Raw genomic sequence first — 72,089 nt, forward strand, 5'->3', positions numbered from 1 at the left:
GATTGTGCACTACAGATAATATGTAGTATTACAAGTCTTGCTAAAAATCCTGTAGTTCTCAAAGAAAAGAAAAAGGCCAAGTTCTTAATCTATTGGAGGAAACGAAAATATTTAGACGGAAAAAATAGTTCACAGAACACGTTGAATAATCAATTGAATTGAAAGCGTCGTAACATTTTGACAACATTTGATTCCTTGTAAGTTTGACTACGCTGTAAGGAAGTGTCCCAGCGCTCTTAGTCCCGAGTACATTACGACCGCGTGTTGGTTATCACGTACCTGGGCAGTCAGTGTTCCCTGATGGCAGCATAATGCGGGGCCTACTCTGGCAAGCTGTTCCTTAAGTGTCTGGATTGAACTGGTAAGAATGGGGAGTTCCCAGTTTTCTTCTACTTTGTGCCTAAGGTCTTGCACCATTTCTACTGTTAACTGCGTTATAAGCTATATCTTCGAAATCGGTTTTAGGCTTCAGCACTCTTTGATTTTCTTATAGACACTTGTGCATGCACTGAACGGCCAGTATATCGTTTTCATCAACACGACAACAGTATTAGAGAGTATTACAAGGAACACCTTCTCAATTTGTCCTTCGTTCGTCTGTTTTTTGAAATGCTGCGAATATTCTCGGAATCACAATACCTCCACAAAACAACGATGGGTCCATCTATGACGAATTAATGTAATAATTTACGTAAGTATACATTTTCAAGTACTATATACACAATGTCACAAATCTGTAATATAGTTTATAATTTTCAAGTACGTGGGTTGCACCAGAGGATGTGCCTCTAGGCCGTGAAACCTGTAGTGTGATCAATTAAAATCAAGTTCTATCAGCTGTCAGAGGTGGTTTAATTCATCGCGAACCATCATGTACGAGTACTTAATGATGTATAAACGTCTTTGACTGGCATATATCCCAGTCCTGTGGAGCGATAGAACAACTTATTGCGTTGTTTTGCCACCACTGGTGATGAGATTAATAAATGAAAAGGTGTGGTATGACTATTGCCTACGACAGCTGTAATGAAAATGGAAATATGATAACTGAGTCCTATCGATAATTGTAAGCCTAGCTCCGATTCTGGCGATCCTCTTTGCAATTTTACATACAAATTGTGGCTTATCTGCAGGAACTGCTTTTCATCTTGACCCTTAATCATCAGTGCTCGCAACCGGCAGCAGGTGTTTCTGTCTTGGCTTGTTCGAGTTACTTGGGGGCAGCTAGATGGTCTGCAGAAGAATAAGAGAGATGCTGCAATTGAACGAAAAATAAGTATATCGACTGCGTACACAGTGGAAACGATGAGGCAGATTTTAGAATACGAGGAACGGTATGAACCCACACTTTTCCACAATTACTGCCACAAATCAACTGTGCACTGGTAAAAGAAGAAAATAAAAATAAAACGCAAAAGAGGACAACAATGTGAGTTAGTTCCAGCTGTCAGGGGCGATTGCTAGGTATGTCGACAGAGTGAACTAGTTGAGTGGAAACAAATAAGCCCTTACTTGGCCATGAGACTGGTAGACACGAGAACGAGGGCGCAGGCGCATGAGTGCGTCACTTATCACAGTAACACGTAGTTGCTCGCGACAGCCTGCTTACAGACCCTAATGCGAGTTGTTACTGCTATCGCGGAAAAAATGCGTATCTTCTAGACACTCGACTGATCGATGGAGGTAGTGTAACTGTTAGCCTGCGACTAGGTCTTAACAATGGGCTTGAGAGCGTTCTCCCTTAGTTTCACTTCCTTTGTGGAGACACTGTTTTAATGGGAGCAGAGAGTTTGGGCCAAAGTAATCGCGCGTCGAGCCGGCAGATTAAGTGTACAATACAGCATCAAATTTATTCATCATCAAATTACATAACAGCTACATCAGGTGTACCATAAATAGCAACTTAATATACGAATGACTAACAAGATAAGATTAGTAAAGTTTGAATTACTACCATGGCCACTCATGGATCTAAAACAGCTTCCATCCTTTAACTTCCATAGTACAGTTTCTGATAAAGACGTATCAGGGTATTATTGAGACAAGAATCTCTTAAAACAACAAATACAAAATCCAAAATCGTTGTCTTTATAAAACTGTAATAAAGTCAACTTGATCTATCCCCTAAAGGGCCAACTATAACCATGGAATTCAGTATCCTTTCGATGAAGGTTGTAACCCCTGTAACTGAACATCGGTTACAGCATTATTTATCGAACTACAGAAATACAAATTAAAGCTTCCCTTCTGTTGCAGCACGCATCAACCTTGCCCCTATCCTGTCCATTGAATCAACAGCATAGATCGTGTATAAGGCGTGTTTTCCTTTTACAGAAGCTGTGCAGACCTGAAGCATCAACTGCACACTGACCAGCGCAGCGCAGCCAAACGACAACAAGAAGGCGCTGACCCGAGGGCCATTGGAAAGAGCGGGCAGCGCCACACATCTAGGAAGACAGTGTTCAATGCTTCCTGACTTCATCAGCCACCCATCGCAGGTCGAACCCAGTCCGGTCGCAGAGTTCGAGAGTATCAGTACGGAGAAATACGAAGATGATGCCCTTGTGACCGAGCGGTTCTAGGAGTTTCAATCCGCAACCGCGCTGCTGCTACGGTCGCAGGTTCGAATCCTGCCTCGGGCATGGATATGTGTGATGTCCTTATGTTAGTTATGTTAAAGTGGTTCTACGCCTAGGGAACTGATGACCTCAGATGTTAAGTCCCATAGTGCTTAGAGCCATTTGAACGTAGTCTGCATTCTACGAGCAGTAACAGCGATGAAAAAAAAAGTTCGAATGTGTGTGAATCCCTCAGGGACCAAACTGCTGAGTTCATCGGTCTCTAGACTTACACACTACTTAAACTAACGTATGCTAAGCACATCACACACAGCCATGCCCAACAGAGGACTCGAACCTCCGGCGGGAGGTCCGTCACATGGCACTTCAAACTATGCGGCCACTCCACGCTGTGTGTAAAACTAATTGCATGTAGCAGGCACAGGAAGCACATCGAGCCACCTCATAACGAGAAATTAAGCCAGTTGCTTGGCCATCATTGACCAGACGTTTTCAATTGGTGAGAAATCTGGAGAATGTGCTGGTCAGGGCAGCAGTCGAACAAATTTCTGTATCCAGAAAAGCCAGTACAGGACCTGCAACACGCGGTCGTGCATTATCATGCTGAAATGTAGGGTTTCACAGGGATCGAATGAAGGGTAGAGCTACGGGTCGTAACACATCTGAAATGTAACGTCCACTGTTCAAAGTGCCGTCAATGCGTACAAGAAGTGACCGAGACGTGTAACCAAGAGCACCCCATACCATCACGACAGGTGAAACGCTTCTAATTGGCGTTCACCGCGGTGTCGCCAAACACGGATGCGACCATCATGATGCTGTAAACAGAACCTGGATTCCTCTGAAAAAATGACGTTTTGCGATTCGTGCACCCAGGTTCGTAGTTTAGTACACCATCGCAGGCACACCTGTCTGTGATGCAGCGCCGAGGGTAAGCACAGCCATAGTCTCCGAGCTGATAGTCCATGCTGCTGCATACGTCGTCGAACTGTTCGTGCAGATGGTTGTTGCCTTGCAAAAGTCTCCAGCTGTTCACTCTGGGATCGAGACGTGGCTGCACAATCGGTTACAGCCATGCGGATAAGATGCCTGTCATCTCGACTGTTAGTGATACGAGGCCGTTGGGATCCAGCACGGCGTTCCGTATTACCCTTCTAAAACCACCGATTCCATATTTGCTAACAGCTATTGGACCTCGACCAACGCGAGCAGCAGTGTCGCGATACGATAAACCGCAATCGCGATAGGCTACAATCCGACCTTTATCAAAGTCGGAAAAGTGATGGTACGCATTTCTCCTCCTTACACGCGGCTTCACAACAACGTTTTACCAGGCAACGCCGGTCAAATGCTGACTGTGTATGAGAAAGCGGTTGAAAACTTCCCTCATGTCAGCACGTTCTAGTTGTTGCCACCGGCGCCAACGTTGTGTGAATGCTCTGAAAAGCTAATCATTTGCATATCACATCATCTTCTTGCTGTCGGTTAAATTTCGCGTCTGTAGCACGTCATCTTTGTGGTGTAGCAATTTTAATGGCCAGTAGTGTAGTTTCTTTAAATTTACCCAAAGGAGCTACGCGGGCACTACATCGACTTTCTGTCGAGGCTTTCCATATGAGTTCTCCATGAACGTCTATTACATTTTCGTATTGGCTAAACCGTTCTGTTACGATACTACCACCGCGTCTGTGAATTATTTCGATATCTGTTGTGACGCCTACTTCATAACGACTAAAACACTGGAAAATGTTCGGCATACTATCTTCTTCCAAGTAATATTCTATACAGATGCATCGCAGTTTCCTAGAACCATTCCGAACATTCTAAATCTTCCATTTGCTTTCCGTAACGATGACATTATATACTGCGCTGTCCCATATTGCTGCTTAATACTACCCCTAAACGCTCAAACGCTTAGACAAGAAGTCAGCGTTGACAGGGGGCGCTAAACTCTGTCTTTCTGGAGATGCTGCACTGCCCGCTCCTTCCATTGGTGCACGGGTCAGCGCCTTCTCGGTGTCGTTTCGCGGTGCTGCGCTGGTCAATGTGCATTCGTTTCCAAAGAAATCAGGCGCTGACAGGTGTGAAAATTAACGAACTATCAGTTTAATAAGTGACGGTGGCAAAATACTATCACGAATTCTTTACAGACGAATGGGAAAACTGGTAGAAGCCGATCACGGAGAAGATCAGTTTAGAATCCAGAGAGATGTAGGAACACGCGAGGCAATACTGACCCTTTGACGTACCTTACAAGATAGGTTAAGGGGCGGCAAACCTACGTTTATAGGAATTGTAGACGTAGAGAAAGCTTTTAACAATGTCGATTGGAATATTGTCTTCCAAATTGCAAGGCGGCAGTGGTAAAATACTGGAAGTGTACAAAAAGCAGACGGCAGTTACAAGAGTACAGGGGCACTAAAGGGAAGCAGTGATTGAGGAGAGAGTGGGACTGGGTAGTAGCCTATCAAATGGTTCAAATGCCTCTGAGCACTATGGGACTTAACATCTGGGGTCATCAGTCCCCTAGAACTTAGAAGTACTTAAACCTAACTAACCTTAGGACATCAGACACATCCATGCCCGAGGCAGGATTCGAACTTACGACTGTAGCGATCGTGCGGTTCCAGACTGAAGCGTCTAGAACCGATTACCTTATTCCCAACGTTATTCAATCTGTATATTAAGCAAGCAGTAAAGGAAGCAAAGAAAAATATGGAGCAGGAATTAAAACCCAGGGAGAAGAAATAAAAACTTTGAGGTTCGCCGGTAAAATTGTAATTCTGTCAGAGACAGCAAACCACTTACAAGAGCCTTTGAACGTAATGGACAACGTCTCTAAAGGAGAATATAAGTAGAACTTCAGTAAAAGCAGAACGAGGATAATGGAATGTAGTCGAATTAAATTACGTGTTGCTGAGGGAATTAGATTAAAAATGAGACACTTGAAGTAGTAGATGAATTTTGCTATTTGGGGAGCAAAATAACTGATGATGGTCGAAGTAGAGAGGATGTAAAATGTGGCAATGGCAAGGAAAGCGTTTCTGAAGAACAGAAATTTGTTAACACAGAATATAGATTTAAGTGTCAGGAAGTTTTTTCTGAAACTAATTTTATGGAATGTAGCCATATATGGAAGCGAAACATGGACGATAAATAGTTTAGACAAGAAGAGAATATAAGCTTTTGAAATGTGGTACTACAGAAGAACGCTGAAGATTATATGGTAGATAACATAAATAATTAGGAGTTACTGAACAGAATTGTGGAGAAGAGGAATTTGTGGCAAAACTTTACTAGAAGAACGGATCTTTTGCTGGGACACGTTCTAAGGCATAAAGGAATCACCAATTTAGTACTGGAAAGAATCGTGGAGGCTAAAATTCTTAAGAAGACAGAGAGATGAATACACTAAGTAGACTCAGAAGGATGTAGGTTGCAGCAGTCACTCGTAGATGAAGCGGCTCACACAGCCTAGAGTAGCATGGAGAGCTGCACCAAACCATTCTGTGGACTGAAGACCACAACAACAATTCTAACGATGTGATGTGCTCAAGAATTGCATTACTAACTTATAATCGAATACCATGGGGTTTAGTGTTGCTGATTCTGTCAGTATGTACAGTATACGGATAGTAGTAGAGGTCCAGTTACTCTTCCTTGGGGCACACCCGATGTTACGCTAGTATGCATTACTTAAGGAAGTAAGTACGTTTCGAATGACGCTTCAGTGACAAGTAAACAGTGGGATGAAAATTAGACCATTGATACAAAGAATGCTGCAGTATAGTACAGAAGGAAAGTGAAAGAATTACGCAGTGAGATGAACAGAAATGACACGGTAGTTCAAAGACGATAACTACACTGAAGTCACCGCTGTTTATGATGGTCCTCTGGCCACTAGAAAGAAGGCAGAACATGATTCTTAATAATTGGCTACGTGATCACAACGGACGGCGATGCATGTTGTTAAATGTGGTCCCATGCTGGCCAGACGGCTGGTACGGAGTGCTTGTGATACTGCCTTCCATTCGTCCTGCAGCGCGGTTGGCAACTGATGGACAGTCGTTGGTGCATGTGGACCTTCTGCAGTATGTCTCCCCAACGCATCCCACACGTGCTCGATAGGACTGGCCGGGAGAACCGGCTGGCCAGCCAATTCGCCGAATATCCGCAAGTTTCAAGAGCGCCGTTCGATGCATTCGGACATTCTCACCCATAAAAATGAATTCAGGGCGGAATGAACCCCTGAAAGGAGGTACATTGGAACGGAGTACGGCTTCATAATAACGTTGACTGATGAATATAACTTATTCAAAAGAACATCACGCCTCCCTACACCACAACACGAGGCCCACCGAAGTTATCGTATTTGAGAATGTTCATAAGAGGACTACCTGCCGACATATGAGCGTTGGCCCACGAGGAGCACCTCTGTTAGTTGAATGATGCATGGCAAACTGTCGTCTGGAGTCAATCTGTGTGGTGGACCCTGACACATGCCGATGGTAACACAGATGTACAGCCGATGAGCACGGGAAGTGGACTTCCCATTCGAGCACCGTCGATGTAGATGTTCAACATCTACAAGTTCAGTAAGACAAAACTGACCCATGAAGTATGTCTTGCACGTCAGGATGGGCAGTCCAGCTTGTACCATCCACAATCGGGACACATCATGGTGCTTGGGTTGGCTATCTTAAGAGTACGTGTAATACCTTAGTCGCCAACCCAGTTTAAAGCACACGAAATGTTTGATGGGCCCAGAGCCTGTACGTTCACATCCTGCAACACAACAGTGATGTGTTTGGTAGATGTTACTTCCCAGTGTACTACTTTTTAGGATTTCTTCCATTCCATTTGCGTATGAAGCACAGCAAGATTTGCAGCCGGAATCACTCCCTGTGTGTTGTAGTAACGTAATCGTGATGTCAGTATCTGTAGCGTAGCAAGACGTCAGAGCCTGCAGCTTTGTTCTTGAGTCCTAACTTGTTGCTGGTTCTTGGAACTTCGTACTGTTTCAAGCGGTAGTTGCTGTCTATTTTCAACCGTCGGAAAATCAGGTGTTTCAACAATTCTTCTGTGCATCAAACAAATCTCTGTCCATTCGTACTGGCCCTCTTTACATACACTAAATATTTCTCCTTAGACCCATTTCTTAGAGGTGCCAAACAGTTGAAAAAAATCCTAGTATGTGTCGTACGAGTGTCTTGTAAGCAGTCTGATTCGCAAACGCATTGTCGTTTACCAGCAGCTACCAATACCCCTTTATCTCCGTGTGATCCTATGTGAGCAATTAACTTCATGCCCTCGTGAAATTGTATCCTTAGGTATTACTCGTGCATGAGCTGACTGTTTCCATTTGTGACTCGTTGGTATTATAGTCATAGTATACTACTGATGTACGTTTCCTGAAATACGCTGTCTTACATTTCTGAACATTTGAATCAAATTGCCCGTCTTTGCATTACTTTCATATTCTATGCATTCCTGACTGCATGTTAATACAAAGTTTTTCAGACAGTACTTCATTATATGTAACTGCCTCATCTCCAAAAATGCATGAAGATATTTTCAGTATTGTATTCCATGTCGTATTTGAATGACGTGAAATGCAAGGGTCCCTACACAATTCCTCGAGTAATATCTGATGTTACTTCCATGTAGACTTTCACGGCCGGAAATATCATGTCCATTATAATTATCCGGGCTGTTATGCCGCGGTCGGTTGATGAAATTTGTCTCAATTCCCACGTTTCGTCTCCGACTGCGGACGACATCTTCAAGGGGATCCGTAGGTCGATGTAAGGTCCAATACACCCACTGGCTCGCAGTCGGGGACGAAACGTTGGCAATTGAGACAAAATTCATCAACCGAGCACGGCATAACAGCCCGGATAATTATAATGGACATGATGTTACTTCTACACTCCTGGAAATTGAAATAAGAACACCGTGAATTCATTGTCCCGGGAAGGGGAAGCTTTATTGACACATTCCTGGGGTCAGATACATCACATGATCACACTGACAGAACCACAGGCACATAGACACAGGCAACAGAGCATGCACAATGTCGGCACTAGTACAGTGTATATCCACCTATCGCAGCAATGCAGGCTGCTATTCTCCCATGGAGACGATCGTAGAGATGCTGGATTTAGTCCTGTGGAACGGCTTGCCATGCCATTTCCACCTGGCGCCTCAGTTGGACCAGCGTTCGTGCTGGACGTGCAGACCGCGTGAGACGACGCTTCATCCAGTCCCAAACATGCTCAATGGGGGACAGATCCGGAGATCTTGCTGGCCAGGTTAGTTGACTTACACCTTCTAGAGCACGTTGGGTGGCACGGGATAAATGCAGACGTGCATTGTCCTGTTGGAACAGCAAGTTCCCTTGCCGGTCTAGGAATGGTAGAACGATGGGTTCGATGACGGTTTGGATGTACCGTGCACTATTCAGTGTCCCCTCGACGATCACCAGAGGTGTACGGCCAGTGTAGGAGATCGCTCCCCACTCCATGATGCCGGGTGCTGGCCCTGTGTGCCTCGGTCGTATGCAGTCCTGATCGTGGCGCTCACCTGCACGGCGCCAAACACGCATACGACCATCATTGGCACCAAGGCCGAAGCGACTCTCATCACTGAAGACGACACGTCTCCATTCGTCCCTCCATTCACGCCTGTCGCGACACTACTGGAGGCGGGCTGCACGATGTTGGGGCGTGAGCGGAAGACGGCCTAACGGTGTGCGGGACCGTAGCCCAGCTTCATGGAGACGGTTGCGAATGGTCCTCGCCGATACCCCAGGAGCAACAGTGTCCCTAATTTGCTGGGAAGTGGCGGTGCGGTCCCCTACGGCACTGCGTAGGATCCTACGGTCTTGACGTGCATCCGTGCGTCGCTCCGGTCCGGTCCCAGGTCGACGGGCACGTGTACCTTCCGCCGACCACTGGCGACAACATCGATGTACTGTGGAGACCTCACGCCCCACGTGTTGAGCAATTCGGCGGTACGTCCACCCGGCCTCCCGCATGCCGACTATACGCCCTCGCTCAAAGTCCGTCAACTGCACATACGGTTCACATCCACGCTGTCGCGGCATGCTACCAGTGTTAAAGACTGGGATGGAGCTCCGTATGCCACGGCAAACTGGCTGACACTGACGGCGGCGGTGCACAAATGCTGCGCAGCTAGCGCCATTCGACGGCCAACACCGCGGTTCCTGGTGTGTCCGCTGTGCCGTGCGTGTGATCATTGCATGTACAGCCCTCTCGCAGTGTCCGGAGCAAGTATGGTGGGTCTGACACACCGGTGTCAATGTCTTCTTCTTTCCATTTCCAGGAGTGTACATCTGCCGGTGACTCTCCATCCAAGAAGACAAGTTGCGTCCTCCCTGCCAACGAATTCCCAATGGAGTCGCAAATTTCGTTTCATTCTTAACAGTATTGTATTTGCTTTAGTGAGTGTCGCTGTCCTACAGAGTCAAGAAATACACTGACGTGACACAAGTCATGGGGTACCTCCTTACACCGTGTGTGGCGCGGAGTACTGCAGCAACTCGGCGTGGCATGCTCTCTACAAGTTGTTGGAAGTCTCCTCCAAAAATATTGAATCATGGGGCCTCTACAGCCGTCCATAATTGAGAAAATGTTGCTGTTGTAGGATTTCGTGCATCATGTAACATAAATGTCTGGTGGGATTCATGTCGAGCGATCGAGGTGGCCAATTAATTCGGTCGAAGTCGCTAGAATGTTCTTCAAACCTGTCGCGAACACTGTGGCTCCTTGAAATGGCACATTGTCACCCACCAAAATTCCATCGTTGTTTGGGAACATGGTCCCCAACTAGCTGGACATAAACATTTCCAGTCAATGATAGGATCAGTTGGACCAGAGGACCCAGTCCATCTAACCACAGCCCACACGATTATGAAACCACCACCAGCTTGCACAGTGCCTGTTGACAATTTGGGTCCATGGCTTCTTGGGGTCTGCTCCTAGTATCAGCTCTTACCAACTGAAACAAGGACTCATACGACCAGTCCACGTTCTTCCTGACGTCTAAGGTCCAGACGATATCTCAAAGCGCCCAGCAGAGGCGCTGTAGGCGATATCGTGCGTTAAGCAAAGGCACTCGTCTGCTGCCATAGCCCATTAACGCCACTACTGCCACAGTCCATTAACGCCACATTTTGCGCACTGCCCTAACGGATACGTTCGTCGTACATACCACATCAATTTCTGCGGCTATTTCACTCAGTGTTGCTTGTCTGTTAGCGCTGACATCTTTACCCAAATCGGCTGATCTCGGTTGTTAAGTAAAGGCCGACGACCACTGCGTTGTTCGTGAAGAGAGGTATGCCTGAAATGTGGTATTTCGGCACTCTCTTGAGACTGCGGGTGTCGGAATATTGAATTTGCAACGATTTCCAAAAGGCGATGTCACTAGCGTCTAGACCAGCTACAATTATGGGTTCAAAGTCTGTTAATTCACGTCGTGCGTCCATAATCACGTCGGAACCTTATTTGTCTTGGGCAAAAGATTGGAAAAGGGCGCAGGTCATCTCAGTTTTCAGGAAGGGACGTCGAACAGATGTGCAGAACTATAGACCTATATCTCTAACGTCGATCAGTTGTATTATGTTCGAGTATAATGACTTTTCTGGAGACCAGAAATCTACTCTGTAGGAATCAGCATTGGTTTCGAAAAAAGACGATCATGTGAAACCCAGCTTGCGCTATTCGTCTACGAGGGCCACAGACGCGGGTTCACAGGTAGATGCCATGTTTCTTGACTTCCGCAAGGTGTTTGATACAGTTACCCACGGTCGTTTAATGAACAAGGAGCATATGGACTATCAGACCAATTGTGTGATTGGATTCAAGAGTACCTAGATAACGGAACTCAGCATGTCTTTTTCAATGGAGAGAAGTCTTCCGAAGTAACAGTGCCTTGAGGTGTGCCGCAGGGGAGTGTCGTAGGAGCGTTGCTATTCACAATATATGTAAATGACCTTGTGGATAACATTAGAAGTTCAGTGAGGCTTTATGCGGATGATGCTGTAGTATATCGAGAGGTTGTAACAAGGGAAAATTGTACTGAAATGCAGGAGGATCTTTAACGAATTGACGCATGGTGCAGGGAATGACAATTGAATGTCAATGTAGACAAGTGTAATGTGTTGCATATACATAGAAAGAAAGATTTTTTATCATTTAGCTACAATACAGCAGGTCAGAAACTAGAAGCAGTTAATTCCATAAATTATCTGGGAGTAGGCATTAGGAGTGATTTAAAATGGAATGACCATATAAAACTAATCGTCGGTAAAGCAGACATCAGACTGAGATTCATTGGAAGAATCCTAACGAAATGCAATCCGAAAACAAAGGAAGTAGATTACAGCACACTTGTCCACCCACTGCTTGAATCCTGTTCACCGGTGTGGGATCCGTACCATATAGGGTTGATAGAAGAAGTAGAGAAGATCCAACGGAGGGCAGCGCGCTTCGTTACAGAATCATTTGGTGATCGCAAAAGCTCTACTGAGATGATAGACTCCAGTGGAAGACTCCTTAAAAGAGACGCTCAGTAGATCGGTACGGGCTTTTGTTGAAGATACCTTCACCGATGAGTCAAGCAGTATATTGCTCCTCCTACGTATATATCCCGAAGAGACCATGAGGATAAAATCAGAGAGATTAGAGTGCACACAGAGGCACACTGACAATCTTTCTTTCCATGAACAATACGAGACTGGAATAGAAGAGAGAACTGACAGAGGTACTGAAGGTACCCTCTGCCACACACCGTCAGGTGGCTTGCGGAGTATAGATGTAGGCATGGATGTGTGTGAAGTCCTTAGTTTAGTTAGGTTTAAGTAGTTTTAAGTCTAGGGGACTGATGACCTCAGATGTTATGTCGCGTAGTGCTCAGAGCCATTTGAATCATTCTGAACCTTATCACATGAATCACTTGGGTAGAAACGACAGCTTCGCCAATGAACTGCCCTGCCATGGTGTTTGTCACCTCACTCCACTGCATCCAGCACAGTGCTTTGACCCATGGCCACCTGCGTGTATTAGTACTTGACACTAAGTAGCCGGTGTGCTGCCGTGTGGACGCTACTGAAGTGTTTCTGGAGGGACTCATTTTGTCAAAGCCACATTTAAATAATTTTTCCCACTTGCTCTTTTACTTTTCACATTCACAGATTCAAGATGCCTTACCTATTCAATGCTGCACATGGATTCTAAGGTCACAGAGGTAAAGGCGAAATTTTGATCACTGGAACTGTGTGCCAACTCATGTCTGCCAGTATGAAGAAGAAACAGCAAGAGGTACGCTCGCTGACAACAGAGCAGAGGGAAGACACAAATACCAGGAGCAAGCGATGGAGTTGCAAGAACGGAAATGTGGGAGACAAAGCGTGAGGAGGAATGGGTGGTATTTCAGATGAGTACAGTGGATGGTAGGAGGGGTTGAGGGCGGGGGAGGGAGGGAGGTAGGGAGGTGGTGCCCAGCAGGTACAACGGCGCGCGAGCAGCTGTGGCGCCTGCGGGCGACAAGTGCCGGCTAATTGTTTTTCAAATCCCGCTTTTCATTTGCAGATGTGCTCTTGTTTCCAGCGCTGGAAGGGTCTTGACTCGTTTATTCACGCCAGTCCAGTGGAACCGGGTGGTGGAGAGCGGGAGGGGTGGGGGTTGCCGGGGAAGGGGATGGATAAAAGTAGAACACGATTCCACAACGAGGGAGAGCAAACAGGAGGTTCCCACTAATGAAGCATCGTCTTGGGTTTGTCTAGCTTCCAGTGAATATGGAGCGAGTGGTGCTGCATCTATTATACAACAACCCTATGGAGGCATTATTCTGCGTCGAGTGCTGCTGCTGCAGCTTTTCAGCTTTACAACATCACACAGTCGGTAATCCGAATTTTGTGAATCCTGACTCAGTAGTGCAATTTTACGAACTTACATCTTTCAAAAACATAATCAATTACAATTTGTGAGGAGTCCACTTGTACGTGGAGACCGAATTTGTAATACAATTCGTGAAAAATGACCTGAAACAGTTGTCATATGTAGAAGAGATTGTATCTTTGACACCACTGAACCAAATATGTTGCCTGAGGGGCAGAATCTATTGTAAGAAGGAGCCCGCGGAGCGCAATGGCAGTTGCCGTTGCACTCTGTATAAACTATATGTTGTCGTGTTGGAAGTCAAATCTGGAAGCTGGATAGATCTGTAGAGATAGAATAAGTGTCCCTAAATGTTCTTTTCACCAACCTGTCGTCTTCTAAAGTTGTGTCCCCAGCGCAGAAGACATCTCATTGGTGGTAGGATCTTCTTCGGCGGAGGCTTCTGTGCCGTCATCTCGGACTTCATGCTGTGTTTGCGCTTTTTTTATGTGGGATGTCACTTGTCCAGGTTAGTCTCCGTATCTACAGAGGGCAAGATGTGTACCACTGACAATGATGGTAGGCGACACCTCTCATTAATGTATCTTGTCTGTTAATATTTTAAAATATCTCTTTTTACACTGTCTTCTACAGCACTGGACACACCTTACTTAATAGTACGGTTACTTTTCTATAACTTCCAATGTCCGTCCGAGACAGAGATATATGTCTGGCCCTGAAGGACACTCAACAGAGTCACTAGGGCAGCCAAAGTACTTCGTCTCCCAGGCGCGCGAAAGGGGCCCGAAGGTGACCGAAGCACTTCGGTTGTAATATCATTACTCTTATGTTTCTCAAAGCTAGTGAAATTTAATAATCAAAAACGGCTGACTCGTAGAGTAATCATGGTAGACTATCACAATGAAAACTGGATTAAATATAATGAAAGTGAATCAATAATTAATAAGAAAGGTTAGGCATTTCGCGCATAACACCTGAATGTGCTGACAAATCAGAAGCAAGATCAGTACAACTGGCGGACTCTCCCAGGGTCACAGGAGCGTCACATCTGTTATATGTAGGATACAAAACTTAAAGCTAGTGGCTCGCTGTAAGAATTTAGTTGTTGGTCTATGGGCGCAACATAATTCAGATTTTATAAAATCAAGTGATGAATGATATTGTTTGTGCTCACACAGAGCCAGTCAATATTAGGTAGTAGCTTTTTTTATAAAAGAGTAAGGCGTGTATTATTAATTTGTGGGGCTATAAGCTTATCACTCAGGCAGCTAGGTTAGAAAATTTATAAAGCGGAATGGATTGGTTAAAGTCAGATGCAGTGGGAATTAGTGAAGTTCGGTGGCAGACTCCTGGTCAGGAGAATAAAGGGTTATAAATAAAAAATCAAACAGGGGTAATGCAGGAGTAGCTATAATAATGAATAAAAAAATATGAGTGCGGGTAATCTACTACAAACTGAATAGTGAACACATTATTGTTGCCAAGGTAGTGTCTACCAAAATCTGTGGGACTACTGTTCGTAGACGATACTAGAGCAAGTGAGTCACATTTAATTCTGATCCACTTACAATCAACCGTTAATTTCGTACTTACAAAACTACTGTATTACTATCCGTCACCCGTAGCTGAGTGGTCAGGCCGACAGAATGTCAATCATAAGGGCCGGACAGCTTACTCAGCCCATCGAGGTCCAAAGAGGAGTGCCGCAGGGGAGCCCTCTCTCCATGCTGTTATTAGTTTTATCGCTCGAGTCACCCTTACGCTCCATTCATGACAAACGTGGAGATCTGCCGATTGCCAGGACGTCGTTCATGCTTCGTGCTTACGCCGACGACGTCGGAGTGTTACTGTGCAACGACGGAGACGTATCAACAAGATCGCGGTAAACGGGTACTGTCGAGCTTCCGGTGCTAAAATCAACGCCGATGAATGCACCTTTGTCAACATTCGGGGATACGGCGCAGTTATTGTACCTTGGGCGAAGCGTGTCGAAGCCCACAACACTCTGGGAATGATTATCGACAAATGCCCACTAAATATGAATGCAAAAAATTGGAAACGGGTCACCAATAAAACGCAAGGTGCCATCTATGAAAACAATTGGCGGTCCGTTGATATCATCCAACGCATACGACTCCTCAGCAGCTATATATTCACTAAAGCTTACTACACGACCCAAATATTTCCAGTGCCCAAGATGCAGCCCAAACGCGTGATGAAAATCTCTAATAGATGTATATGGCAAGGGCATATGTTTAAAGTGAAATACACCGCTCTGACGTCTTCTACACAGGCCGGCGGGCAATATTGTAAGTAGGCTGTTTACATTTTCTTATTGGAAACGCCACGTAGCGCTCTGTATGAAAAATCACTGGTTGTGCTGTGCGCAGTCTGTGGCTAGTTTGCATTGTTGTCTGCCATTGTAGTGTCGGGCAGCGGCAGCTGGATGCTAACAGCGCGTAGCGTTGCGCAGTTGGAGGTGAGCCGCCAGCAGTGGTGGACGTGGGGAGAGAGATGGCGGAGTTTTGAAATTTGTAAGAATTGGTGTCACGAACTGATATATATATTATGACTATTAAGGTAAATACATTGTTTGTTCTGTATTAAAATCTTTCATTTGCTAACTATGCCTATCAGTAGTTAGTGCCTTCAGTAGTTTGAATCTTTTATTTAGCTGGCAGTAGTGACGCTCGCTGTATTGCAGTAGTTCGAGTAACGAAGATTTTTGTGAGGTAAGTGATTTGTGAAATGTATAGGTTAATGCTAGTCAGGGCCATTCTTTCGTAGGGATTTTTGGAAGTCAGATTGCGTTGCGCTAAAGATATTGTGTGTCAGTTTAAGCACAGTCTTGTATAAATTGTTCTAAGGGGACGTTTCATATTTCGACCCTTGGCCAAGGATACCTCACTGGAATCTTCTGATATTTTCTTGTAGTTTGTGTAGTTAGTGTAGCCTTTGTTTATTGCTAGCGCGTAATCATAGAGAGAATTTCCTTTGTAGTTGCAGTCCTTCATTGTTGTACAGTAAAACAAATGTGGCATGCATGTAGATTTGCACGAAGTATTTCGCAGCTTCGCTTGCAATTAACTAGATATTATTTTCAGTGCTATGTTAATGTGTTCTCTTATTATTGCTCTTCAAATTGTGCTTTTATGTGTTATTGTGTGAAATATTGTGACAACAATGGCGTGTGAAAAACGTAACACTAGGCTCCAAAGTAAACTGAGAAATAATAGTGGCGACGAGCGTCGCTTATCAGCACCACTGTGTAGTGAATTAACAGACATTCGAAGTAGTAATTTGGTAATTGTGCATAGGGAAATGGAGCGGGCGGCAAATAATGGTGTAGACAATGAAACAAGTAGTGAACAGGGAACAATTATCGATCGATCAGTCGGCAACAGCTCGCCTCAAGAATCCGAAATGACAGAACACAATATTGCAAATACTGTAGACTTAGGTTATGGGTCCTCACCGTTTTCTCAAATGACTCAAGACACATTTTCTGCCTGTCAAAATGTAAATGTTGCCGGTGAAAATGCACTGCCAAAAAGCATAGAAAAACAGATTCCAGACACTAATACATTATTATTGCAATTAATGCAACAAATGGAACAAAATCAGAAACAAATGGGACAAAATCTTCGAAAGTTAGACACAATGGAACAAAATCAGAGACAAACACAGCAAAAGCTTCAAAAGTTAGACACAATGGAACAAAATCTTCGGAAGTTAGACACCACACTTGAACAAACACGTGAAGATTTAACTACTGAGTTACATAACATTGAATCGAAATGTCAAAAAATCTGTAATGACGTAAAAACACAAATTTGTGAGCATTTTCAACCTATTTTTTCGCGGCATGAAAACGCATTACAGAATCACGAAGCAGCCATAAAAGAACTGCAAACAATTGTTCATGAAAATCATGAGACCTCGCAAGCTAAAATTGACTCAGTTGCATCTACCGATTCGGTTACACAACTTGCAAAAACTCAAGAAAACTTAAAGGACACAGTAGAAACTCTGAAAATTGGTTCAGAAAGACACATGGAGGACATTAGTTCATTATCAGAGAAAGTAGTTGAACTTTCGGATCAGCTAAATAATTTATCTACGAAGGTAGATGATAATCTGAATGACACAAAACTGGTAGTCTTTAATGACACAGAAGAGTTCGAACAAATTAGGAAATTCAAACAAAATCAGAATCAAATTAATACGCAACACCAAAGAGAAATCCGGGAAGTACAAGATCAGCTGACACAGGTAATACAAGAATTACGTATTTCAGAGGACTCTCGCACACCAATACGGGAAGAGGGACATAAAAATACGGAACCGCCACAAAATAACAACACAGGGCACTTTGGAGATTATGAAAGAAATTGGCAGAGTACACCGAATTTTGAGATGGAACCGCCGAAACGACGTAACAATGACCGACATGCAACCCGCCGACACGATGATTTTGACTTTAAGCTGTTCATTACTACACGTAAATTCAAAACATTTATGAATTCTGGCAACGACATTCATCCACAAGCGTGGCTCCATCAATTCTCTCATTGTTTTCCTCCCAACTGGTCATTAGAGCACATATTAAAATTTATGTGTGGCTACTTGGAGAATGAACCATCTGTAAGAATGCGATCGGTCATTCACGATTGTCACAGTGAAGGAGAATTTTATCATGCCTTCCTCTCAGCATACTGTCTCAAGCCACACAAGACCGAGTAAAACATGGCATCATAATGATGAAACATTTCGAACAATCTGAATTTTCCAGTCTTGTGAAATATTTTGAAGACATGTTGCACAAGAATCAGTACCTGTCAAACCCATACAGCCCCTCAGAACTAATCCGCATTTGCCTAATGAAATTGCCTGAACATTTACGACATGTTATTTTGGCAGGACGTTGCAAAGACGACATTGAAGCTTTTCAGGGACTCTTACAAGAATTAGAAATTGCCACAGACAGTCGCAGGATGCGAATACAGGAAAACAATCACTACAGGTCACATCCGTCGCAATTTCGCGATGAAAGAAACAATAACTGGACACGACAAGGCCATTCTCACAACACAAATCGTGACCAAAAGAGACACCAACCGTATGACAACCGTTGGCAGAGTAGTAATAGTTACAAAGAAAGATCACATTTCCTTAGTAATGAATATTACACAGACAATGATAGAAACAGACAATATGGAAACCAAAATAATTATTATCACGGAAATAATTATTATCACGGGAGAGAGAATAATTTCAGACGCAAGGGTCCACAGCGCCGCGATAACTCAGGGAGAAATTCTCCACCACGTTACCGACAAGAAATTAATTACAGAAATTACCGACATGACGACAGACGATATGATCGTAACGACAGACCTGAATTGCATCAGAACTGGCGGGATTCAAACAGAGCTGGGCCCTCTCGGCAAGGTGAATTTGTAGAAGTTAGGGCTCCAAATCCCAATAACGGCGCGCGCCAACAAAGAGACAGACAATGACTCACACCGCAGGCAGCCGCGTGTGCCGGCTGGCTCAGAGAAAAATAACATAGATGCTAACCTTGAGAAAAATTCCAGTATTCTTTAGCGACGTATACCGCATGATAATTGCGTTCAAGTTAACACTGAGCTCTAGGAAAAGTAAAGGATTGTACTGAATTTCACACGTAAATCCGTTTATTGAAGGATAATCTGCTTTTTAACTTTGTCTTTGCCATAAAATTTTTCGCTTAACGCTACTAGAACAATTTGCCACACTGAGAAACTGTTAACATGTAACAATGTTTTGAAGTTAACTATCCAGTCTAGAACCTAGGGAACATATTTAAGCAGAAATTACGAATGCAATGTTATAGTGAACAGACGACACAGTGTTGTTATTTGTACTTTCTTGCTTGTTAGTTGCACGATTACATAACGACTATCAGGCTCACATACTTAGAACATTTACCAGTACTGCTAATGAGATTTTAATGTAACACTTTGGTTTACTTGAATATAAATTCTGGATTTAAAGTACTTTCTGTGAGATACCAGATGACTCAGTGGTTAGTTTATGTGACAGCTACACGATTTTATCACGACGCTACTAATGAGTGACAATTTACAATGTTGCTTTTGCAGTTTATCTGTTTTATATCTGCACAGTTTTTCAGAATTATTCTGGAGAGGAAAACATGTTTTAGTAGTAACTTTGTAGTATAGCTACAATGAGACAGCCTTTTCTGTAGCACAACAATACGTTACAGTACAGTACTTACTTCATCACAGCAATAAGCGTAGTAACTACGATATCTATACGCAAAGCATTTCACTTTTGTTCATCATGAGGTAAATACATTGACTTCTGCAGAACTTAGCTTTCGGAGGACGATAACTACGACACTTCCCCAGAGATTATGTTACAACAAGACGCACAGTTTAGCGCTACAGTACACGTATTTGAATGATTAATTTTGTACTTAAAACATTTATTTTTTAAAGATATTTGAAGTACAATGATACAAAGGTTTTCGGTGATACATTTCATTCCATTGCTGTAATCTGTAACACCTGAGGATATAATCACATTAATCCTCAGTGGGGTACACGTCTACTTTGTGTACCATGTGTGTGGCAAGCACAAGGAGCCCTAGCTAATATGGTATTTGCTTATACAACTTTACACATCGGTACCATATTTCTCTAACACAATTACACAGCTATCTGATCATTTAACTGGGAAAGACAAAAATTCATTTTACTACATCAGTGACAGATGTTTACTTAATTACACAGTTGGATAACTTCACACTTACGAAATTGTATTTTGTCTGTACTTTGTGAACTGTTCATATTTTTCAGAACCATTGTGATACTCTAGGAGCTTTGAATGACATATTTGGTACGAGATCATGATTTTTAAAGTACGTTTGAGGCAGATGACACTTGACATGAGCAGAGAATGTTTTTTAGGTTTTGAAATTATTGGAGGAAGCTACAACGATTTTAAGATTTGACTGAGGTGTTATGATATTATTACGATGACTATGTGTATTACGCTGTTGTGGTATGTTTATGGTCAATAAGCTGATGCTATATGAGTTATTTGATTATGCTATGTATCTGTTATGATGGAATATTGAAGAAGTGGCGACGAATAAGGTAAGGAATAAAGAGTAGTGGTTAAGGACTCTGGTTTGTGAAAAAGGATGTTGGAAAACGAGAATCGTACTTTAAGAGTTATGAAATGTGTGTATATGCGTGAATGTATCACTATGCTGGCGAAAAATTTTTGGACACTATTATATTTAAAGGAGTTTGTTTCTACAGATTTGTAACGCAAATTCTCAACCTGTGAAAATATTTTTATATGAGACTGTCACTGTAGCGGAAACTGGTGTCGTAAATATTTCGATAAGACAGTTAAGTGACCACCTGCACGTAATGTGTCTTGGGCACCCAGCTGCGCGACAACCACCTGACAAAAGAAAGCCATTAGTGTGTGCCTGTCAGAGGCACAGGTGAAAAGAAAAAGGCCGTTATCCTCGCTATTGACATTCCTTTGTAGAAAGCATCGTAAATACGACACCCTCAAACTTGAAAACATGATTACACAGTAGAGTTCTTAATTTATGATATTTACTGAAATGAAATGATGAGAAACGTTTCATGTCTATTGTCTTGCTACCTGGAAGATTGTTTACTGCATTATGAAATGCCTTGTGGCTAGCGAATGACGTTTCACGTCTTGCTTTGCCTATTTTGTTTAATATCTAGTTTCTTGTTGCAACGCAGCATTGTTTAAATTAAAATTTAGTACATGTACTAATATAACTACTTTCTGTCTACAGACCCAGTAAAGAATCATTGTATGATGTACTTCCTTAGAAAAGAGAGCACAAATAGACATTTCCCTTCACAGGACTTACAAAAATAATTTTTTTTACTATTTGGTAACTTATCTGCTAGCGTATGTTCTAGTGATGCATCACTCTAGTGTTAAGATGTGACATAGGTATTACACATTTTTACTGTAATATTTTTTCTGCTTCAGCTTTGTCATATTTAGGTATAAGTTATTACATTTATTGCTGCTCGCTTTGCTTACTTGCATTTTTTATCATTGCTATTTGTATTAATTGTTTTGTGCTCCTGCATTACCTCGTCCCTTAGTTAAGCATCTGAGCTCAGTAGATTTAAGTTAGCTTAAGAGGGGGTAGACTCTATAAGAAACTAACTATGATGAATTGGAAGAGAAGCATTGAGAAGCTATAACAAAATGGTTTTGCCAAAAAAGTAGTGTACAGTGGAGAAAAACTATTTTTGAAAGAGGATGTGAACAAAATACAGAAAGCATGCTTGGATAGGATATTTTTGGTGGAAACAAATGTTGAGATAAGACATAAGATCTACAGAATGACGATTTGGGTTGGACTGCAGTACCAAATGTTACACTGAAAACAAACCCTGTCCTATCCTTTTGTGTTATCCCACTATGTGTTTGTGAACCCTTGTGTATTTGTTTTCTTCCTGTCTCTGTGTACTGTTTCATAGAATTTTTTCTCTTCTAATACTAAGCTACATTCACTATGATGAGGAATACTGTTATCCTCAAATATAATTTGCGTTAATAACATGTTATTTACTTTGTAAAGATGTATACACATTATTTATTCTGTTTTGTTCTAATGCTCATGTGTGAAGTTGATGTTTCAAAAGTTATTCTGATCTTTTATGTATGTACTTATGTCGTAATTTTTGTAACACTGATGTATTTGTTACTTCGATTCTTTTGTAAAGCCTGTACTACTGCAAATGTTATCTGAATTGTTATGTTCTTTAAAGATGTATTTTGTACCTTTGTTATTGTATAATTATGTTATAAAATTGTAATTGATACCAGTTCATCAAATTAAGTAACTTGTAAATTTCATTTCACTGCACACGTTTCTGTTGGTCATAGTATATGGACAATATGTGAGAAGTAGGGACTGATAGTGTTTGCACTTGTGTTAATAATTCAGTAAGAGACTGGATAACAGCATTGCTGGTTGTAAGGACATTTCAAAAACAATTTTTGTGAGTGCACAAGTGGTGGTTATGGACTTGCTATATTATCCGCAAGACTCTTCAATGGTGATTGTGCACCTGCACATTCGCAACAGATGGCTGCTGCCCATCTCTACAAGGACTACAATGGGTCTAAAACTTTGATGACCCACCAATACCATTATTTCTACAAGGACTGCAGTGGGTCTGCACCTCTGGTGGCCCACCAATAGTAATCTCTACCAGGACTACAGTGGGTCTGCTCTGTGATGACCTACCTACCGATAGTCTTCAACGTCGACTGACTCTGCTGTGGCCTATTACCTGTCTGCATGTCAAGAGTCAGCACTGTCTTTCGTTGGAATGACAACACTACTTCTTCAAGACTGCTTAGAAATCCACTACTTCCAAGTGCAATTTCTTTTATTGCTCAGACTTAGAAAAAAAGCACTGCAATTTTACTATGATGAAGGATCAGGACTGTCTTTATGGACTGTGAGAGAATTTTAGCTTTTGCCCAACACTGTATCGATAAGTGTGTGCATTTGATATCTTTGTTATAGTAATTATGAAAAATTTTATCAAATCATTATTGGCCACTGCCCAAAACAATTTGTAAATTTTTTTATGGGGAGCATGGGGGCTATGTAAGTAGGCTGTTTACATTTTCTTATTGGTAACGCCACGTGGCACTCTGTATGAAAAATCACTGGTTGTGCTGTGCGCAGTCTGTGGCTAGTTTGCATTGTTGTCTGCCATTGTAGTGTCGGGCAGCGGCAGCTGGATGCTAACAGCGCGTAGCGTTGCGCAGTTGGAGGTGAGCCGCCAGCAGTGGTGGACGTGGGGAGAGAGATGGCGGAGTTTTGAAATTTGTAAGAATTGGTGTCACAAACTGATATATATATTATGACTATTAAGGTAAATACATTGTTTGTTCTGTATTAAAATCTTTCATTTGCTAACTATGCCTATCAGTAGTTAGTGCCTTCAGTGGTTTGAATCTGTTATTTAGCTGGCAGTAGTGGCGCTCGCTGTATTGCAGTAGTTCGAGTAATGAAGATTTTTGTGAGGTAAGTAATTTGTGAAATGTATAGGTTAATGCTAGTCAGGGCCATTCTTTCGTAGGGATTTTTGAAAGTCAGATTGCGTTGCGCTAAAAATATTGTGTGTCAGTTTAAGCACAGTCATGTATAATGGTTCAAAGGGGACGTTTATATGTCGCCCCTTAGCCGAGTATACCTCACTGGAACGTAGTAATATGTAACGCAGCAAATGAGATTGCTGCTAAAGTAGAACCTTTTCTCCTCGCGGATCACACTCGCGCAGTGATACCTGAACGCGCGAGGGATTATAACGAGTGTACAGACCTCCGATTAGTCAGTCTGCATTAGTCTGTAGTCAAGTTTCAGTCTGCATCTAATACGATTATCATATTCCTGTACATAGCCATGAAGAGAAATGTATAGACACTTTGTCAAGTATCAGAGATATGTGAGAATAAAATTAACTTAACAAGACCCAAAGGAGCTTCAGATTGTCAATTTTAAATAGCATCCAGAACCAAGTTAAGTTATTTTTATGCTTGTTATTATTTTAATAAATGTGTGTGAAAATTAATCAAGTGCTGTTTAAAGATGGTCACCGTCAATCTGCTACTCTAAGCGTGCATGTGGCATTTCTATCGTCTGACCTAACGGTAGAAGATAGACACGCCACGATAAGTCCATGAGACATATTGCTGACACTCGCCTAGAGCGACAAGTCAAATAATATGATGGTGTGTGTACCGAAGGTCTTACAGTACGCACACCACAAATTTAAAACTCAAAATTAATAAATTCTCGAAAGTCTTGAACGGACAACTATCTTGCCAATGGAGGAATGGAGGAAAAAGAGGTCCTATGAACATGTGTTCAGAAACTCATTGTTTCCATGGTAGATGGCGCAGACGCATAAAAGTTCATCTTAGCACGTGCCGTGTGTTTCTTGTGTGTTGCAGGCTGTGTGATTGACGCAGCCTACTGTAAGAAAAAGAATGGTTTGGTATTAAAGTCGGGAAGCGGCCGAGATGGTGCTTGTGTACGGCCAAGCAAATGGAAACGGTTGAAAGGCAGCACGGCTATATCAAAACAAGTATCGTCACAGACACCAACTGCACCACAGAACATTTCAAACCCTTTTTGAACGTTTGTTTGATCATGGGTGCTTGACAGACTAACGCGGAGGGAGGCGGTGGACTGTGCTTATACGAGATTTGGAGGAGCGGATTCTACAGTATATTTAGACGAAGCCTAATACACGTCCAAGGAAAGTGGCCTGCCAATATGGAGTAGGCAAAAGCGTGATTATGTGTATCCTGCATGACAACCGCTACTATCCCTATCAACTGCAATGAGTGTAAGGATTACTACAAACGGACTTCCACTTTGCGGGAAGCATCCTGTCGCTGGTTTTTACACCAGACAATAACAGTTACTGAATTTCTGTCATCACTCTGCAACCTCCATCAGAACTGGCATCATCAGTCTGCATAATCGTCTGTGTGCTACAGACAATTCCTGGGGAACGGTTGGTTGAGAATCGGCATCGTTCCAGCCTCAATGTGTGGGGAGAGGAAGGGGAGGAGATAAGTGTTTGTCGTTCCGACGACGACGAGGTCATTACAGTCGGACCACAAGATCGGATAAGGAAAGGGTGGTGTAGGATCTCGGCCGTTCCCTTTTAAAGGAACCATCCAGGCATTTGTCTGAAAACCTAAATCAGGGTGGCTGGAGACGGGTTAGAGCCGTCGTCCTCCCGAAAGCGACTCCAGTGTGCTAGCTACTGCGCCACCTCGCTCGGTGTGTGGGGGGGAAATTCTTGGTGGCCACACAAATGAACCGGTTATTATTCCACAATGCCCTGACGGAGGAACGTACCTGCACTTCCTGCCGAATACTTGCCTTGGCTACTTGAGATTGTGCCTTTGGCAATACGACGGGATACGTGTTTCCTGCATGACGGAGCACCAACTAACTTGATCGCTCCAATTTAGGTTATTTGTAATTGTAATCCGTAAGTATTTAGTTGAAATTACAGTCTTCAGATTTGTGTGACTCATCGCGTAATCGACATTTAGCTGATTTCTTATGGTACTCACGTGAATAACGTCACACGTTTCCTTATTTAGGGTCAATTGCCACTTTTCGCACCATGCATATATCTCATCTAACTCATTTTGATCATCTGATGACTTTACAAGACGGTAAATGACAGCATCATCTGCAAACAATCTAAGATGGCTACTCAGATTGTCTCCTATGTCGTTAATATGCATGAGGAACAATAGAGGGTCTATAACAATTCCTTGTGGAACGCCGGATATTACTGCTGTTTTGTTCGATGACTTTCCGTCTATTACTACGAACTGTGACCTCTCTGGCAGGAAATCCCGAATCCAGTCGCACAACTGAGGCGATACTCCGTAGGCACGCAGTTTCGTTAGAAGACTGCTTGTGAGGAACGGTGTCGAAAGCCTTCTCGAAATCTAAAAAAGTTGGAATCAATTTTACATCTCCTGTCGAGAGCACATATTACTTCATGAGTATAAAGAGCTAGTTGTGTTTCACAAGAACGATATTTTCTGAAACCGTGCTGACTGTGTGTCAATAAATCGTTATCTTCGAGGGACTTCATAATATTCGAATGCAGTATATGTTCCAAAACCCTACTGCAGATCGACGTTAGTGATGTAGGCCTGTAATTCAGCGAATTACTGCTCTTTTTGGGTACTGGTAGGACTTGAGGAAGGTACGGATCTTTCTGTGAGCGAGTGGTTGTATATAATTGCTTAATATGGAGCTATTTTATCAGCATACTCGGAGAGGAAAATGACTTGCCTTTATTAAGTGATTTAAGCTGCTTCGTTACACCGAGGATATCTACCTCTATGTTTCTCATCTTGGCAGTTGTTCTTGATTGGAATTCAGGAGTATTTACTTGGTCTTCTTTGGTGAAGGATATTCGGAAAACCGTGTTTAATATCTCTGCTTTAGTGGCGCTGTCATCAGTGACTTCACTTTTGTTATCGCGCAGTGAAGATAGTGACTGCGTCTTGCCACTGGTGTGCTTTATGCGTGACCAGAATCTCTTTGGATTTTCTGCCAGATTTCGAGACAGAATTTCGTTGTGGGAATTATTAAAGGCATCTCGCATTGAAGTACGCGCCATATTTCGAACTTTTGTAAAACTTCGCCAATCTTGGGGATTTTGCGTTCTTTTAAATTTGGCATGCTTTTTTCGTTGCAACAACGATCTGGCCCGTTTTGTGTACCAAGGGGGATCAGTACCATCACTTATTAATTTATGTGGAATATTTCTCTCAACTGCTGTCGATACTATCTCTTTGAAAACATTCCACGACTTTTCTACACGTACATAATCAGATCGGAAGGAGTGAATACTGTCTCTTAAAAAGGCGTTAAGAGCACTTTTATCAGCTTTTTTAAATAGATATACTTTGCGTTTATTTTGGTGGTTGGAAGTGTTACGGTATTCAGCCTAGCGGCAACTGCCTTGTGGTCGCTAATGCCTGTATTCGTCACAACACTCACTATTTGTCCAGGATTATTTGTTGCTAAAAGGTCAAGTATGATTCCGCAACCATTTACGCTTCGAGTGGGCTCATGAACTAATTCTTCAAAATAATTTTCTGAGAAAGCATTCAGTACAATTTCGGATGAGGTTTTATGCCTGCCACCGGCTTTAAACGTATAATTTTGCCATCCTATAGAGGGTAGATTAAAGTAATCATCAACTATAATTGTATGAGCGGGGTACTTATTTGAAATGAGACTCAAGTTTTCTTTGAACTGCTCAGCAACTATATCTTCTGAGTCGCGAATCGGTAAAACGATCCAGTTAATTGTTTAGTCCCACTGTCAGGTGTAACTTCTTTCCATACTATTCCACACGAACTATATACTTCAATTTCGCTACAAGGCAAACTACCTCTGACAGCAATAAATACCCCACCACCAACTGTATTTAGTCTATCCTCTCTGAACGCTGTTACATCGTTTGACAAATTTTCGGCTGAACTTATTTCCGGCTTTAGCCAGCTCTCTGTACCTACAATTTTTAGAGTTTCATTGCTTTTTATTAGAGCTTGGAGCTCTGGTTCTGTGGTGTCACCGCCACACACCACACTTGCTAGCTGGTAGCCGTTAGTATACGTCGGACCCGCGTGTCGCCACTACCAGTGATTGCAGACCGAGCGCCGCCACACGGCAGGTCTAGTCTAGAGAGACTCCGTAGCACTCTCCCAGTTGTACAGCCGACTTTGCTGGCGATGGTTCACTGTCTACATATGCTCTCATTTGCAGAGACGACTGTTTAGCATTGCCTTCAGCTATGTCATTTGCTACGACCTAGCAAGGCGCCATATTCTGCAAGAATGTGTTCTGAACAGATAATATTGTGAATCATGTACCGTCAAGAGCGACTTTCATAATTAATGGATTCAAGTTAAGTATCAACTAATTTCATCCGGTTTCTGAATTCTAATTCCTTGTCATGTTCCAGACCTCACGTCAGTATAGTTCTTCCCTCCTCACGCCAGCCTGCGTGAGCTAAAACGCGTGCATTTCGGCCTCCTCTAGTAACACGGTGTTGGCTCCTCTGCCAACACAACAGGTTCTTTCCCAACACAGCTACGAAAATTTACAACTACAATACCAATCCTTTCTACAACTACCTTACTGTGTTTTACCTATCCACTTTTAGACGAACGCCCCTTCTGTGGTTCCCTGAGACCCTATAACGTAAAAAACATCCGAATTACGGTTCACGAACATCTCAACAACATCTTCCCCGGGTGTTGGATAGGAGATCTAGAGACTGCAGCATGGCCTGCTAGACCACCAGACTTAAATTCCCTGGATTTTTACCTCTGTGTGCATGTGATAAGCGTTGTGTATGCTGAACCGGTTTCCTGACACGTAGACCCGTCACCAGGGTGTCCACCACGCCTGTGACGCTATTCGGAGAGAGGCCGGAACGTGCGAAAAAGTGTGACTATCCGTGATGTATCCCATGGAGGCCATTTTGAACACCTGTTGTAAGGTAGGTGCGATCCGTTCTGTGCTGTGTTCCGGCACGATGTGCTGTCCTGGCACGCACACCGTCCATTTTCGGACACTTGTTCATACGACCTTTCTTCCTCAATTTCTAGTCAGGAATCTGTCCCTGTTGTTTGTCGGTTTTATTCACCCTGTGTACAGTCGTGGACAAAACGAGCGAGACCCGTCGCCTTTTCGTTATGCTGATCCGCACAGCTTTAAAGTCTGCTACACAGCATAACAGGCGAGGCGACTAAGTGCTACCAACATACTATGCACAGGCGTGAAATTGACAAAGTTTCCGAACTTCGTCAGACTGTTTTCAGTCATGTGCAAGGCTATATTAAAGCTGATAAATGTGTTAAACACAACACGCAAATGTAAGATATAACTGAAAGAAGAAACGCAAATTTGTATGAACTGTGCAAATAAAAATGAATTTCAGCTTATGGAGATGACAGAACTGTTCTAGTAAGACAAAGTACCCCAAATCGTTACGAATTAGCAAAATACTGTTCGTATCCGGCCGCGAAACGGTTTGTGCCAACTTTCAGACCAGTCGTAGTGGATTACCGTTGCTGACCTACCATGAAAGTGTGCAAATTTAGTAAATTGATAAGGAAATTCAGTTAAAAATGATTTAGTGCCACACGTAAGTCAGTTCAGTTATTGACAGAATCGGAAAAAGGAAGGCAGTAACAAGTATGAAATTCTACAAGAGTTTTATATTGACATCCACAGAGCGCCAGTACAGAATAAATGTAGCAATAAAACGTATTGGGGGCGTGAGAATTTCTTAAAATTACTTTACTGATAGTCCATCCACCTCCATCGAGATTAGAACCGAAAACAAACCAGAGCTTCCTTGCAGTAGCAAACACTTTTCACTTCACTAGCAGACAACGCAGGCAAACAACCCTGTATTATTACCCCAGACGTGAATAAGCCGGCAATATCGCAATGAAAATAGCAAAATTATTTGCAGTTTCTGTTGCCTAGAGCTTTCTATAAAACAGGAATTTTCTACTTTTATGTCACCGTGACAATCATTTGGGATGTTTATCGAAGTAACAAAATACTGTTATTAGCGAGTAACGGTAACGGGTTCTACACAACGCTGGTGGCTACTTCGAAAGACAGTAACAGGTGCAAACATGTAACTCTTCTGTATCGGTTGTGAATAAATGGTTGCCACTATTTGAGTTTCAAAGCTCGTATAGTCTTACATATGGATGAAACCAGTCTCACAAAGTTTGGATAGTTCGTCAATTTCATGCCTGTGCATAGTATGTTGGTAGCACTTCGTCTCCTTGCCTGTTACACTGTGTAGCGGACTTTAAAGCTGCGCGGATTAGCATAACGAAAAGGCGAGGGGTCTCGCTCGTTTTGTCCACGACTGTACATAACGAAGTTCGTACGGAATCCTCCGAGGGCGAGTCCTGCTCGCTCTTATCCTGATTTCTTTTTATTTTTTATTTCTCTTGATTCTTAATTACGTTAATGTCAGAATTCAGGGCACCATTATGAATCATTTAATGACTCTTACAGCCATCTGCTGCTGTTTGTGTAAATTATTAATGTTCTGTTTAGAGACAACTATTATTAACGGTAATTTGCAATGTAATGTGAAACGCCAATACCTTCACGGAGATGAAATATGATCTTCAGTTGTAAGTTCTGCTTGTTAATTCTGTTCTTCGAATTCCTTCAGAAGGCAGAATGAGAAACTCACTGTAATGGATGTACATTCATGCAAATGACATGGGAGATAGAACTTGTGGTATTGTAAGTAGGCTGTTTAGGTTTTTATATTGGTAACGCCACGTAGCGCGCTGTATGAAAATCACTGACTGTGCTGAGTGCAGTCTGAGGCTGGTCGGTATTGTTGCAATATTCGCCACTGTAGTGTTGGGCAGTTGGATGTGAGAAGCACGTAGCGCTGCGCAGTTGTACGTGAGCCGCCAGCAGTGGTGGATGTGGGGAAGTGAGATGGAGTATTTTTGAGAGCGGATGACCTGGACGTGTGTCCATGAGAAACAGTACATTTGTAAGAATGGATGTCATGAACTGCTATATATATTATGACTTTTGAACGCTATTAAGGTAAATACATTGTTTGTTCTCTATCAAAATCTTTCATTTGCTAACTATGCCTATCAGTAGTTAGTGCCTCCCGTAGTCAAAATCTTTTATTTAGCTGGCAGTAGTGGCGTTCGCTGTATTGCAGTAGTTCGAGTAACGAAGATTTTGTGAGGTAAGTGATTTGTGAAAGGTATAGGTTAATTTTAGTCAGGGCCATTCTTTTGTAGGGATTATTGAAAGTCAGATTGCGTTGAGCTAAAAATATTTTGTGTCAGTTTAAGCGCCGTCATGTATAATTTTTGTAAGGGGACTTTTCAGTATCGTTGATATGTTTCGACAAATGTTCCACCACTTCAGCTATACGCATTCATCATTTTTGTTAACATACCACCGTAGCAAAACTAACGTGGAGCAACAATGAATGGGTCAGTCTCACTACTTTTCAGATGCGAAACGAGAGGATCAAACTTTGATTGAATTTTCTCGTTTTGAGAGAACGGAAGTGCTATCTCTTGAAAACCATTAAACATCCAATATTGCATGATTTTTTTAAATTAAATACAAATGGTTTCAACAGAGTATGATGTCATAAGCGGCGACATAGTCACGAATATAACAGTGATCCAGGTACTGTCAAATGCTTTTTATTCCAGTTCAAAATGGTTCAAATTTCTCTGAGCACTATGCGACTTATGAGGTCATCAGTCGCCTAGATTTTATAACTAACTAAATCTAACTAACCTAAGGACATCACACACATCCATTCCCGAGGCAGGATTCGAACCTGCGACCGAAGCGGTTGCTCGGCTCCAGACCGTGGCGCCTACAACCGCATGGCCACTCCGGCCGGCTTTTATTCCAGACTTCGATCACAATATTAAGTCCTTCGACGATGACCATCTTCAGATCTGTTCTACACTGTGTCCTAATGTAATAAGGCCGTAATGGCATCGTCAAAACATAATACACATCGTCTGCACAATCATTTTGTAACTGGCATTACTGTACAAAACATACTGAAGTGCAGTAACTACCAGAAATATGTTTGCCTATATGATTCATAGATGTCGCAACTGTGGGCTTAAATGTGTTCTTCAGTTACGAAAGAACCGTAGTATGATATAATACGGTAGGTAAAATACATATAGCAGACTTATAAATTTTGGTAATTACTACAGAAACAATTGTGATAAAATTAGAGACAGTAACGTATAAAATTATTTAAAGGAAATGTTTGACGGTAAAAGCTGTTGACACTTTTTTGGTGAATATACGGTCAAAAATAAAATACACATAATACATTGCCTATACGAATTCATAAATTACCCATGAAAGATTAAATTTCTATATGATAAAATAACTGTATGCAACAAAAGACAGATCAGTGATCAGAGCATCTGTTGACTCGGCCGCCAGTATGTTACGTAGGCGCGTCGCGATTGTAAGAACTTAACCGCTAGAGGACTTTTCGTACATCGAGATACGTCTCCCACGGAAAAGGTTTATACAACATATTAACGGTTAATAAATAACGTTATATTCTCTGGCCATACAATCTGTGAGTAGCTAGGATATGATCAGTTGTAGGATAAGAGCGACGAATTCATGGAAGTAAGGCAAGAGTATGTTGTCACCTTCAGGTGTTAAAATCTTTTGTTTAAAACATGTTTTACGCTGACCTCAGGCACAAGGTGTCAAGTGGATAAAAATCGCACATACACATTAGTCACCTAAAATATTTAAAAACATAACCTATTGCCCAAGGTGCTTTATGCTTTTAGATATTTTAGCGATGACAATCATTTTAAAATGTACTATATTATCCACTTGACATGTTGTGCATGAGGTCAGCATAAAATAAATACGTTTTACTACAAAAGATTTTAGGACCTGAAGATGACAGCATAGTCTGTTGAAATCGGTTGTCTTTAATATATATATATTCGTTCTGGGCTGCTGAATGGTTTCTAACTACTGAGGTTGGTGAAGAGTTTAAAAAATAATGCCGATTCCTTCTAGACGTCATATACTTCCCAGTAACCTCCCTCTCCACCATTGCTTAAAGAACTGAACTGTTACGTAGAAAACGACTTAATGATTGTAGTCAGGTCAGTTTTCCACGCAACTCAGCTTTCATGATTTGATATCTACCACTTCATACTTGTGTTGTGTCATGCAGCACACCTCCAATACTGCCTTAGAACGATACAGGATTGGTTTTCCTACTTATTTGCATTAACTTACATTTTTACAAGCTGCCATTCATCACACGAATTATAAATTCTGTCTGCCGTCCTCTATATTCCTACACTAATTGAACGACGACCCTTCCTCGAATTCTATAACGTGATAAGAAAACATCGCAAACTGCTGCTCAGCCTTTCCGTCAGATCGTTTTATCTATATGGAGAGCGAAATTGGTCCCATCACATATCCTTAGGGCACTCCTGACCTTTTCTCTGACGAACGCTATCCGTAGACGATAACGTACTGGGTTGCATTACGTAATGGGTCTTCGAGTCACTCACATATCTGAGAACCTATTGCTCATTGTAGGACATTTGTTAGCAGCCGGCAGGAGAGCTCTTTCCTGAAATCTTGGAATATGGAATCTGGTTGTTTTCCTTCACGTATGGTTGGAAGGATATCGTTTAAAAAAAGGGTAACCTTGGTTCGCACGTGCAATGCATTCTAAATCCGTGCTGATTTGTGTGCGGATTTCTGTTTCAAGGAAATTTATCACTTGTGTAGGGATAGGCGGACTGTCGACAACAGACTCGGATTGGGGAAGCAACGGGAAGGGAATCAGTCATTTCTATTACTAAGGGATTATCCCAGTATGTACTACGAGTAATTCAGCGAAATCGTGGAGATATTAGTTAAGGATGACCGGAGTGGGATTGATCAGAAGTCCTCTGGAACGTGAATCCAGCTAGTTGACCTCCAGGGTACTTACCTTTTCGATACATGACAATCAGTGTCGCACTCATGTTACTACTTACTACTGGGCTCTGGAAAGTGGAATCGGAATAATGGGTATATATGGAGATACGTACACTGTATCCCATGAATGATAATACAGGTTGAGAAATCTTGAGAATCGAATGTCGACGAACATGTTCTGTAGTATCGGTCCTTAACCGGCAGTATTGAAGCCTGAATTAACGTCGCCATAATGACAAGTTGTGATGTCACCCTGAATTTATGTCCTTTCCTTCCACAAAAACATTAGACGGCAGCATATCTGTGGCTTCTGAAAATATGCTTCTAAAAATACTTTTACGTGATCCGCAGCTGCTACTGGGCTAGGCGTAGTGGTAGCAATGACGTCTTGGTTACTGGATAAGCAGATGAGGTATTGCTGAAAACGACTTTTAAGTCATTTCTTACCTCCGGGATTCCTGATCTTGCACTGAACTGCAAGGCCTGTCGTTTTGATGTTGCTCTTCTGAGATTAGCTCTGCCGTGTTGACTTCCATGGTATCCAATGGAGTGACATTGATTTCACTGGTTACTCAATATGGTGCAATTCGTATAATTACTCAACTGGCCATTAAAATTGCTACACCACGAAGATGACATGCTACAGACGTGAAATTTAACTGACAGGAAGAAATTGCTGTCATATGCAAATGATTAGCTTTTCACAGCATTCACACAAGGTTGGCGCCGGTGGCGACACCTACACGAGGAAACTTTCTAACCCATTTCTCATGCACAAACAGCAGTTGACCGGCTTTACCTGGTGAAACGTTGTTGTGATGCCTCGTCTAAGGTGAAGAAATGCCTACTAACACGTCTCCGACTTTGATAATGGTCGGATTGTAGCCTATCGCGATTGCGGTTTATCGTATCGCGACATTGCTGCTCGCGTTGGTCGAGATCCAATGACTGTTAGCTGAATATGTAATCAGTGGGTTCAGGAGGGTAATAAGGAACGCCGTGCTGGATCCCAACGGCCTCGCATCACTAGCACTCGAGATGACAGGCATCTTATCCGCATGGCTGTAACGGATCGTGCAGCCACGTCTCGATCCCTGAGTCAACAGATGGGGACGTTAGCAAGACAACAACCATCTGCACGAACAGTTCGACGACGTTTGTAGCAGCATGGACTATCAGCTCGGAGACCATGGCTGCGGTTACCCTTGACGCTGAATCACAGATAGGAGCGCCTGCGATGGTGTACTCAACGACGAACCTGGGTGCACGAATGGCAAAACGTCATTTTTTCGGATGAATCCAGGTTCTGTTTACAGCATCATGATGGTCCCATCCGTGTTTGGCGACATCGCGGTGAACGCACATTCAAAGCATGTAATTGTCATCGCCATACTGGCGTATCACTAGGCGTGATGGTATGGGGTACCATTGGTTACACGTCTCGGTCACCTCTTGTTCGCATTGACGGCACTATGAACAGTGGACGTTAAATTTCAGATGTGTTACGACCCGTGGCTCTACCCTTCATTCGATCCCTGCGAAACCCCACATTTCAGCAGGAGAAGCACGACTGCATGTTGCAGGTCCTGTACGGGCCTTTCTGGATACAGAAAATGTTCGACTGCTGCCCTGGCCAGCACATTCTCCAAATCTCTCACCAATTGAAAACGTCTGATCAATGGTGGACGAGCAACTGGCTCGTCACAATACGCCAGTCACCACTCTTGATGAACTGTGGTATCGTGTTGAAGCTGCATGGGCAGCTGTACCTGTACACGCCATCCAAGCTCTGTCTGTGTGAATGCCCAGGCGTATCAAGGCCCTTATTCCGGCCAGAGGTGGTGGTTCTGGGTACTGATTCCTCAGGACCTATGCACCCAAATTGCGTCAAAATGTAACCACATGTCAGCTCTAGTAAAACATATGTGTCCAATGTATACCCGTTTATCATTTGCATTTCTTCTCGGTGTAGCAGTTTTAATTTCCTGGAGTGTACCAAGTCAGAGAGTTTCGAAGAGTTGTTGGTTTACCCATAAATCCTACCAAAACCGCAGTAGATTGCCGACGGGACGGGAAATCGATTAAATGATTTAGTGGAACTTACACTTCGATTTGGTTAACACAACGTGAATTAATAACACACACTTCATGGGACTCGACGACAGGTGGCTAGCAGACCGCGCCGCGGAACAACACACGCACGAAAATTTCTCTGATTAGCAAAAAACATTCAACGCTATTAGAACACAGTCGTTCTAGAGCGAGTCCTATAGAAGGGTCGTGACTAGGCAGCTGTCGTTACAAAGTACGATCGCTTTTGTTCTCAGTGTATTGTCGTCCCCTATAAGTGAGCTGCCCATATGGTAATTAACCACATTGGACTAACCTGCTTTTGGTACTGATTCCTACATCTATGTACAGGGAGCGGACAAAAGGATGAAACCACCACCAACACACCACATTACCATGTGTAATGCAATGTAGGAAACCGTTGGCATGCAGAACAGCTTCCAGTCGTCTAGCAATGGATAAATACAAATACTGTATGATTTTGAAGGGAATCTAATGCAATTTATTTGCAAAATAGTGTAATGTTCAGGTAATGATGATGGGGGTGGAGAGCAATCAGGCACACTTCTCTGCAAAGTGAGCCACAGAAGCTCAATAATACTGAGAACTGGTGACTGTGGTGGGCAGGCGGAATTGCAGATTCATTCTGGTCCTAACAAAACCAGTGCTGGACAGTGCTATAGGTGTGAACAGATGCTATTGATCCAGAATCCAGGAAACTTTGTAGCAAATGACCTTTGGCAATAATACGACCTCGCAGAGTAAGCGTGGGACGTATGTAATACCATGATTTGGCTTCCCATAACATCACCGAACCCCCACTATGTTCCAATCTTGTGACGTAAACTGGATGAGAAGTTGGAAATCGTGTAAAAAAAGATTCATCCGACCAAATGTAAATTTTTTTCTCCATAGTCCAGGTTTTATGGCTTTGACAGCACGTTTTCCTGTTATGGGCTTTCAAATGGCTCTGAGCACTATGGGACTTAACATCTGTGGTCATCAGTCCCCTAGAACTTAGACCTACTTAAACCTAACTAACCTAAGGATATCACACACATCCCTGAAATCATGGTAGATTTTAGTGTTAGACACACATGTCCGCTGGTCGTATCAAGGACCAATTTTGCTCACTTATACGACAGAGTGCACAAGGGTACCACACGTCAAGAGTGGTAAACCAAACTAATAAGTATGCCCTCGGCAAACGTATAGTCCAAGATGTTTGAAGTCACACTGTCGGAACTTCAGCACAGGAAAAGGAAGTAGTCTCAGGATAGGTCCCAAGTACCAATCACCCATGTCAGATATTCGACCAGAAGTGCTTACCAGACCAAAGTCCAGCACCCGAGTGCTTCCCACCTACCCAGAAAAAAATTCCGTTTTCCTGCAAAGTGCATGACCGACACCGCCTTCACATTGTCTTGAGCCAATCACAAGACTCTCCCACACGACAGAACACACTCATGTCAAACCAGGGAAAGCGTTAAGAAACCCGCGTCTTTGATAAAAAGAAACTGCCAATTAATGGCTTTTTAAGTTTTTGCAGCGCGGAAAAGATGATTTTCTTCGAAGTCATGTCTCTTTCCATGGCAACAAGCAAACAGATCTCAAAGATCTTTATCTAAATCGTCTTTGTCTTGGATCTTCTTAGACCTAACTGTTGTTGTTGTTGTGGTCTTCAGTCCTGAGACTGGTCTGATGCAGCTCTCCTTGCTACTCTATCCTGTGCAAGCTTCTTCATCTCCCAGTACTTACTGCAACCTACATTCTTCTGAATCTGCTTAGTGTATTCATATCTTGGTCTCCCTCTACGATTTTTACCCTTCACGCTGCCCTCCAATACTAAATTGGTGATCCCTTGATGCCTGAGAAGATGTCCTGCCAACCGGTCCCTTCTTCTTGTCAAGTTGTGCCACAAACTCCTCTTCTCCCCAATGCTATTCAATATCCCCTCATGAGTTATATGATCTATCCATGTAATCTTCAGCATTCTTCTGTGGCACCACATTTCGAAAGCTTCTATTGTCTTGTTGTCCAAACTATTTGTTGTCCATGTTTCACTTCCATACATGGCTACACTTTATACAAATACTTTCAGAAACGACTTCCTGACACATAAATCTATACTCGATGTTAACAAATTTCTCTTCTTCCGAAATGATTTCCTTGTCATTGCCAGTCAGCATTTTATTTGCTGTCTACTTCGAGCATCATCAGTTACTTTGCTCCCCAAAAAGCAAAACTCCTTTCCTACTTTCAGTGTCTCATTTCCTAATATAATTCCCTCAGCATCAGTGGATTTAATTCGACTACATTCCATTATCCTCGTTTTGCTTTTGTTGATGTTCATCTTATATCCTCCTTTCAAGACACTGTCCATTCCGTTCAACTGCTCTTGCAAGTCCTTTGCTGTTCGACAGAATTAAAATGTCATCGGTGAACCTCAAAGTTTTTATTTCTTCACCATGGATTTTAATACCTACTCCAAGTTATTTCTTTGTTTCCTTTACTGCTTGCTCAATATGCAGTCCTAGCTATAAGGTGTAATAAAGATACCATCTCTAAACTTTTCTCAGATGCCGGAGTTTCCTTATACAACAGGGATGGCCGAGGGATCTGGCTCATTGGCCTTCTTGCAATGTTGACGAACACGAAAGCAGGTGAATATTTATTACGTGTGGCTCTGCACACAATGCCCAGTTTACGACTCCACTTGTAGATGAGTTCCTTTAGACCGTCGCCCCCGCCCAGGCTTCTGATGGCACCGCGACAGGTGTTGCAGCACTGAGTCTTTGCGTCGACACGCGCTCAACGCTTGGACCGCTAACACCGTACGAAACACATACGAAAATCGAGACTCACATGCTCTATGGCACGATTTATCGTCTTGATACCACGAAAAAACATAAAGTGAAGTACATCCATCCCTTGGGTAGTGTACAAGAAACCACGGAAAGTAAACAGAAACAATTTCACTGGCCATGGTGATACTTGTGAAGGCTCTTCTACGAGAATGTTATTACAGTGTACGATGCTCAGTTGCGATCAAATTACGACAGATCTCCCTGCTTTCCTGGGAGCGGAAATCGGACAACAACTGTGAAGTCCAAAGAAATAATAGCAACATTCTGGAGTATTCAGTATTGCAACGTGCTTGGTTTGGCATGCCACAAAAAGTGTCAGTTGTTGATGAGATATAACCTACGATGGAATTTTAATTCCATCTCCCACCACCCAGTGAATGTTGGCGTGACGATGTCAAAAGCGCGCAACTCGTTTAACCACGTTCAACAAGGACTCGTGCTGAAATCTAATGGAGATGACAACAAACAAAATAACACCCAAATAGAACAAATAGAAAATTATGCTGAGCAACACAATACCAACATTAAATTACGTTAAACAGCTCATCCGTGGAGACTATTTACATACTGCACCTTCTCTGATCTATAAATCTACTATGAACACTTATTTTACGAGTGGTTTTACATGACAACATTGTGGATGCCAAGAGATTTCGTTGATTTCATGGTCTCTAGCTCCAGAGAGTTAAGCGAGTGATTCTCAGAACAGACAGGTCCATAGCACACTACTGGCCATTAAAATTGCTACACAACGAAGATGACGTGCTACAGACGTGACATTTAACCGACAGGAAGAAGATGCTGTGATACGGAAATGATTAGCTTTTCAGAGCATTCACAAATGGCTGACGCCGGTGGCGACACCTACAACGTGCTGACATGAGGAAAGTTTCCAACCAATTTCTCATACACAAACAGCAGTCGACCGGCGTTACCTGATGAAACTTTGTTGTGATGCCTCGTGTAAGGAGGAGAAATGCGTACCATCTCGTTTCCGACTTTGATAAAGGTCGGATTGTAGCCTATCGCGATTGTTGTTTGTCGTTTCGCTACATTGCTGCTCACGTTGGTCGTGATCCAATGATTGTTAGCAGAATATGGAATCGGTGGGTTTAGGAGGAGTCGACATGACAGGCATCTTATTCGCATGGCTGTAACGGATGCTGCAGCCACTTCTCGATCCTCCCAAACTGCGTGAAAATGTAATCACATGTCGGTTCTAGTATAATATATTTGTCCAATGAAAATCTGTTTATCATCTGCATTTCTTCTTGGTGTAGCAATCTTAATGGCCAGTAGTGTAGATGAGGCAGAATTTGTGGCACAGCTGTTTCTGTTTGATAGATAGAAACTTCTAACGAGCACTTTACGGCCAATTCGGTGTTGTGTCTCGCGTGGTTTTCTATCCCAACCCTCTTTCAGTTTCCCTCCAGCCTCACGCAACTTCCTGAATGAAATGTCAACAACTTGTTTCTGTTGTTCTCAAGTTCACGGGGGAAAATTTACAACTTCACGAATGAGATCTGTGGGTTGCCTGTTCCTGAGAACTGTTTCTGGTGCTATTTTGGTGACACCGTTGCCAGCTCGTTCATCATGTCTTGGAAGTCACGTAGGGAAACATCCCAGGTGGCGTGGCGTTTCACGCAATATATACGGCAGAGGTTTCCCAGATTTACATCACTCTCTCTGCCGGCTACGATTGTGGATGTCGTATGGAAGCGAATTTGGGTTTGATTCCGTGTTTTCGCAACATCTCTTTCCACTTCTCTGACCGGAACTGACGTCCATTGTCGGAGATGATTCTCTCGACATGGCCTACTTGCGTGAGGAAATCCTTGCAGAATGCTCTACGGACTGAGTGCGCACTTGCTTTCTCGAGCAGCGTTAAAGTGACATACTTGTATGTCAGCTCTATTACCACCAGGACTTATCAGTAGCCTATATTTGTTCTTACTAGTGGGCCCATTAAATCTGCTTCAACTTTGATGGGATGATGAGATACAGAGGTGCTTACGTTGCCACAGTGACGTGCTTTGACTTCTGACACGCTTTGCAGACAGCCAAAACCCTGCGGATTCTTCTGTCCACATCCTTTAAGTGGCGCAGTGTGCGTAATTTTAAGTAACAGTTCCTGGGTCCAAAATGTGCGTAACTCAGATGCGTGTGCTAGATGATCTTGTTCACCAGTTGACCTGGAATGCAAACGCGCTGGGAGCTCCTTCTCCCTCACAGAATGCCTTTTCGTACCAAGTAACACTGCCTCAGTTTTGATTCCCTCTTGTCTTTCACCCTTTAGAGCAAATAGCCCTCACAGAATGCCTTTTCGTGCCAAGTAAAACTGCCTCAGTTTTGATTCCCTCTTTCTTTCAACTTCTGTTTTAGAGCAAATAGACCCGGATCTTTGTGCTGTTCCTTGCTGATGTCCTTGAGACTTGAGGTTACATAATTCTCAAATGCAACCTTTTTCATAAAGAACAATCTTCCAGTGTGTTGGCCTCACTTGTTTCTAGACCCATAGGTGAACGTGACAGCGTATCCGCAATGATGTTCTCTTTCCCTGGTATGAGTGTGATAGAAAAGTCATACTCCTGGAGCGAGAGTAGCCATCTCGTTAGACGTTTGTTTCGGAGTTCCGCTGTGAACAGCAATTCCAAGGGTTTGTGGTCGGTGTACACTTGTTTTTCTCGCATACAAAAACATAACGAAATTTTTCGAATCGGAAAACAACAGCCAAAGCTTCTAACACAGTCACCGATCTAATTTCTTTCACACTTGCTGAATACTTGGCTTCCAAAATCAATGGTTTTCTGCGCCATGTTCCCCCCTTGCTGATATCGTTGGAAAATCACTATAGCAATCCCAGAGTAGCAGCTGTCTGACGCCAGGTTGGGGTGCGAAAGAATTGGAGCATTAATCAGCGCGGTTTTGAGGCCTTGGAATTCATCTTCCGCCACGTCGTCTCATTCCTACGGCGTCTTTTTTTCCTGTGAGCTGGCATAGCCACGGGGCCGCTAATTTCTTCACATGGACGAATCGTTTATAGAAATTTGCAATGCCAAGGAAGCCACGTAGTTGTTTCCTGGATGTTGGGTGGCAAATTTCGTAATTGCCTCTATTTTGTCCGGGACTGGTGTTATTCCTTCCGTGGTAATATATCCGAGGAATTTTTCTCGTTTCCTGTGCGTGACTTCATGATGTTGGCTGTTACTCCGCATGCTGTAGGATTTCTCTGAGGATCGCATTGTGTCCTCTCCACGTCGGTTCCGATATCAAGAGATCGTCCACGTAGGCGGTGATCCATTGCTTAATGGAATCCTCGAGGATGCTATCGAGTCCTCTGACGAAGGCAGATGGAGACATATTTAGCCCGAATGTCAGTCGCCTAAATCGACAGCATTTTCCGAATGCAAGGACCGCCATATATTTCCTGTAGTGTGGGAGGAGCACAATTTGACACAAACAGGCCCGCAGGTCAAGAGACGAAAAAAACGTAACACCATGGAAATTTTGGAGAAGTTCCTCCAGCTTTTCCGGACGATCTGTCTCTGGCTTAATCATTGTATTGATTTGGCGCGAATCCAGCACCAAACGGATCGGATGGATGGATGGATGATGGATGGATGGATATGGTGGAAATGGGCGCTCAACAGTGTAGTCTTTAGCGCCCGAACGGAAATAACAACGGACAAGTCTCACTAAAACGCAGCAAGTGCTAAAATAGGACTAAAATTAAAGGTGAAAGGCTACATAGGCAGTTTGCACGTCAACAGTTGCAAAGTGGAATGCAGCACGTAAAGAGGATAACTGCAAGAGAACGTAGGTGAAAGGGTTAAAATGAAACACATAGCACATGTTTGGAACTAGCCTATTACAAGTATAAAAGGAGTGGTAAGCCACTCGGCAACACACTAAAAATTCCAACCTAAAATTTTTGGCTGAAGCCCAGAAACATGACAGTACCTTATAACTTTCTTGACACTCGCCTCGTCATCGGCTAGAATCGAGGGCAGATCCCCACTAATATTAACTTCCGCCCTGACAGAACGATATAAATCACACAAACGGATCGAGCCGTCAGCCTTCTCCACCAGTGTGAGTGGGTTGTTGTAGGTGGAGCTTGCTGGGTGAATGATGTCTTCATCAAGCATCCTCTTGATCTCGAGGAAAACCTTATGTCTGTAGGAGTGTGGGATTTGGTAGGGAGGTATGAAGAATTTATTGTGCTCCCGCACCCGAAGCCCATACATGAAGTTTCGGATTGCCCCGGTTTTCGGTAGAAAGACACCCGCGTTTTCCTTTAATATTCCTTCTAGTTCTTTTTCCTCTGTCTGTATGCCTCGCGCACCTATCGTCGAATTTGCTCAACATCTTGTGTGTTGGGACTACGCTCATGGTGGCGTGGTTGATTTTTCTCTTCCTCTCTTTTTGCTGCGCAGTTTAGATTGAGGCATTCGGCAGGGATTTGCGCATGTATTGCGTGGAAATCTTCATAGTGCCGTCTTTATGTAAAGTCAGCTCCCCTCGCCATTCGTCCATAACAGACTTTTGTTGATTTAGCGAGTCCATGATGCCAAATATTACCTTAATTGCCAAAGATGGGACGACAAGAAAGTTAGCTTCTAAGGTGTGTACTTGGCAGCTGAAAGTCAATCTAGTTTGTAACTGCACTTCTGTATGCTTCCCTCTCAGAGCGCCGATGATTTTGGTGTCCTTCAACGTGAGTGCTGGCCAAGAATGCAGTGCATTTCTTGTATGTCAAATCAGACATCGCCTTTACTTGGCTTCCGATATCCACGATCCCGGTTAGATTGACCTTGCCGACTGTGATGTGAATGATGGGGTGTAAATCCGTTTGTGTCATGATCTTCTCTCCTCATATCAGTTCTCTTGTATCTTCGTACTCTAATAGGTTAATATCTCTCGTTCCGATACTTCCTGCGGCTTTGGTTTAGGCTGAATCCGCAGCGGCTGAGTATCAATTCCTGTTTGAATGTTTCCTGCGTGACCCCTGCGGTGGATTAGGTGACCTCAGTTCGACATATTCGATACGCTGGCCATCCCATTGACCTTGACCGTTGTATGTCCTGCTACTGCTTTGCTGTTGGTCCCTCGAATCCTGTTGGCCCTGGTACGAGTTCTGTTGCTGCCTCCAGTTTCCGTTTCGTCGGTAGTTTTAGTTGTTATGATCATAATTTCCTCGTCCTCTCCTATTTTCGTATGATGGCTGGTTTTTACCCTTGAAGTTAGAATTTTGGTTTCGATTCGATCGATGTTTTTCCATCATTTCGTGCATCTTCACTCCTCTGTGGCAAATCTGGCCAGTTACGGTCATTATTTCTACTTTTTTCCCTTGAGTTGTGAATTTCATTAGCGTAATCGAGTTTGTACATCGCCCTCTTGAACGTTTCGATTGAATCGCTGCATCTACCGATGAGCAGTTGCTTCTTACGTAAAGATAATTTAAGGTAGCAGTGCCTTATAAGTTCGGTGGGACTGTATGTTTGATCTAAGAATCGGTTTTCTTGACCAGGAGTTCGAAGAATTTTTCAGGACTGCGGAATCCTGATGCTTCTAAGTCCTTTCCTAACATGATCTCCTGTTTTATCTTCTCCTTTGTGTCATGCGACCGGTATGTACAAAGGAATGAGTCCTTAAATTCTTGGTAGGAGGGACAAATCTCCGCAACTCCGCGCATATGTTCTACAGTCGACCCTTCTAAGAAACCACAGATAAACTGAAGCTAGTACTTAAGTGGCCAATATTCCGTTAGCACGTGATCGTAGTGTGCCATCCAGGTCTTTGGGTGTAATGCGTTGTTTGCCCACTTGTAGACTTGAAAATTCTGGGTAGTCAAGAAAATCTTGTGGTCGAAAGGTCCGACGTATCCGCCGTACGAATTTTCCCTCTCGTCTGCAGCGCGTGATTCCATGTAACCGTGCCCTAACGATCCTAGTGCACTGTTAGCGCATCCTTTCGTGGTGCCAGATTCACATAATAACGTTTCTGATCTCCGTAGACGTGCACGATTCTTTTTCGGTTCGGTCTCTGACATGCTGCGTGTTACCGACGGAGCGTGTTCTATGACGAGTTTCGCCCCGGCAGGAGCATATTCCTGGTGCATTCGCCCATGTGCAGGGGGTGTGTCCTCATATAGCGGTTCGAAGAGTTGCACAACATTTTCTTCACTTCTGTGATACTCTCGATGGCGCTCTACCGGACGAGATTGTGTTTGCATTTGCGCGATCCACTCATGTGCCTGCCGAATGTCTCTGATCTCATGGTCTCAGGCCGTTAACTTTTTGGAATCTCGCTCAAGGTGCGTAAGTTTGTAATCAAATCTTTAATAATTTTCCGTATGCGAAAAATAGGTGAGGGTGTAACTTGTCCTCTCTCAAATGTTTCCATCAAGGACTCACTGAAAGGGAACCGCAGAAAAAATTTGATTTGAATTAGCTTCATTGTAGTAGCTGTCCGAAGAAGGTAAAGAGCAAAATGTCGGCGAGAATAATAAGATGCTGAGAGATTTCTTAATACGTAAACTACGCTAGTGTGTAAAACTTAACGTGTGGTAGATAAAATGACCGAAACCCATATCCCTTTACGCTTTGGAATTAAACATACTATTACGTTTAACAATAAATTCAGCATATGTTTACATGTGGTCATAGATGGACAGTAATGCTAACGGTGACGTATTTTTCCAGTACACTAACAGTTTTTAAGCCGAGGAACGAAGGCTCCCATACGTGGGGCCTGACGGCTCGCGGTCATTCCTCTCCCCCCCACCCCCCACCCCCCGCCACCCTCTTTCCCATAGCTCTCACGGAAGGGAAAAGATATAGTGCAGTCTGGTACTTTTCTTTCAGAAAAAGTTTTAAAAGCCCGTATTGTGCAGGTTTTTAATGGGATCGGAACAGTATCTTTTTATGGCTATTTACAAGTTGTCTTTCGTCTTCCAAAATATAACAACTACTCCATATTCCTAGGTCTAGCCCCTTCCATCCTCCCCCACCCCCTCCTTTCCTACAAACTGTCGTACCTGCGCCTTTGACCGGGAGGATAGTGCAAACAGTGTAAACAATTAATTAACGGTTCTTTTCCAGTATAAAACTAACAATATGCTCGGAGGTCAAGATCAACCTTCCAGACGCTCCACAGCTCTCCGGAGCGGAAATGTGACAGCACGCATCGTTATAAGACGACTTTACACAAGATTTGTCACCGTAGATCCGTGGCAGATAAGTTAGTTAATATTTGCAAGAGGAACGTGGGTGAGATTACAAAGCTATCTACATAGAAGAACTCAACCGGTTGTCAAGCACAATGAAATGAAGTAAAGCTTCCAGAAATTGTACACCTGGACCACGACATTTTACGTCACCGAAATGTGGGTTACCGTAAGTTTAGAAACCTAGAAAATGTTGAAAATTAAGGAGACAGATAAGGTACGAAATAAAGAAGTACTACAAAGAATGCGTCACGAAAAAAATCTATAAAAGAACGGCAGAAAATGACATTATTGAGTTATATGCTGCGGCGTCCAGGAATGGTTAACTAAACCCTGTTTGGAATGGTGGAAGCGCAAAGTAGTTGGTGAATACTAGAAAATGTAAAACATCTTATGGAGTGTACTGATTATGTACACATGAAGACTTTTAGAAGCACTGTGGGGCAGTGACCAAGCGAAACATATTTAATGCCACTTAGGTTGGGAGAAAAAGCTTGCCATTTCATATAATACGTGTTGTGCTGTTCAAGAAATCTTTCACGAGACGAACCGTGTCTTGTTAACTGTCGTCACTTTGCAGAATACTATCACATTTCTTGCACCTTAAGATACCTAGCCCAACTTAATCCGCCGTACTCAGGGAATGGTGTGAGTTAGGTTGCCTCTTGTAAGATAGATGAAATATTTTCAGGGTCACTTTTACTTAGCCCATCCTGTCCATCACATTAGCAATAGGACTGACTCGCAAAGTACCAATTTTATTGGTCTGTTCATATTTCCATTAGCCAATACATAGACGTTTCCAAAGCACTTCGCTTCCCCCAGAGATTATCCTATCACGCACATTTGATGGACAATAATGGATTCAAGCTTCTTACTAAATCGATACACATCAGTTTCCACTCTTCTAACTACACCTTGATGCACACAGGATGAGAGGTGCTTCTTTGGCTTTCAGAGTTCCTTCAGCGGCGAATGATGATAGGCTAGATGTTGCTCATGACAGTAATATGCATGTACAAGTGGCACAGGAATTTGCCTAGAAGAGTTTCAGAGTGAAATGAGAATGTTCGTCAGTGTTTTGGAAGCAATGCCCATGGACATAAGAAGTGTAACTCAAAATAAGTTTGTCTGCTCTCTAAATGAATCTTTCTTCTTTTGCTACTGCTTTTATCCCGCATTGTGTGCAGGGTCGGCAGGGTGAAGTATGGATTTGGCGTGGTTAATTTTTAAGGGGCAGCCGGATGACCTTCCTGCCACCACCCCATACCCCCCCCCCCCCCTCCCCCGGGACGGAATTAGTCTACCCCAGCTGTCTGCGTCTATTGTAAATAGTGAAATTGTGTGAATGTGTTTCAAATCTCTGCGAGTCGAGTAACTGAGGCGGGATGTGGGGACCAACCGGGTATTCACCTAGTAGGGTGTGGAAAACCGCCTCAAAACCACGTAAAGGCTGACCGGCACACCGGCCGTCGTCGTTAATCCGCCGGCCGGATTCGATTCGGGGCCAGCTCGCCTAACCGAGTCCAGGAAGCAGCGCGTTAGCGCTCTCTGATACCCTGGCGGGTTACGTTCTCTAAATGAATATAGGGTCTCAAATATTTGCAGAATCTTACGGTGGCTCCCTCTCTGTAATACTGTGCTAGCAGATCTGCCATGTTCTTAGATACGTATTCTCAGTCAACCGGAGTTTTCGTGCATGTCCTAACTACATCTACATACTTACTGAGCAGGTCACAGTGTACCTTTGATGTACTATTTTCTTTTCTGTTCTACTCTTAAAGGGAACGAAGGCAAAATTACTGACTGTATTCTACAAACCGAAGCTGCTGCTCAAACAAACAAATTTTTATGAGCTGGTCCACTGGAAGACTTTGGTAGACTTGCTGATACAAGAGCCAGTGAATGTTTATCATAAGGGTCCAGAAAATTATGGTAAATATGTTTCGCAGATGTTTATTAAATCAGTCATCTCTAGTGTATGCTTGCTGGTAAAGGTATGCGCACAGAAATCGGCAGCACTGTGAAGTAAAGAGAAAAATAATGAATACAGGCGTTAGGAAAGTTATTGGCACCGTGAAATTAATCAGAGAACGTATGAGCAACGTAATAGTTCCAAGCAATTGCGATCAAACGCAACTGAATGGATCACATACCTGTAAAACAATGCCAAAAGCTTCGCAATCCAATTCTGAGCAGCATTGAACGGAAAAAAATGTCATAGCGAAGCAGTTGTCGGCGCAGGAGGGGTTTGATGCAAAACTGAAAAGTCACGCTAGATGGGGTTTCAGAGTATTCCTACAGTGGCTCTTCATTCAACATATACTGTGCACCGGTGCGCCGTTTTGCATATCAGTGTAAAGCGGTCCATATTATTATTCAGTAGCTATTTCGTGAAACAGCACAGCTGTCATCCTTTGTCCTGCCGAAAGCACTTCCGCACGCGGCCGCTTTTGTACAGACACACACACACAACGACACATTCGTACGCTTAACGCGCACGGAAGTATGCACACGGACAATAAAAACGCAGGAGAGAGCAGGGGTGAGAGCTCGGAGATTGTTTGGTAGGCAGTTTCAGGTTCGTTCGGACGGCAGAACACGTACGTTGGACAAGTAAAACCTTACGTGGCTAACAGAGTGACTATTCACATTGAGATGAGAATTTATGAATTTTTTATCGTCCTGATGAGCGACCAAATATTACAAACGTGCAGGTACATACGTCGCAGTTTAGTACCCCCTGAACAGGAGGAGATTATCAATAATAGACATTTAATTCATACTGAGGCTAGTGACTGAATCTGACACACAGTACCACTGTTGCGATAACCAGAAACGTTATTGATATTATTTCAATGTTTGGAGGCAAAATTATACACATCTATCCACTACTTTGTTATGAATAGAAAACACAAAGGGACTGATGGGGATAACATGACTTGGAGACATAAGAATTATTCGAACAAGCAAGTGATAGCATTCTAAAGTAGCACAATAGGAGACCACCTACTGTGATTCCTAACCAACTGACGCGTATAGTACCATCTTTCGAAGTTTATACAAAACTGTATAATGAAATGAACATACAATGTGATTATATTAGTCGTCTAAATTGGTGAAGTTCATTAATGTGGAAAGTATTTAAGATGAAATGTATTTAATATGTCACGGAATCTAACCAGCTACTGGAAATACTTAAAAAACGATTCAACTCAAATGTCAAAGCTTGTACTTACAACATTCGCACGTTAAAAAGTGATAGTAATTTTTAATCAGTTAATCCTAAAGACTGAAGACTCTTGTTAGTATCAAAATCAAACCTGTATTTATAAACTTTTTGAGATATATGATTCAAACATTATTGTAAAATACATTATATGTAATTTGGCCATGATAATCGTCGAATTTCGGCATATTAATCATTCTAGAAAGATTACAACAAATTGTAGATACAAATTCTGTAACCTGTTTTGTAAAATCGATTAAATTTTAATTTTGAACTTCAAATATGTGTTTAAACTAATGTATGCTCTCACATTTCGATTGTTGCAACATATTTAAGAACCGGTAGCACCAGCCGTGAATGGAAACGTAATGTCTCAGATTCGGTAGGGTCAGTGTTATGTCAGTTTGTGGTGCGATAAACAAGGTTTTTCAGACGCATTTAACAGTTTCGGCCACTTTATTCGTACTTGATTAAGTCGACAAGTGGGTCCTGACACATGAAGAACCCAGACTTTCTTACAAGTAGAGATCAATGCAGCGAAGAGATACGTAATTCGGAAATATCGAACATCAAATAGTTAAGTGAGCAGATTTGTAGCCATATTACCTGGTCACGTTCCAATTGGCTTTGAGTAGCTGGGATAAAATAGAATCGTTTTAACAAACACAAGCAACATACGTCATTGAGTGTAAAAGAAGATGCTTTCGGTGTAGTCTCCAGATTCATCAGTTTGCATAAGTTCGAGTAACTGATTGCTGACGTCGGCGATTTTATTTCCCATGCCTCATGGTCCCAGGGACATCAGTAAACAATATGTTGTGGTTGGCAGGAGAGCCAACCGTGTTCCTAAAGGAGGCCGAAATGCACGCGTTTTAGTTTATGCAGGCTGGCGTGAGGTCTGGAACACGACAAGGGAATTAGAATTGAGAAAAACGGACGTAGCTGGTTGAATACTTAACTTTAAACCATTAATGGAGAAAGTCGCTCTTTATGGTACATGATTCACAATATCAATAGTACGGATACTGGCGCCTTGCTAGGTCGTAGCAAATAACGTAGCTGAAGGCTATGCTAACTATCGTCTCGGCAAATGAGAGCGTAGAACTCAGTGGACCATCTCTAGCAAAGTCGACTGTACAACTGGGGCGAGTGCTAGGAAGTTTCTCTCTAGACCTGCCGTGTGGCACGCGGCACGCGGGTCCGACGTATACTGCCGGACCGCGGCCGATTTAAAGGCTACCACGTAGCAAGTGTGGTGTCTGGCGGTGACACCACATTCCTCCCCCGCAAATCGGCGTACGGTTGTGGCATAAGACTTCCGCCCACCGCGGGGAGGACCGCATGTTGACGTATGCGACGAGGTGGGGAGCCTAACAACAGGCGAGGCTATGCCACCCGCACCCTGGCATTCGGACCGCGGGGAGCTAGGAAACGCCTGAAAACCTGCTCCAGGGTGCACGCCAACATGCAGTGTATGCGCCCGTAGAGAGACAGGAGGGGCCGATGGGGCGACCTCCATCGGGGCCAGGGCACCCGACGGGCGAAGACGACATATGGTCCGGAGCGGGCAAGAGTTCCATGTCGGAGGACAACTGGTCACGGGAAGCGATCGGCGGCACGTAACCCAGGGAGGCGCCCGGCGGTTGCAGCGGCGCGTCCACTGCGGGCGTCGCCGGCGGGAGAACAGGCGGCGGCGGCGGCGGCGGCGGCGGCGGCGGCACGCCTCCATGGGGCAAAATGGAAGGCAGCGTCGGGAACACCTGGAGCTGAGGCGAGCCAGTAGATGGGTCCCCAGAGCGCTGACCGGACGGCACCGTCGCTGAAAGCAGACGGCGAGTGGCAGATCCCGTGCGACGACAGAGGCGCAGCTGATTAAGATGCCGATGTACCTCACCAGAGGCCCCCAAAACCAGATACATAGCGCTTCCGAGGCAGCGAAGAACGCGCCCTTCGAGCCAACGCTGTGAATCTCGATAGTGACGATAGTAGACAGCGTCGCCTGGAGCAAAAGCAGGTGTCTGCCGCTGCACAGGAACCTGATGCGGCGGGTGTAGCAAAGACATCAAGGTTCGATGATAACGACCATGGAGCAACTCAGCCGGCGAGCGACCATCTCGGGGCTGAGAGTGATACGAGGACAAAAAGAGCAATAACGGATCCTCCCGAGAATGCGACTCTTTCAACTTCAACAACTGTGACTTGAAAGTCCTGACCAATCGTTCAGCGGCACCGTCTGATTGTGGCGAAAACGCCGCGGACGTCAGATGTTGAATACCATTGGCCTTGCAGAATGACTGAAATTCTGCGGACATGAATTGTGGGCCACTGTCGGGAGCAATAGTCTGTGGTAGACCTTCAATGCAAAAGATAGCAGATAACGCTTCGATATTGGCAGATGATATCGTGGAAGACATCCGGACAACAAAAGGAAAATTACTGAATGAATCTACCACAACCAACCATCGAGCATTCCAGAATGGACCAGCAAAATCGATATGTAAGCGTTGCCAAGGGGAAGTGGCTTTTGGCCATGCAAAGAATTTCCGCGGTGGGGCTGATTGTTGTTCGGCACACACCATGCAAGAAGAGCACATATTCGTAATCGCGGCGTCGATTCCGAACCAAGTACAGTGGTGACGAGCAAGTTGTTTCGTTCTTAGTATACCCCAATGTCCTTGGTGGAGAAGCTGTAAGACAGAGGACAGTAACGAACGTGGTACCACGACCCTGGACTGGTCATTATCAGAATGCAACAGAAAAACACCACGAAGTACAAAAAGTCTCTCCTTGTGAGCAAAAAATCGGCGAACCAACGGGTCCCCGATCCATGACTTTGACAAGGGCCATTGCGTAGCAACAAAACGCAGAAAGGGAGCAAGGACAGGGTCGGCAGCTGTGGCTGTAGCTACACGACGAAAATTAATCGTAAACGATTCGACCACGTCATCGGTTTCCGCATCAAGGAACATGCAAGCAACTTCGGAGGAATCGAATGCCCTATCCGCAGCAACAGGCAAGCGGGACAACGCATCGGCGTTTCCGTGCTTAGCAGTGGACCTATACAAGATATCGTAGTGGTAGTGCGAGAGGAGTAGAGAACGGCAAATTAACTTCTGCGCTGTACGTGGAGGTACAAGCTTGGTCGGATGAGAAAGCGATGTCAAAGGTTTGTGGTCTGTGATTATGGTAAAGTGACGACCATACAAGAAATCATGAAACTTTGTAACACCAAATACGAGAGCCAATGCAAGCACAGCACCGATCCCGAAATCCGATTCATCCACCATCAAGAAAAGGGGCTTCTGGGGATCGAATGGCGTAAGGCAAAAATTGGAAAGCAACGCCGATTTAATCTGGCGAAAGGCGCGTTCGCAATCCGTCGTCCAGACGAACGGAACACCCTTACGGCGTAAGCGATGAAGCGGAGCTGAAATGGAAGAGGCATGCGGCACATAGCGATGGTAGTAATTTATTTTTCCCAGCTCACTCTGTAACTGCTTCAAATTCTGCGGCGACGGCAAGTCTTGTATGGCACGAAGGTGCGTGGGACTGGATTGTATGCCTTGGGCATTGAGCACATGTCCCAGGTATGGTAAGCCCCGAGCAAAAAAGACACATTTGTCCTTCCGCAAGCGAAGACCGTTTTGTCGCAAGACCTGAAATAATGTTCTGAGATTGGCCAAATATTTGTCTTCCGTCTTTCCACAGATCACAATATCGTCCAGATAATTTGCTGCAGTAGGGACCGACTCACAAACAGTTTGTAGATATCGCTGAAACAATGCAGGGGCGGATGCACACCCGAATGGCAGTCGTTTGAATCTATACAAACCAAGATGCGTGTTAACCACCAAAACGCGCTGGGATTCTTCGTCCACCACTATTTGCATGTACGCATCTGCTAGGTACAACTTCGAAAAATATTTACCCGGGCACAGTTTGTCAAAAAGATCTTCCGGGCGGGGCAAAGGAAAAGTTGTAATCACTAGTTGTGGATTCACTGTTGCCTAAAGTCCACACAAAGTCTCAACTTTCCGGAAGGTTTTGGCAGAATTACTAAGGGTGATGTCCAGAGAGAAGCCTGCACACGTTCAATTACGCCTTGCGATTCCAAATCGTGTAGCGGTTTTGCGACCTCATCACGCAATGCGTGAGGAACATTGCGCGCTCTGAAAAATGTCGGTTGCGCGTTTACTTTCAGTTCCAAATGTGCTTTATAGTTCTTAGCGCAACCGAGCCCGGTGCAAAAATGTCTGCAAATTCTTCACATAGACGAGAAACACAGTCTGAAGGCACAGTCTGGTTCACTGATAGGACCTGATTTACTATAGACAAGTTAAACAAAATAAATCGAAACCAAACAAGTTCACTGCAGAAGAAGAACGAAGGACGTAAAATGACACAAGTTTTGTTTGTCCTTTGTATGTTGCAAGAAGGCTGCACTGTCCTAACACAGGGATATCTTGACCGGAATAGCTAGATAATTTAACATTCGCGGCACGCAACGGAGGTGTGGCCAGCAGTTTGTAAGTGTCTTGAGGGATCAGTGAAACTGCAGCTCCGGTATCGAGCTGGAATGGTATCACTTTGCCGTTAATGTCCAAGTCTACAAAACGTTTACTGTCCTGCTGACGACAAGAGCGACTGTTTCGTGCAGCGTGAACTGACGCTGGTACGTATTCACTTGCGACTTGACGGCAGTTCCGGCGATGTTGACGCTCACTATTTTTTGGACGAACACAGTCACTGCTAGAGACAGTGGCACTGCGCGGAGAGGAATGAACTACATGAATTTCCATGGGCGAAGTTTCGCGAGCCTGAGTATCCTTGGTTCGATTCCGATTCCGGTGCGAAGCAAAGGGCCTGGAACGGTTTTGAGCTTCCGATCTGAGTATTTTCTGGCAAACACTCTGAACATGTCCTTTATTACAATAAAAGCAAATAGCTTGGCATGACGGGCAATTCTCACGCGAATGTTTAGTAGCACACCGCGGGCATGATTTGATCACTGTATTAGCTTGCCGTCGCGGTACACGTGGCTGAGAGCCTGGCGGCAGCGGCGCGGCCGAGCGCGGGGACTGTTTACTGTTCCGTGCAGCTCGCCCGGCGGGCCGGTTAACCTGACACACTGCTGGCGAAGTTTCAAATGATTCCTGAGCCAAGTCAAGTGTGTATTGCCGATCCAATATGTCCATCACTTGTTGAAGGGAGGCATTGACTAGTTTCAAAATCTGTTCCCTTATACGAACATCAGAAACGTTCTGTGTAACTGCGTCACGTACCATAGTATCTGAATAAGGGAGTCCACATTGACACTCAAAAGCACAATCCCTAGTAAGGCCTTGCAAGGTTGCAATCCACTCTCGATTAGTCTGACATGCCGTACGTTTTGTACGAAAGAAGGTATACCTTTTTGCAACTACATTGACTGATTCTTTGAAATATGCATCTAATGCAGACAAAATTTCTTCGTAGGACAGAGTTGCGATGTCGCGTCGTGGATATAATTTGACTATCACACGGTACTTGGTCACACCTACGGAAGAAAGAAGAAAAGGCTGCCGCTCGTTACCTTGAGTTCTGTAGGCGGCGAGATGGAATCCAAATTGGCGTGACCACTCCGTCCAGCTTTCCAGTGCAGCATCAAAAGGTCGAAACGTGGTTGCAACAGCGTGTTGTGGCTGCGTTAGCGTGAAGCGGCTGCTTCGGCATCGTTTTGCATCACACGTTGACCCTGGACGAGCTGTCCAAGGGCATTCAGTAAGGCCTGCGTCTGCTGATTCTATAAGCGATAAAAAAAAAGGCTACCACCTAGCAAGTGTGGTCTGGCGGTGACACCACACAATATTTCATATTTTATTCTTTGGATGCTAATTTTGCTACTCCCCACTACTACATATTTCAACCAAAGCACAGTTAATAAATATAGCGGCTGACTTGGACATCTTCTTATTTTTTATCTATTGCATGATAACCCGATATATGCTCCTCCCAATGATTTGAGTGACCAGCGGCTCATATTTCAGTGTTTCTATACTACCCGTTCGGCCCAGCTCCCAAATGTACCAGTCAATGTAGAGCTAACAAATTTTGTGACATCTGACCCTGTAATTTTCCCTTCCTCTTCTATAGTATGTGTTTTTTAATGTAGCTACAGATCACAATGCTTCACCACACTTTATTTAAGCTTCCTTGAACAGCCACATTGTATTTAACTTATTAGACAGCAGAAACATTCTATTGGTTCAATCGCTATATTTTCTGTAGTTTTCGTGTCTAGCAATACCTATTCATTCTTTTACTGTTTTCAACGCTTCCTTCATTGATTTGTTAAGTGCTCCATTTTTTCGTAGGATATCTGTCCACGCAACTTAACAAATGAGCTGACGACTGCCGGTATAAATAACATGTAAAATGTGGACTGACGTAAGGGAAAGCTATCCTGAAGAATAAACCAAGTTACATTGGATATCAATTTAAGTGTTACGTAACCTTTTATGGAAGTACTTGTTTGGAGATCAGCCTGATACGGAAATGAAATACTATTTTAAATAAAACACAGATGATGGGAATGAAAACTTTTGAACTGTGATGATACAAAAATGTTGAAGATTGCATGGGTAGATCGAGTGACTATTTTGAATCGAATTTGGGCGGAGGGAAAATTACGGTAAAACATGATAAGGATCTGTTTCCTGGACACATTTTGAGACATGAGGCTATAGTTGTTTTGATAGTGGAGGTAAGTATGTGGGTTTCGTAAAGGGCCATCGAGGCTCTGACACAGTGAACACGTTTGAATGGATGCGGGGTGGAGTAGTGTGTATTCAACTGCCGGGTTGCCAACGTCACATCCAATATAATGTTCATAGCATCTCGTCAAGAGAGGATTAAGTTTTTATTTTGGTTTTTCATATGTAACATCTCACAGACGAAATAAAAAGAATCTGTACTATTTACACGGTTAGTAGGCAACTACTATTTCTGCATCGACACCCCACATCGTATTGCATTGTAACAATTAATCTGATACGTGATATAATCAAAACAATGTAAGAAAATCACCGTGTATCATTTATGATGAAGCAGTTTTAATAAGCCGTTTCCTACAGAGCTACGAATTATGAGTCCCCTTATCTCCCTGGAAATGTTAATATAATTCGGTGTGTGACTCATAGCTATGCACACAGTTAAATAGACTTTTAGTGCCTGGTGTCAACAAATCAGCATATTACAAACAGTATTAAGGTGATATCAGAAATACGTAAAATTTGATGAAAATATAAAAATGGCTCTGAGCACTATGGGACTTAACATCTGTGGTCATCAGTCCCATTGAACTTAGAACTGCTTAAACCTAACTAACCTAAGGACATCACACACATCCATGCCCGAGGCAGGATTCAAACCTGCGACCGTAGCAGTCGCGCGGTTCCCGACTGAGCGCCTTAACCGCTAGACCACCGCGGCTGGCGATGAAAATATAACTCAGATGTTACGATAATATACGTTACTACCAACACACATTCCACATTGTGCATGAAATGAATCTAGTATGATTAAATTTCAGCAGATAATTGGAAATATATCACAACTGTTAGCACTCATTGAGACTGAAATCATGGTGAAGAAATTTCCTAACAGAATCGACACCAATACCAGGAAACCATGTCGCAATGATTAGCGGAAAAAAAACAGACTGGCGGTCAAGAAAGATACTCACTTTTTCATAACGAAACAGTGGATACGATTCTTGTAATCCCGTAGCTAAAACGTGAGCCTGTTGCTTGAGGACATTTAAATTAAGAACAAGAACCTTGATAAGATCCCTTTGATTCAAAAAGCAAGGTTCATTTGACTCACAGTAGTTCTGAAATGTTGGATCAGTAAATGCAAGAGCAATGGTGGGGCCATGAATCACAAATCAGTCACCTGATGATGATGCACAACCCCCTGGAAAGTATCATGTTTATAGCTGAAAACCTTAGTGACTTCTTACGTTGCGATTGTGTACTTATTGTGTTAACACAGAGCCAGGGAACAAGTGTTTAAAGCATTTTATGCCGCAATAGCAGTACTAGCAGTGGTGGGAAACTGGTGGACGAGACATTTGTTAGGATCTAACACTCTACTCATACGCTCATAAAAACAAAAGTAGGAAATTTATTGTGGCTTTGGCATACACTCAGCTCACGGTTTAGACCTCGAATTCCTGCTTTCGAATCATGGTGAGGGCCGTCTAATACACTGAATGCGTCACTTCCTGTAGATATCATATAATATTGTAGGTTGATAATGTAACTAAATTAATTAAAAGAAGAGATGTGATCGTAAATACCTTGCTTATCTGAATCGCAGGCCAAATAAAACTATGTATTTCACAGCTTCTGCAGCTGTTATGAAGAATGTTACAACTGAAAAAGTTATATCTTTGCTCCATTGTGTAAAAAATACAGGTACAATGAATTTCCGACAGGAGGACTCCATTTTTAGGGGTTGTCAAACCGTATGATGCCCATTTTTACGCGGTATTAGTATGTGACAGTGGCCAAATGTTAGACTGCATGGGAAACTGAGAGTAGACACACGGCTCGTCAAGATTCCAATCGAGCACATCATACCACGACAAGGGAATATCGGCATATTGTGCACTAAGCACATCGTATAACACGCGCAGGATACGGTGGTTGATGAGCAGTGACCAAGTTTCGTCCAAAGCGCTGCGTGAGTTCATTCGTTTGGAAACAGAGGCCGAAAGTGTCTGAAACCTTTCACCTGTCGGCGATGACAGATCCCAGGTGCACACCTTGCAATCTTTCTCAAACAATCTTGCAAAAACTATTCGCTAAAAAAATAATTTTGGTTTACTTATATCCTCATATGCAGGCTTCATGATGGAGTATCCATCATTTCGTTAATGGTGATAGTTACTGTGATATTTACGTGGAAGTCAGACACTGTGAGAAACGTGAAAAAGTTTGTAATGAAAAACAGAGGTCACTATGATTTTGCGTTTGGTGCATATTACATTATATGTTGCAGCGTACGAAATTTAGCTAAGATGCTGAATCTTTCTTTAGATTTGGCTGGAGGTTTCTCTCTGTCACCAGTCTCGAGAAAATCGATCTGGCACAGCACACTCATTTGCGATCACTCCGCGACAGCAATAAAGCCAGAGCGGAAAATCCGTATCATTCCTCATATTTTATAAGCGGCCTGAGATACGAAAACGAGATTTTGCCAAATAATGGTACGCAAAGAGGAGAGTACTTTGCGATAGGGTTATTATGCAAAACTTCACTATCTGCCAGGTTATTTGACAAATAACAGTCTTTTTCGATGAAAGAATGCAAGTTTTAAGGGCCGTCGATAGCTGGTGAACCGAGAAACAAAATACACTCCTGGAAATGGAAAAAAGAACACATTGACACCGGTGTGTCAGACCCACCATACTTGCTCCGGACACTGCGAGAGGGCTGTACAAGCAATGATCACACGCACGGCACAGCGGACACACCAGGAACCGCGGTGTTGGCCGTCGAATGGCGCTACCTGCGCAGCATTTGTGCACCGCCGCCGTCAGTGTCAGCCAGTTTGCCGTGGCATACGGAGCTCCATCGCAGTCTTTAACACTGGTAGCATGCCACGACAGCGTGGACGTGAACCGTATGTACAGTTGACGGACTTTGAGCGAGGGCGTATAGAGGGCATGCGGGAGGCCGGGTGGATGTACCGCCGAATTGCTCAATACGTGGGGCGTGAGGTCTCCACAGTACATCGATGTTGTCGCCAGTGGTCGGCGGAAGGCGCACGTGCCCGTCGACCTGGGACCGGACCGCAGCGACGCACGGATGCACGCCAAGACCGTAGGATACTACGCATTGCCGTAAGGGACCGCACCGCCACTTCCCAACAAATTAGGGACACTGTTGCTCCTGGGGTAACGGCGAGGACCATTCGCAACCGTCTCCATGAAGCTGGGCTACGGTCCCGCACACCGTTAGGCCGTCTTCCGCTCACGCCCCAACATCGTGCAGCCCGCCTCCAGTGGTGTCGCGACAGGCGTGAATGGAGGGACGAATGGAGACGTGTCGTCTTCAGCGATGAGAGTCGCTTCTGCCTTGGTGCCAATGATGGTCGTATGCGTGTTTGGCGCCGTGCAGGTGAGCGCCACAATCAGGACTGCATACGACCGAGGCACACAGGGCCAACACCCGGCATCATGGTGTGGGGAGCGATCTCCTACACTGGCCGTACACCTGTGGTGATCGTCGAGGGGACACTGAATAGTGCACGGTACATCCAAACCGTCATCGAACCTATCGTTCTACCATTCGTAGACCGGCCAGGGAATTTGCTGTTCCACCAGGACAATGCACGTCCGCATGTATCCCGTGCCACCCAACGTGCTCTAGAAGGTGTAAGTCAACTACCCTGGCCAGCAAGATTTCCGGATCTGTCCCCAATTGAGCATGTTTGGGACTGGATGAAGCGTCGTCTCACGCGGTCTGCAAGTCCAGCACGAATGCTGGTCCAACTGAGGCGCCAGGTGGAAATGGCATGGCAAACCGTTCCACAGGACTACATCCAGCATCTGTACGATCGTCTCCGTGGGAGAATAGCAGCCTGCATTGCTGCGAAAGGTGGATATACATTGTACTAGTGCCGACATTGTGCATGCTCTGTTGCCTGTGTCTATGTGCCTGTGGTTCTGTCAGTGTGATCATGTGATGTATCTGACCCCAGGAATGTTTTAATAAAGTTTCCCCTTCCTGGGACAATGAATTCACGGTGTTCTTATTTCAATTTCCAGGAGTGTAAATCAAGACATCAAACGTTTATTTTGTACCGTGTATATGCTTCTTCATAAGCTACAGATCTTATTTTTCCTCAGTTCCTCACTTAATAAGTTTAACAAGCTGCCTGCAATTCTGTCTGCATAACATGTTCATGAGGTGAGACTGTGTGAACGGCGCTCTGTGTTGACAAAGGAAGCAAATTTTAACATGGCAACAACATAAACATGTAGGTTTTTCTCAAAATTCGCCACTCATGATACTTCTCTGAAAGTTACTAATAGTTAACAAACGAGGCGAAAATGAATCGCTGCATATTTGGTGAAATTCTTTTTAGATCTAACCTAAGCGAAGTTAATAGTAGGTATTTTTGAATGGTCTCCATTACCCCACTTAATTTTTACAGAAAATGTGAGCACAGGCTTCATTTTACAACAGCACTTCTCCTCCGGCGCTCGGTATTTTCCCTACAGCGCCTCCCCGTAACCCCGACCACTATCTCACCCCCACCCACGTACCACGTACACCATGCCGTCTGCGCCTCTAGCGGCCACAGCATTCTCCGCGAATTATAACCCCTTGATATTTGTGGGTCCTATCCGAGAATATTTTGTGCCATCTCGCACCTTTGGTCGGACACAAGCAGAAGTGGGACTAGGGAATTACCGTGCCGTGCGTAGGCTGCCGTTGACACCACAGTGGAAAAGAGCTGTTTTTGAGGCGGTGTCATGACTGGGAAGCAAAGGCTGCTGAGCAAGAGCGTTGTATTGTGTTTGGCAAAGAACTCAAGTCCTGTGTTACAGCAGATGTCCGTCATTACCATGTGTTGTTGCGGTCTGGGGAGAGGTCCCATTCTTCCAATGATTTTCGATGGCTTATCGATGTTATCATAGACTCATGGAGCGGTAGTAACGGTGGGAGTCCTGAAATCACAACGATACGTTTTGTGAAACAACATTGTGATGCCATTTTTCAATGCTTGTCCTTAGACGGACGTCTCCCTGTCAATCTGCTTGATTTTCATCTTTGGGATCTGCAGCTTTTGCCTTTCTTTCCGTGCCTGCAGTCAAATTATTGATTATAGGTTCCGCCTTTTAGGCAAAACGCTGTTTCGTCTTGTTACCCAAACATGTTCAGCACCTCTGTACCATCATCAGTGGGTTCTTTGATTGGAAGCTATAAACAGTAAACCTATTTCATATTTTAACTGATTCAACAAAGTGAGTTCTAAAGAAAGTTTGTGTTCGTTATGAGCGTGACTTTACATTATATGCTTTTGCAGGATCATTCTGCATAGATAGCTTATCATCTCCAAATCAAACGATGTAAATTTGAATTTCATTTGAGAGTTAACGTATCCTTTGACTTTTAAGAAACGTGATTTTGCTTTGGCAAAATGTTTTGCTTATATATTTGTTATTACTCACATGCTGTGCCCTCAGAACGCAGAAGAAGAAGGACCAGTCACGCCAAACAGTTTTGAATAAACAAATTTCACTTAAGATGGCACATAGATGACGAAACATGTTTGCTAACAACAAAAACAGTGTTTTGCATAAAAGGCGGAATCTATATCCAATGAATGTCTGTGCTGAAATTAAGGTACTTTCACGGCTAGCAAGATTCCCTAAACTGGCCCCGACAGAACGTTGATGAGAAATGGACGGACGTCAGATCAGTCCCATTGCGGATATCGCTGATAACGAGGGCGAGTTACAACAGTTGTGGGTCATCTTTCTCCGGAGGGGATAGAACGGCCTTATGAAAACCTTCCCAACCAAATAGCTGAGCGCATTCATGCCGCAGGGCGTACAACGTCATACTGATAAGGGACCTCATACTGCCAACATGTTTATGCATTTGACTCGATTTTGTAATCACTCAGATAACATCAGATTCCCTGTCAACTCGCGAAGTTTCATTTTGTTTACAGCTCCCCTTCTTGGTACTTCACATTTTGTCATGGAGTGTGTACAGCCCTCTATGAAAATAGAACTTTTTCAGAATTCTTCCCGTAAACTTAATTTCATTGAAGCGCAAGCTGAGTGAAAACTGTTAGGAGTCGCGAGTAACAGGTGTTCCGACGCCAGAGACGCCGTCTTCTTCAGAGACCACGGAGAAGCGCCGGCAGATGTCTGCAGGCTCGTAGCAACACCCGGTGCCTTCCCGCCGTGGTGAGCCGGCGAAGCCAGTGGATGGTACTCTTGATGGTCTTTTGATGTTACCGTACTGGTCCACTCTCCAGGAAAACCGCTGAAGGTATTAATAAAACATGTAATCAAGTTTAGCTCTCCTCGTTCGTTATTTAGTACGGCTTTTAAATTTTTGTCAGTGGCGAAATCTAGTTGGGAGAAAGGCACTTGTACAGTACGAAGCTGAGTGATCCAGCTGCTCCCAGTGTGGAGAACAGCTGGCCGTTAAGGAATTTGCTTTAGAGCGTTAGCGTGCACCTTACTAATAATAAAAATGTGCTTCACTTAATACGTAAGTGAACTTCATTCCAGCAACAACTATTCTACACGTGGCGAATCAATTACAATTAAATAAAGGAGGCGTTACGTGCATGTCCTTGATACTGACAGACATTTTCTGTGATTTGGTTTCGTAATGATGCTCTCTAGATTTGACGTAAGCACGGTATTAGCCCTGGCAGTCCTGATTTTATACCGCTGTGCTAAGTAATGTCTGAGGTTGCACACATGTCCAGCGTTTGACAATTTAATGACTACCGAGGATTTTTTTAAAAATTTGAGAACTGTATTAATAGCATCACGTTTTTAAACATTCTGTCAGGGCCGTTCTTTTTCCAGCCATCCTTTTGGAGCAAATGCTGGTTCCACTGAGGAGCTGTGGCTATCGTTTGCTCCACAACTCTTTACAAAATCATTTAGCAAGGCAACAGGAGGAGCCTGTCTACGTTATAGTCACTCGCATGTTTTGGATCGTTTTACCTCTATTTTTTAACTGTCTCATTGTTTAGCAGTGAGCAAAGGAATGGTTGTGTTTAATGCTAACATATGACAGAAATACAAACTTTGGAAATTGTGTAATGACGATGAAAACGGACGTGCTTATCGCCCACTGAGTACTGGAACGTACGACGGCGGAATGCTCTGTCTCCGTTGTAAGATCCTCTTCGCTCTTTTCCACAAAATGCTGTCGTCGACCCTAGCATCGTAATCATGGCATCAACTCCCTACGTGGCGATGGTGATCCACGGCTGCTTTGTATCACTACGGAGCTGGTTTGTACGTCAGTTTAGCTTTTTGACCGACATATAGGAAACAGTGATACAAAGCCCACGTGAGAACAGCTTGACATACGAGTGCTATTAATGTTCTTCTTCACCTCTCAGTTGAGACATTTTAATGACAATGGAGGGAATAACAGTCATCTAGAGTATACTACTAAAGAGGCTAAATTTTCATACCACATTTCTAGACACGAACTCATTTTCAAAACATCAGACAGCGGAACCAGAGCCGATTAAGTTATCGTTAATGTTATTTCGTCAGTTATATTTGATAATGTGTTGCGTTCTGTGGAAAATATCAATTATGTAACAGCAGAGACGAATAGATCAAGCAGAAGTGAAGTAAATAATTGAGTATGGAGGAGGAACTTCATGTTAAACTTTGAATTTTCGATGTAGTGTCAAGTAAACTGCTCAAATAAGTCAGTACCTTTTTCAGTGTGAAAAAATTCACACTTATAGATTAAAGGAAAGCAACCTTTTTTTTACTGCTAATAACATCAATAGCAATATTGGTGGCGTCAAGAGACACGGGAAAGGAATACGTTATCAGAAAAGTTCAAAATGATTTAAATAGACTTAATTGGTTGTGTAGCCCGTGTTATACTCAGTTTACCACGAACAGTCATATATAGCAAAAATACAAGTGAATGAATAAAGTTTAATTTTACAGAAGACTGTTAATTTCGTACATACATGCTAGGTTGGATCCAAAAAATGAGGTAAAGTGCCTTGGGTTGGGTTGAAAAATTATGGTAAACCTAATGTCACTTCATCCAGAAACTAAATTATCCCATAGTTTACTTAGTTTATTGATGGTCTCTACCTCACGAACTAATACAATGCATACAAGATTGCAATGAGATAATGAACAGCTACTTACTTTAAGTCAAGCCGTTTATAGTCGCCCGCACAACGACAGCTTCCTTGCACTACCTGGGAGGATCACGTGTGTATGTGAAAGCAACAGTCTACGATCTGCAGGAAAAGAGATGCACTATACAGGGTATAACACTAGTTATAACCAAAAGTAACACTGCTGAATGTAAGCTGTAAGAGAAGAAAAATATTTCGGTGAATGTGAACCACTTGTGAGGTAACTCTCGCCGCATGTTCGTGACGCGATCACGCATTAGTAGAGTGTTTCATGAATGGCATTTAGAGGCTACTCTATTTCGGATATAATCAGTCTGACAAATGACGTGGTGAACGGTGTTACCAACCAGTCTGTAAAGAAGACCACTCTGTGCCTGCCCCCCCCCCCCCCCCCCCCAATTCTCCGCCCGATGTACGCTACCTCACCCGACCAGGCCCTACACATGCTTGCACACGGAGAGAGCACATGGAGATCAAGAAGGAGCCGAGGCTGGCCGGCGCATGGCCCTACAGGTATACTTGCCGAAGCGTCGGTCAAAAAGCGAAACTGACGTACAAACCAGCTCCGTAGTGATACAAAGCAGCCGTGGGTCACCATCGCCACGTAGGGAGTTGATGCCATGATTACGATGCTAGGGTCGACGACAGCATTTTGTGGAAAAGAGCGAAGCGGATCTTACAACGGAGACAGAGCATTCCGCCGTCGTACGTTCCAGAATTAACACTGGCAACAGCAACCCTTCCACTCTTAGATGTCTACATTCGAGATTTTGGAATGACCGTAGTCTCCTTTTCCGATGTATGGAGGTTCATCAACATCCGAGTTAGAAATTTCTAATACGTTGATGGGAATGTTGAAGAATGTGCATTTACTTCTTTTAAATTTATCGCTTCTGTACATTGTATATAAACAACTGATAGAGCAAACATAGTCTGCGAAACCTGTCGTGTATCTGAATAGAGACTATTAATAGTCACAGCGGTTCATCTTGTTCAAAGTGGATTATTTTGCTGTGGATTCCCTACATCTAATGTGCTATGTTCAAAGGGGGCTTCCATTGTATGTCAAGGATAATACAAATAACTTTCACTTGTTAATGAATTTTACTCAATACATGGTTTGTAGGTTTCGCACTTTTATCGCATTTCCTGACACAATAAAACTGACTACACTATTACAATTAAAGACACTGATAACTAAATACCAAATAATAAAGTTTAATCTGCAACATCTTCAAAAAAATTTCTTTCGACATTCCTGGATCATATTCGCATTTACGAACTTAATAGACAACATAAAAGAAGTAAAATGTTTTGTTTGGATCATTGCTTTCCTTTCTGTTTCTAATATATTGCTTTAATTTTAATTATGTGATGTGAAGCCAAACCTTATTACTATATGCTAAACCTATGTGTTGCACGTGACTATATCTCGAAACAAATGCTGCACGAAATTATTTCTAGCACATGATGACATGTATGGAATAATACAGATAAAGTTAGAATCGAGAGCTCCCATAAACAACGATATCGACTACTACAGTAATGGAAATTTATCTATCCGACAGTTGCATTTCACTGCATAATACATTGCACAACGTGGTAACAAAACAGCTACAGACATAAACTGTTTTGTTTTGTTCACCATATAATAAGTGTAGTGTTATAATTTTCGCATACATTACCTGCGTATTGTATTTACCATAGTTCGAAAATACTGCACTGAAGAGCCAAAGAAACTGGTACACCTGCCTAATGTCGTGCAGGGCCCCGCGAGCACGCAGAAGTGCCGCAGTACGACATGGCATGGTCTCGACTAATGTAGGAAGTGATGCTGGAGGGAACTGACACCATGAATCTTTCAGTGTTATCCATAAATCCGTAATAATACAAAGGGGAGGAAAACTTTTTTCAAAAGCATGTTGCAAGGCATCCCAGATATGCTCAATAATGTTCACATTTTAGAAGAGTGTTCCTCGAGCCACATTGTAGCAGTTCTGGAAGTGTGGGGTGTCGCATTGTCCTGCTGGAATTTCCAAGTCCGTTGGAATGCACAATGAACATGAATGGATGCAGGTAATCAGACACGATACGTGTTGCGACGGGTCAGGCTCTTATCGCGCAGTTTCCTTTCCCTGAAAGAAAATCCACCTACCTCGTTTCTTAGGTAGTTGCTGCACTCGCCTCTCCTGATAGCAGCTACTGGAAAAATTGCAGAAAAGCAGTGTTGAAGAAACTGCAATTTAATAGCCGCTCACCGGAGGCCGCGATACATGTTTGCTGAAATACAATCTATGAGCAATCTTCCTAAATAAATTGAGTTATTGGAATGGTAGTAATTGTTTACTCAAACGAGAACGCGAAGTTGGTAATTCTATTTAAGCTCTTTATTGTCTTTAAGCCTGATCATCAGCCCGCTAATCTACGTTTGAAGAAAGTTCAGTTCACAATTCTATCCACACTCAAACCCCGCCAGAATTAGCTTTCAAAGTTACGGAATTTACTTAACTGCAACACAGACGATTTTCTAACATACACGTTTGCAGTCGATGTTCAATAATAGTTTGTTTTTTAACGTTAATGCTCGCCATAAGCACTTAGTAAAAGTTTACGAAGTACCGCCACGCTTTTAATTATTAAAGTTACTCGCGTCTTTCGCGGAACGAAAAGTCACAACTCGCTCAAACTCACACTACGCGTTACTGGACTCTTCCAGTCTCAAATCGCACAGTACCGAACCGATGAAGCCGTTTTATGACTTCATTTTACACATTATTCGCGAGGACACATCAAGCATGTCTCTTCTCGATCACAGTTCCTTCGCGACTCCTCATCCACTCGCGACTCACTCTCCTAGTCTGCTAACCGTCCTCGCATCTCATTGGCTCACACATCACACAGCCAATCAGAATTAACTCTTTGGGTGCGCCTCGCGCCAAAATCTAGCACGCACCAGTCATGACTTCTGAATCATTTACGTCATGATTTCTTGTTACACAAAATTTACTGTATAATTTAACAAACCGAAAGGAAAACTAGACTTTACTTTATTTCCAGAAATTATTTAAATACTCGCGAACGTTCTGGCTGCTTGTACAATACCATACACTCTTGGACATCCGACATTCACTAAGATGGGGAACCACTGGCGACTCTGTTCCCACGGTTACATCGTCTGAACACTTGCGAGTTCCAACCTAGATTTTATACACTTGCAAAGAATGGCGAATGTCCCTCTTTCATTCACTCAGGCACACTCATTCACTCTCACCTACTCATATAAAATAACTGTTCACAAAAATTCAAAACATTTATGGTTTTAACAAAGTTATAGGTGAATTTCTAAAAGTAAAATTCTCAAAATAAATACAAAAGCACGGAAGGTGATTTTGTTTCATAGTTGGATGGTCACTGAAGGTGATCTATACATAATGGTATTTATTTAGACTCGAAAATTGTAGAAATTTGCGTTTTCTGTAAGATTTTTCTAATTTCCAAAATATGCAGGTTTCAAAGCTCAAATTTGAATGACTTATTTTTATTCATAACAGAAACTAGTATATTAACTTTTAATTTCCTCAGGTTCCTCAGTTAGAAGTTATTAAAGATGAAAGTTCCACGTTATACACGCGGCTAGTTAGCGCACAGGTCTTACATTCTCACGGTACAGACATGCCATATGGTCGTGACGTCAGACGAACGGACACCGGTAATCTGCCCGCTACAGCACATATGCTAATCTGATGGCTACTTTACAGTCTGTCTACATTTCACAGTAAATATTTGATAGAAAACTGTGCGCTCGCACTAGTTGCGACGCCACACACCTCCTGAGGAAACTAAATTTTTTCATTCATGACAAACTTTTAGTTTTCTAAAAAATTTTTCTATTAAAGATTTACTCAAACAGCTATTTAACATTTATAGTTCCTGTACATCAATCATCCACTTATACCTAGGGCTGACGACCTACAAAACATCTTATATCTAAACATGCACTTTTATCATCATTCAAAAAAAAAATTTTTCAGATTACAAAATTCTATTTACAAATTCCTGAAAGAGAAAACAAACCTAAATACTATCTTGATGTACGTCACACGCACACTAACACTACTATCGCTATGGTGAGCGTCACTTTTTTACCACTTACACTTAAGATTTTGATAGCACTCGTAGTTCGACCGGGTCCTGCTTGGGAGGTCCATTTCAAGTCTCGTGCTACCACCTCTGTTTACTTCGGCGCACCTGAAACATCAGCTGGCCTCAGTTCCCTTTCTAACTGCTACGTCTTAACCTACAGCAGCGATAAATGGCGCTATCTGCTTGACTCTAAAGTCTCATATTTTTGATAAAATTTACTTTACAGTATGTACAATTTTCAAAATTTTTTTTTTTTTTTTTTTTTTTTTTTTTAAGTGAAAAGTGAATTGACTTTCCTAATGCAGTACCGAAGTGGCACATTTACTCTTTAATTACTTCTTCATCTCATAATCAAACAAGTTATGGTTACATAAGAAATACTAAGAAAAACAATTCCTACAAATAGTTCACAAATACATAATAAATCTCCGCCAGCACTGGTGACTCTCCAGTTCCTGTACAATACACAACAATATAAAATATACACAAAATTATCAATATTACAATTCTGTCTCCAGGCAATCTCCTGTAGTCCTGTATCATAAATTAAACACTGAAAAATACATATTTACTTATTCATTTATCAACACTACAATCCTTATACTAATCTCTACGACAAACTTGGGGAGCTTTGTGTGTCTCTGGTCAAAAATGGAATCGATGTCATGGGTACTTTCCTCATCTCACATATCTGGAGTTACTTCAATTTCTTGTCAACATCAGGTTTTCTCTAGTCACATTCGGGTTTAATTTACAACTCTCATACTCATACTTCACACACTCAGGTTAGTATTTGTTAAAGCGTTTCCTACTAATCTGCGAAACCTCGTTACCCATACTTTCTAACATACATCCACCTCCTGAGTTACCAACGTCGCCTCAGCTCTGTTTACATTCGTAGCCTCACTTCCTTTTGTTTACAAACATCTCCTCTGTTTACCAACAAACGCCACCTCTGGTTACCAACATTAAGCTTTTTATTTACTCACCTTCGTAGCCTCACTTTTTCCTAATATCGAGCTAGCCAAACACTATGCTCATTCTTTCTCCTTTTCTCACATATTTCTCTTCATTTGACAGTCAGTCCTGCTGCACTGTCCCTTTAACTTAACTTCCTTTACCCCTTTGACAGTCAACCTTGTTGCACTGTACCTTTACTCATTTTACCACTAAATCACCTCCTGAGGCTCTGACTTCATTGAACAGACAGTTTTGCTGTACTGCTCCATTTCCTTTCCTAAACATTAGCTTAATGCTACGTCTTAACATATCGTTCTGTTACTTAACAAACAGCTTCAATGTTCGTCACCATATTTTCTGAGGCTCTTACATTTCTTAGTTATTTTACCTTTCTAAGGGCATTACTCACACCTTAGGCCAAACATTTACTTTACTGAGACTTATTACTTATCTGAGGTATCTTAATCCTTTTTGATTTTCTCTTACACTCATTCCTTACGCTTAACCTATACTGCACTGAGGTTCTTTCCTACTCATTACTTAAACACTTTATCACTTAAAAACTACGATAGAGAAGAAGGAAAGACGATAGAATTTTAGTTCTGAATGAAAGAAGAGGTAGGTTGACAATACGGAAAAGAAAGTGGAAGAAATATTGTCAAACGACTCGAGACCTAGTGCTCGTCACGCACTTAGCTCTGCAAAGAGTGCAAAGCTCTCTGAGGTATCTACTCACTCCTGGCCACGTCTCTCTTTAGTAATTTCTCCTCGATCCTATTTCTGACACTCACAAGCTCAGACGGATCCTCTACTTTTTTGCCACCGTACTCATTATAGCCCTCCAAGAATTTCTCTGTTTTACAAATACATATAGGAAAATCATTCTGCTCAGGATCCTCACATAGCTGCTTACCAATGAAAGGTATAGTAATTAGTTTACCCTTAATTTTTACCATAACATCATTGGTAGAAAAATTCACCCATCCTTCATATTTATTCAAAAAGTCAGCCCCCACCAACATGTCTACACTCAGTCCATTTATAACTAAGAAGTTCTGTCTTATTTCTACTTCCTTAAATGCTATGGGTAGAAACACTTCCTGTTTTACTGTCTTCTTAGTCTTACCGGTTGCTACTACAATGTTCAAGCCACTTACTGGCATCTTAACAATCTGTTTACTGTTAGGGAGTTCATTTACCAAGTTCTGGGATACTGCACAGACTTCCGATCCAGTATCTATCAAACATTTAACTGGTTCATTTAATACTCTTAGCTCTACTATCGGTTGCCCTAAGTACTCTTTATTTATTTTGGGTTCTGCTTCCTCCAATAAATCTTGCACAATTTCTCTCCTTTCGAAGCCTGTCTTTTGGGTGGCAATCACATTCACACTTACAGGGTTTATTTCATGCTTATTATCACCCTCAATTCTAGTGGCAGCTCCTATTAGCCTATCCACTATTGCTAAGTCAAAACATTTTTCCAATGTTTCCCCCTCTTTCTCATTAACCTCCTTTTCTACGACCCTATCCAAGGCGTCGTCATTAACCTCTACCTCCTCCTCTAATCTATCCTCTTCTTCGTAACTATCTACAACATCAATTATCTTATCAAGCACAGTCACAACCCTGCCATTATTACTGTTCTCACCCCTATCCGACAGCTCTTCATTAGTTTTACTGTGCATAATGTCTTTCTGATTATTACCCTTATAACTAGTACTTAGTTCTTCAATAAGTGGCTTCTTATGATTATTCTTACAGTTAATTGGTTCATTAACCTCCACTTGACTTAACGCTACTATCTCTGTCTGTTTTACGTTATCCTCCCTAAATTTTGTAGCAACAACATTTATGTTAGGTGGTCGTTCAGGCTGCTTTCTTATGAATGGTTTTGCCAGCGGATTTAACTTTAAACGCTGTTGCCTACGATCGCCAGCACACTCGTAGACAATTAATGGTTTTCCGAGCGCGGTGCGTCATCACTATGCCTCCAGCTGACCGCCTCACCTCCTGACATCTGTCGGCCGCTGTCATACTGCTCGCGTTCATTGAACCTGTTAACATATGTTCTTCCTCTACCACGTGAACTGCCACGGTATCCGCCGCCTCTCTGAACACCCATCCTATTAATGTTTACATCCGCGCGATTGTCATTCTGCCTAGCAGGCGGGCGATGCTCCCTCCTCATGTTTTCTTCTTCTTTTTGGACGGATTCAACCCTTTCTAAATACTGTACGAACTTGTCAATGTTATCTCGGGGCGCAGATATGATCTTAGTTTTCCAGTTCCACGGTAGCTTATTTTCTACCCCTAATATGATCTGTTCTGTTTCTAACTTATTACTAAGGTAGGACAGAGTTGTTACCCACCTTTGAACAAATCGTTTGATGCCCTCTCTCTTGGAGTCATACTTCTCTCCCGACCAGAACCGATTAAGAACATCCATCTGCTTTCTCTTTCCCCAGTATTCCTCAAAGAACGCTAATTTAAATTCTGACAATTTCGCGTATTTTTCAGAGGCTAAATTCCCCCATACTCTGGCCTCTCCCATCAAATTTGAAGTGATAAAGCCTATCTTTTGTTTATCGCTCCATACTTTCGGCAAAACGTCTTCAAAATCGTTCCAAAATTCTCTGGGGTGCATGTTCTTACTTGGGTCAAATTTTAAAAACTGTCTGTGGGTAACATACGCAACCTCGGTAGATTCAATTATTCCACTGGAAATTATACTATCACTATGGTTAGAAACACACTGTTCTACTTTGGTTAGTCTGCATTCATGCCCACAAAGTTGCTCATTCACACTTTCACTGAAATGGCTTATGTGAGTCTCTAAATTATTGACCTTATTTACAACTTGCTCTCCAAGTTTCTCACACCGAATTTTGGTATCATTTACTTTACATTCTAAGGCGGCATGATTAATTTCATTGGAATTCTCTACCACTTTTATGTGCTCACATACTTTATCTAATTCTGCATCAACATGG

Source organism: Schistocerca gregaria, chromosome 1, assembly GCF_023897955.1.
Source record: "Schistocerca gregaria isolate iqSchGreg1 chromosome 1, iqSchGreg1.2, whole genome shotgun sequence".
Taxonomy (NCBI): Eukaryota; Metazoa; Arthropoda; class Insecta; order Orthoptera; family Acrididae; genus Schistocerca; species Schistocerca gregaria.